The sequence below is a fragment of the Lactuca virosa genome, chromosome 3 (genome assembly GCF_052849685.1).
Source record: "Lactuca virosa cultivar CGN04683 chromosome 3, Lactuca_virosa_CGN04683_v6, whole genome shotgun sequence".
NCBI classification, from domain to species: Eukaryota; Viridiplantae; Streptophyta; class Magnoliopsida; order Asterales; family Asteraceae; genus Lactuca; species Lactuca virosa.
In genome coordinates, this window is record NC_136428.1 from 394652341 (window position 1) to 394724429 (window position 72089).

Genomic DNA, 72089 nt, shown 5'->3' on the forward strand with positions numbered 1-72089 from the left:
AATTAAAATATTTTATCTTTAAAACTTTAAAAATATACCTTCCTATATGGGCATTTGTTATAAGGGAGTAAACAAGTTTTTGATGGATCATACCATTGATTTAAAAATATACATTCCTATATATAGGGGACGGTTCACTTGAGATTAAGAAAAAAAGTAGATATCTTGAGATTCAACATCAGTCAGATATATCTCATTTGTCGCTCTAACGCTCCAGCGTACCGACAGTAGCGTGGTATGCCTATTCATAAATGATTACATGGCAGAAAGGTATAATCATATATGATTATACATGTTTATATGTATATGCCTAATCATAAATGATTATACATATTTGTGTGTTCATAGATTGAGTAATCATATATAATTACAACAGTTGGTGGCAGAACAGGTGGAGGTGGCACAGGTGGTGGTGGTATAAGTGACGGGGGTGACGGTGGTGGGGTCGATTGGTTTCAGAAGTGGTGCTAGTGGTGGTGGCGGTAGCGGTTGTGGTGGTGGGGATGGTGGTTGTAACACCTGAAATCTAGAAGGTTAATTGTGGAATTATGCAAATTTCAATTTGAACTCGGCGAGTTGGAGAAGCCAACTCGGCGAGTTGAAAATGAAGTATCATGGATTTAATCGGCCTACTCGACGATTTAAGGAGTCTCAACTCGGCAAGTAGAAGTTAGCTTGACCGCGTAGTTTAATGAGGAAACTTGACGAGTTGAGGAGCCTCAACTCAACGAGTTGACCACTCAGAAGGAAAACCTAATTTTCAGGGTTTTGCACCATATTTAAAGACCTTAAACTTCCTTGACTAGCCTCCTTATCAGCCTCCTTGTCCTCCTAAAACCCCAAATCGAGTTGTAAGCCTCTTGTTGGGAATCTTGTGTTTTTAAGTAGAGTTTTGTGTGCTTTTGGTGCTTGGTGAAGGTTTGGAAGAGCTTGAAGTTGTTCAGCTTGGAGTGAAGCTTTGAGATCAAGAATCTATCACACTTTTGGCAACCATTTGAGGTAAATGTCTGGAACTTGGTGATTAATATATTAGATCTTCTCATTTGGATTTTATTGTGATTTTGGCCTCCATTTTGGGTTTATGGATAAGATAGGTAGTGTAAAGGGGGATCTTTAGGCCATGCATGCATTGAGTTAAGTGTTAAGTTCATTTGAAGCTTAAGATATTCATCTAGACATGCATGGACGTAAAGTTAGCAACTTTACGTGTTTTTCCAGCTCAAGGAAGTCAGATATATGCTTTGTGGCAATGTCATTATGGATTAGGGGCTTAATAAGTTAAGCTGCTGGACTTTGAGAAAACTAGGCAAGTTTATGGATAAACTCGACGAGTTGGCTCGGTTTTCCCCGATATTTTCGACCAGTTGGTGGGTAAACTCGGCGAGTTGACTTGGTTTTCCTCGATTGGTGGGTAAAGTCGGCGAGTTGAATGACAACTTGGCGAGTTGGGTCAACTTGGACCGTTGACTTTGACTTTTGACTTGTGTCCTTGACCAAGTTGTTCCAAGGGGTGTTTGTGGTAACCTGATTTGTATATGGGCTTAGGATAAGACCCATATGGGGTTGGGCCCAATTCGAAAAATTGGGCCATTAGTGGGCCTTTGTGGATCTTTTGGTTTTGGGCCTCAGTTTTGGTGCATGATGGGTCAGGGGTAAAATTGTCATTTTACCCCAGGTATGGATTATAGATTAGGGAATAGAACCTAATTGTTGATTGGGTGTGTTGATTACTATTGATTGTTCGGGAAGATGGCAGGGCAGCAACTAAGGACTTTCTTTCGGGGAGCTTCTGCATTCGAGGTGAGTTTTCCTCACTGTACTTGCGGGTCGAAGGCACCAAGGTCGACCCATTGGATTGATATCCTATTATCTATGCTATTGTGTTGTTATGATATGTTAGATCGGTATCCTGGTAGACAGAAAGTTGCTATGCTTAGTGATCTGTTAGATCTGTCTGATATATGTCCTGGCTATATGTTTTCCAGTAGCATGTGTTGATGTACTGAGGTTAGGTTGAGACTGTACTACTTAGTGCTGCCAGTCAACAAACCTGATAATACTTATATTGGTACATTATATGGATGCTTATGTGTTATGTATATGTCGACATGGTTTGTGTGTGTGGTTGGGTTGAGGAGGACCTGCTTTGTGGTGAAGGCCAACAGACCTAGGGCATCCCATATAGACTGAAGGCCAGTAGGGCGTACCAGTCAGGCCGAAGGCCCGGAGAACGGTCCAGATAGGCTGAAGGCCCGGTGATGCGTACTAGTCATGTTGTAGGTTCTGTGAACGTACCGGATGGACTCTAGGCCGGTGGGGAGTCCCAGTCATGCTGAAGACCCTGTATGCATGTAGTTATTTGTATATGTTATCTGTTTGGGTGTTGGTATTTTGGAGGAATTCACTAAGCTTCGTGCTTATAGTTTTGGTTTATGATTTCAGGTACTTCAGTGGATCGTGGCAAGGTGAAGGCATGACTGTACACATCCTCGTGTTTTGGACTTATGATTTCTAGGAAACTCTTTTAATGTAAACGTTTTGAAAAATGAAAACTATGTTGAAAGAGATTCTGATTTTTAAATAATGTTTTGGGTACAAGGGTTTTTGTAAACACTTCTATAGAAAAAGGGTTGTTTTGAAAAGTTTAAATTTTATGAAATTTTTGGGATGTTATAGTGATAAAGGAGAAAGGAACAGACGGAGCTATATAATCATTTATGATTATAACATGCATGTCGTGTCGGTACGCCGGAGGGTTAGACTGACAGATGTGAAATATGTGGTTGAGGTTGAATCTCAAGATCTCTATTTTATTTTTAATCTCAACGAAGCCTACCTCTCTCTCTCTCTCTCTCTGTATATATATATATATATACATATATATATATATATATATATATATATATATATATATATATATATATGTTGGATTAGTGTCTAAGTCCATAACTATATTTGGTATGTACTTGACCCGCTTGAGCATGGTCATTTTGGGTTGCCTTCACCAAAGCAACTGGACAGGATGATTTATAAAGAAAGAGGATATTGTGGTTTATTAATATAATATAAGAATAATATATTAAAACAGAAATCATATTTATTTAATTAATATTTGTTAAATAATTAATTAAGAATTAATTATTGTGACTAAAAGAGATTAATTAAATAAAGGGGACTAGAACTGCAATTATAAGATAATTGATTTTGGGCTGAGAATCCTTATGGATTAAGGCTTGGACAAAATTGAGGTGGAGTCCATCTTGAAATCGTCCAAGGGGGCCTTATTTTGGAAGGTCATGTGGACTGCTTAAGGCCTAAGCTATCCAATTAGGGTTTTGACTGAAACCCTAGCAGCTCAAGTATAAAAGGACCCCTAAGGCATTGAAAATCGACCACTTGATCCCTTGGAAACTTGGAGCCGATTTCTAGCCTCTCATCCTCTCTCCTAAACATCATCCTTTTGCCTTGGTGTTTGTAAGCCATTAGAGGCATCACATTTGAGGTGCTTGATTCTCGTAAGCTTTGAAGATTCAAGTTTCATACTGCAGTCAAGAGGTAATATTCTCACTTGGTTATTTATATAGATCTCAAGTTTTGTAGTATAATAGATTAGAGTATTCAAGTCTTGGATGAATTGCATGTACAATAGAGAAACCTAGATCCAAGCTTTAGGGTTTTGCATGAGCATATAGGATTGTTCTTTTTCTCTAAACCCATCAGTGGTATCAGAGTCTTTCTTGGTTTCTATTGTATTTGATGCATTGTATGATTGGTTCATTGCTTGAATTTGATTTTTTGGCTTTCTGTCTGACAGACTCGCCGAGTCCCAAAGAGGACTCGCCGAGTCGGATGAACTCGACGAGTCTAGTAAGGGACTCGGCGAGTCGGGCAGTCAGACAGAGGGAATTTCGGGATTTTTGCTTATTTTGACTTGGGAAAATTACCATAAGTGTTTCTAATTGATAAAATCTGAATTTTATTGATTATATGTGATTATCTTTGTCAAAATAAAAGATTTTGGTCATTTAATTAAATAATTGTTACCTTATTTGATCAAATTATCATGCATGCAATTGGACTAGGTCAAAATTAGATAATTACCAAATTAATTGTTTAATTGTTTATTTGAATTTTGATCTAGATGGTTTTGAAATGTTTCAAAACTTGCCCTCAAGTTTTGGAATTAAAATTTTTTGATTAAAAGTTAATTTTGAAATAATTAAATTCCAAACCTTAGAATTTTACAAGTTTAAAATTCAACCCTATACTATTATAATATTATAAGAATAACTATTATATATGTATAAATTAAATGGTAGTCTTACCGTTGTGTCCACTCTCACCCACCGCTTCCTTGATTGGTGGAGGGTCGTTAGCCGAACGGGTAGGATAGGGCAACCTAATTCCTCATTAAAATTATAATGATTAATAAAGTAACTAAATGTTTTTATAAAATTTCCAATCTTAGTTACTTTTAGGAAAAATGTGAATTTGATGCTATTCCATGGAATTACACTTTGTACCTTTGCTAAGCCGTTAGTGGAGCGTGTGTGGTTAACCGGCACACTAATATGGCTCTAAGAAAAGATGGAAAATGGTGAATTGTTCTTTGTCATAGATCAATGGAGCGTGTGTGGCTAACCGGCATATTGATTAGGTGACTGTAACATCAAGGGCACCAAGTACATTCGCATGGTTTTTCACACCCTGTTTGTGATCCTCGGTATCCCAGTCACAAACTTGAGGGGCATATAGAGATTTAAACATGCCATTGAAAAGTTCAATGAATATCAAAAGATCTAGGAGTTTCAATACATTTAAAACTTAATTGTTTCGTTTTTCCTGGTGGAAATTAGTGAATCGTCATTCACTTACCTTCAAATTATTTGCAATTTAAATTACGGCATCCCTCTTTTAAGTTGTAAATAATGTTGTTGGATCTTAGCCCTAATTTCTCGTTTGGGTGTTTAATTGGGGATTTTTATCTAATCAAACTTTGTCTCTTTTCCTTTTCAGATATCGAACTCGAACAACACTCAAGGCTTGAACTCTTCCGACTCGTTCTCACTCATGAATTTGTGTGGGAGGGTAATATTCGACGGAAACAATTCCAGTGATTGGATCCGCAACATAAGGATGGTTACCCGCTACGAGGACAAGGAATATGTCCTCGACAAGGAGCTGAAGGAGATAAACCTCGAAACTGCTACTCCCGAGGAGATTGCTACTTATGAAACTCACGAGCATGATGCCACGAAATTCCATTGCATCATGCTCGCTACCATGACCGCAGAACTCCAAAAGTCCTACAAAGACTTCTACACCTACGAGATGCATCAAGATTTGATGGATAGGTACCATCAAAGCGCGAGGCAGGAGAGGTACCAGATCATCACTTCGATGATCACGACCAAGATGAGAGACGGAGAGTCTGTCACTGCTCATCTCCAGAAGATGCAAAGATATGTTGACCGCCTATAGAAGTTAAATGTGGACTTTAATGAGGAGCTGGCGATTGACATAATTCTTCACTCCTTACCTCCTTGCTACAACCAGTTCCGCATGACCTACCACATGAACAAAGAGGAGGTCACGTTGAGCAAGCTTCAAGGATTTTTGAGGACTGCTGAGAGCAACCTCAAGGATAAATATGTTGCATCAACTCCTACTGCTGCCCCAGTTTTGGCTATTGGGCAAGGGAAGGGTAAGAAGAGGAAGGCTCCCTCAAAGATCCACCATAAAGGAAAGTCCCGAGATGGCACCTCTTCTAGTGGAACCAAGTCTGGTCCCGCTGCACCCACCTCAAACCTAAAGGATGCAGAGTGCTGTCACTGCCATGACGTAGGGCATTGGAAACGAAGCTGCAAGTACTTGCAAGATATCAAGGATGGGAAGATCAAGCCGTCCTTCACAATTATTTACACAATTCAATCTAATGATTCATCACATACTATTTCTTGGGTACTTGATACAGGATGTGGTTTTCACATTTGTTCTGATTTATAGGGCCTAAGAATAAATGGGGATGCGGAGCATGGGAAGATAAACTTGATCATGGGGAACAGAAGATCGTCGCCTGTCACCAAGATTGGAGTTTACTCTTTAGTGCTTAGTAATGGATTAGGACTAGATTTTAATAACTGTTGCTATTCGCCAGATATGGCAAGAAACATCATTTCTTTTCATGGTTTGTATAAACAAGGATTTAGATATTCTTTTGATAATGAAAAGGTTTCTATTAATGCTTATCTTAATGGTGTTTTCTATTTTGAAGCATTGCCTTGTAACGGAATATATGAAACTGTGATGGTTGTAGACAATTTAGGAAATGATGTGTTGTGTATCGATTCTTCCAATGGTTTGGACAAAGCATGCTTGTGGCATTGTTGTCTTGGACATGTCAACAAGAAACACATAGCCCAACTCCAAAATGATGGAGTATTGGAGTCATTCAACCTTAAGGACGATGACGTATGCGAGTCTTGTTTACTTGGAAAGATGACCAAGTCACCCTTCACTAGCACTTGTGAAAGGGGTGAGGGTTTATTGGATCTCATACACACCGATGTATGTGGGCCCCTTAGATCTACCACAACGGATGCAAACCGCTTCTATGTGACCTTCACCGATGATTATAACAGATATGGGTATATCTACTTAATCAAGCACAAGTCAGAAACCTTTGAAAAGTTCAAAGAGTTTAAACAAGAAGTGGAGAATCAATTGAGCAGGAAAATCAAGATGCTTCGATCCAATCGAGGAGGAGAGTACCTAAGTCTTGAATTCCACGACTACCTCAAGGAATGCAGAATCGTTTCGTAATTGACGCCACCTAGGAAATCGCAGTTGAATGGTGTAGCTGAGAGGCGTAATCGAACCTTGATAGATATCGTTCGTTTCATGATGAGTCGTGATTCACTACCTATCTCATTCTGGGGGTATGCCTTAGAGACTGCCGCCCATATCCTTAACTTAGTCCCTACAAAGAAGGTTGCCAAAATACCTCACGAGATGTGGACAGGGAAAGCTCCCTCGTTGGCACATATCAAGGTTTGGGGTTGCGAGGTTTTCGTAAGATGAGAGACTCACGACAAGCTCGAACCTCGTAGTGAGCGGTGTATTTTCATCGGCTACCCGCAGAAGTCCTTTTGTTATCTCTTCTATAAACCGAGTGACAATGTTGTCTTCGTTGCGAGGAGAAGGGTTTTCCGAGAACGAGAACTAATAAGCCAAGAGGACAGTGGGAGGCAAATCGATCTTGAAGAGCTTCAAGAATCGAACGATGAAGGAACCTCTGATATTGGAGCTCAACTTGAGGATGAAACTCCTGTTGAACCGATTGACGAGTCCTTACCTCTTAGACGTTCCAGTAGATTTAGCGTTCCGCCTGTGTTGTATGGTTTTCATATAACAAGTGAGGGCGATACGTTTATTAGTGATAGTACACTAGTAAATTTGGATGAACCTAACAACTATAAGGAAGCCATGGCAAGCTCGGAGTCTGCAAAATGGAAAGAGACTATGGACAGCGAGATTCAGTCCATGTATAAAAACCAAGTTTGGAATTTGGTTGACAATGTGCCAAGTCGTAAGACGGTCGGGTGCAAGTGGATCTTCAAGAAGAAGACCGACATGGATGGGAAAGTACACACTTATAAGGCGCGATTGGTTGTGAAGGGCTTTACTCAAACTCCCGGAGTTGACTATGATGAGACCTTCTTGCCAGTTGCAAAGATAAGGCTATTAGGGTGATGCTAGCCATTGCTGCATTTCATGACTGTGAAATATGGCAGATGGACGTCAAAATCGCTTTCCTTAATGGAAAGTTGGCTGAGGATGTTTATATGAGTTAGCCAGAGGGTTTTGTCGATACGATGTGTCACACCCCAAAACCGGAACGGCGGAAACGTTCGGGGGTGGAGGACGTCATGTTTAGTATCACAAGATATGCATTATAGTAAGCAAAGTAATGAACAACCATTTCATTTGAAAGAAAGTGTTTACAATGTGTGTGTTCACAAAACATAGAATTCTTAAGCAAATAACAAAACAAGACTTGAAGCTATTATGCTCCATCTTCTGAATTCCCAGCACGGGTACCTGTGTACTAGGCTCCTGAGAATACAAGTTATTTGAAAGAGTTGATCAGCAATTAAGCTGGTGAGTTCATAAGATTTTAGTGATGTAAGTAAGTTGTAGAAAGTTGTTGTAAAATGTTGTTGAAAATGTATTAAGTTGTAAGTTCTGTTTAGAAAAGTTCGCCTGTTCCTCTAGAAAATCCTATATTTCCTACTTTAATGAAAGTTAAGTAAAAGGACTCTACAAACCTTTCTATGAGTACTAAGTGGATACAAGTTATATAAGACTCAGAGTAAACAAACAATCGATTGTGCGCATCTGCCCTAAGGCGAAAAACACGCATCTCATTGTTTGTTTGATCATTGTGGTATATAACCCTGATGTATTCAGTTGTTACTCATGGAGTTAATTGTAATGGTTCCTTTATATTTAATGAAAAGATTCTTTAAGAAAACCCTTATTTCTTATAATAAAATGGTGACCACAGTGATTACTTTTATAATAACTTAGTTTATACTGGATATATATATGATCTAATATCGGATTGAAAGTTAATTGGGTGAATCTGCCCTAAGCCCACAACCAAACAAGGAACAGGAAGTAAGGCGGAAAGCACACATCTAATTACCTATTGGGTATTAACTATATATAACCATGATGTATAAAATAAAGTATTATAGAGTTAATCACCTAAGGTCCTTTAAGTTTATACTGGTTTAATAAAATGGATTAAACCCTTTACTGGGAAGTTTCTAGTTTTGTATACCAAAAGTTCTGATTTGGAAAGTATGTTTTGTACTAGAAAACTGTGCATTGACTCTGTGTCTTATGACTTGACCCACACCTGATACCCTTATGATGACTTAATGTATACTAAGCATATATATATCTAGAATCGAATGGAAAATAGACTGGGTGAATTCGTTCTAAGCCCACAACCAAACAAGGAACAGGAAATGAAGCGGAGAGCACACATCCTATTGCCTGTCGGATCCTATTGATTATATATATATATCCTTTGATGTATACATTAAGGAATCATAAGGTAAGCATTATGGTCCTCTCTACTAAACGTAGCCTTCTACCAACGCATCTAATGCTATGTGTGATTGTTTCTTGCATAAGTTGTATATTTTCCCAAGTGAGACTATCATTAACCAAAAATGTAGTTTGTATTGACTTTCAAGTGGTACTGTCACTTTTATGAAAGTAATGGGAGATGTAAGTACACAGTTGTCGTTTATAATGACATACGGATGTACTGATGACCTAAAACATGTTTGTTTTGTTATGGTCAAAATGTGAAGGCAAGTACCCTTACTAAACGCTCTCCCTGTCTAGAGATTAAGGGAACCAAACGCGACCTCTACAAATTCTTGCAAGCCGTGTAATTTACATTAAAGTTATATGATCATGTATACCCAATATAACTATCACCTTTTGTTTAAAACAATGAGTTAGTGATTCATTGGTATAATTAGATCCTGTAGTAGTTCCATGCTATAGCAACTTAGTATGTTTGTTTCTCATCATAGTATGTTCTCTTGTATACTGTATAGTATGTACTAGCTGTATTGTATGTTCTTTCTGTCTAGTATGTATGTATGTTATGTTTGTTTCTCATCATAGTATGCTTTGACTCATGTATGAACTGACTCTTTGTATGCTTCATTGTACTAGAAGTAATGAATAGTATCTTCCTAAACTATACCTATTATAGTTTACTAATGTTTTACTTGAACTGTTATTGAAAAGACTCATTTATCTACTATGTTATGCTTGTACTTTAAAAAAAACGGAGTTTGATTAACTATAAAGTAACATAACTTTAAAAGAGTTTTTGAAATGTTTTGATCAGTTATAAAAGACACAAGCAACATTTTGAAAGATGTTTATAACAAACAATTACACAATTATCATTGTGTTCAACTTGTATTCCCCCCCTTAAAAGCATTTAAAACAGTTAAAAGATTCATTACGGGGTATGAACTCACCTGATGTGGGTGATTCAATGAATACGCGTGTAAGGATGAGAAGTTCCACGAATGAAGTCCGGAGACACAATAAGTCCTAAATGACATATATTGGCATGAATATAGTGTTTATAAGCAACTATATGAAAGGAAACACCTTCCGAGACTAGGAAACACTTTGACCAAGTGTTGGAATCACATGTGATTCATCAAAGGAAAGTGGAATGGTAATACCATGAGTTTACTACCATGGGTTTACGACCCAAGGGAGTTTATGGCCGTAAACTCATGGTCAAACATGCATAAGTGTTTGTTTGAAGGCTAGGGAAACTTGAGGGAGTTTTGCTCTACACAAGGATGAGAAAGACCAACTCAATGGAGGCTTTTGATGAGTTTACGGCCCAAAGGAGTTTACAGCCGTAAAATCATGGTCATTATACATTTGAGAGTAGTTTAAGGTCCTATTCTCATCAATGAAGGGTTCTAGGTCACAAGCTTTGCATCTAGGAGGGTTTATGGCCAAAATGGCACCTTTAAGGGGTTTACGGCCATGGGAGATGGCTTGGCCGTAAACTCCTTTTGTTCTTGTGTTCTTGATGTTTTCAAGGCTCTAAGCGTGAGTCCTAACTAGATATCAAGTGTAGGGAAGAGTACTTACGATATAGAGGCTTGGAATGGTTGATTTTGGCCAAGAACACTAGTGTGTGTTCTTGGTGTTCTTGGTGAAACTTGAAGATTTTGAAGATCTAGTTGAAATGAATGTTTTCATGGACGGAATCAAAGAGTGTAACTAGGAGATGAAGTGTAACAACAAATCAAGGAAAGAACACTTACGTTTTTGAAGATCTCGAGTGAAGACCGGGATGATAGTTGAGAGAGAAATGGAGTGTTCTTGAGTTGGAAATGAAAGAATGAAGAAAGTTGAAGGAAATGAGCCTATATGGTTGGAGTTTACGGCCCACCTTGAGTTTACGGCCGTAAAATCAAGTGTTGTGGCCGTGAACTCTAAATGAAAAGGGTAAGGCTTGATTTGTTGAACAGTGTCTCTAGCAGGTACATTCTAACACTCAGTCCTTAAGTGTATTAGGCTTAAAACTCCTTAGAATGACCTTTAACCAGGCTAGAACTCAATACCAATGAGTCTGACACTCAGTTGAGTTGACTGACTGAGCTTCCAAAACAAAAAATTATTTTTCGGGTTGTCACATCATCCCCTCGTTAGATGGAATTTCGTCCCGAAATTAGCTTTCTTAGCAGTACTACTGGGGTTGCGCTCCTCTGATTGGCAGAGTACCTACTCGTAGACCTGGCAACTTTGCCCTGGTGTTCATTATAGGATTCGTACTTGGTCCATCTATCATTACCTCGTGTATACAAGTCGTATATAATTAGGATTAGTAAGACGGTCGGATGTGCGACTCTGCCCCAGGTCCACAACCAAACAAGGAACAGGAGATAGGGCGGAAATACACATACTAAATCTGTGTAATCATAATCATATACCACCCTCGCGTATACACTGAATAGTGATTGGTGGGCTGTATTCGTCCATAGCCTCTCTTGCTCGAATTTGGCCTGTTGGACGAGTGGTATTTCGTGACGGTCTGCAGACATCTGACGATAAGGCTTCGGAGGACAAAGTACTCTTCGCATGAGTACTTCGGGGTTTAGAATATGAAAGATAAAACTGAGGTTTAGGTCGGACTGTCGACACGCAATGACGAAAGTTTCGAGAACTTGCTGACCGGGGCGATAGAAACATATGAACTTAGTATGGTGAGGACCAAGCCAATTTATGACGAATGATAGTAACGGACTCTTTATTGAACAAAGTTTTGGCCAAATTGAAAGAAACGTATGTTATACGATGATGTATCCCTAGTGTGTTCGATAATGTACTCCTAGTATGTTCGAAAATGTACTCTCTGTAAATGATCCAGGGCTTTCTGCTTTCCCTTTGATGTTAACACTTCTACGTATCGTATCGCTATGTGCGCATACATACAAATGAAAGTGCTTTGATAACTGGTGATGATACTTTATATCATGATCCTCCTTGGTACCACTACGACCTCCTGTCATATACAAGTTATGAATATTTAAGGTGAATAAGACAGTTGACTGAGTAACTCTGCCTCAAATCCTTTACCAAATAAGGAACAGGGATTAAGGCGGAATCACTCACTCTAAGCCTACAGCCTCTTAGTTATTCACAACCATGATGTATATGCTACGCCATCATAGCTTCTCTAAACAGATCTTTTAGTTCTCTTGAATACTGTGATCTATTTCAATATGTGAGTTATTATAATTACTTTTTAAGTGTTTTCCCCAAGTTTTAAATCTTATATGAATATAAATTATTTTTCAAAGAAATTACTATTTCGAAAACGTACAGCTGCTCGTCGACGACTCCGGGGTAGATTTTCCTGTGGTGATCATTAGAATTCTTCCATCCGCGCCTGAGTTCTTTGTTATCGGGCAGTCCCTCTGATAGTGTCCAGTCTCACCACAGCCATAACAGTCTTGGCTTTCTTCAGCTCCGGGGACTTGGGAGATCGGTTGAGCCGGTGCTCTGCAGAAACGGACTGTGTGTCCCTTTCTGTGGCAGTTCAAACACTGCATTTCCCGGCATACTCCAGTGTGGTGATAGTTGCACTTTCCACACTTTGGGAGGGTTCCAGCATATCGACTGGCAGGTGCTGGAGCAGCAGGCGTTGTAGCGGCGTACACAATTCTCGCTTGTTGCTCTTGCGGGGTGTCCTGTGTTGTTCGCTTCTTCTTCCTCTTGTTCCCCGACTTCTGATTATAGTCCTTTCCCTTTAATGGCTCGGAAACGAGGACTCCGACACCATGGCAGACTCCATGGTCGATGAGTCGTTGGGCCAGGCGTTTGGCGCTATCGAACGTGGTTGGGTTAGAAGACAACACATCTCCTTGGGTCGGAGCAGTCAGACCCTAGATGTATCTTTCTATCTTCTTGCTCTCCGAGGTAACCATCCCGGGGGATAGAGCTGCTAGGTTGTTGAACCGGTCAGTGTAGGTCACTATGTCTGAGCCGACCATACTGAGCTCCCATAGTTCTTGTTCCAGCTTTTGAACTTCGCTCCTCGGGCAGTATTCTTCCAGCATCAACTCTCTTAGGTTTTCCCAACCTATTGAGTTAGCCACTGATAGAGTCAGTGACTTAACATGGCTATTCCACCATGTTAGGGCTTTCTCAGAGAAGGTGCAAGCAACAAACTTCACTTTGCTCCCTTCCGGGCACGAACAGATTTCGAAGACCGAATTTGTTTTCTCGAACCATCGCATCAGAGCGATGACTCCACCATTTACATTAAAGGAATTTGGTTTGCAGTTCATGAAGTCTTTATACGAACACTCCCTTAGGTGTCCGTGAGTAGCTCTGGGGTTGGCTAAGTGGGTACCGCTACCAGATCCGTAGGTACCACTTTCACCGAGGTGAGCTATAGCAGTTGCCACTGCGGAGGATATTGCTGCGTGAAGAGTAGCAGCATCGAATTGTGATGGTGGAGTTGGAGTTATCGGAGTAGTGTGTCTGTTTCATCTGCGAGGAGGCATCTTTGCTAAAAGAATACAAAGATGAGACGGAATAAGTCTAAAGCAATGGACACAAGCCGAAAGCTGAAAAGACAAGGTTATCCTAGTTCTGCGTGTATCGGGTCCTGACTTCCATAGGGTTCTAGAAACAATTCATAAAAGAGTCTATACCTAATAAACTCTATGAATTTAAAATGGCTATCCTCGAATGAATATCTGTTGCCTGAATAATTATTACCAGCTGCATGTAAGAAAATAATCCTAACACATAATGTGAGCAGTGTCTCCACTCGCTCATTAAGTTAACAAGATTATTATTTATTTGTGTGACGTGTAATACGTTTTGGTTGCTTCTGTTGATCCCTCTTTGGAAGCTCCTCATGAACTTGCTCTCGTTTCCTCCTGACTCTTCTATTGTCTACTATGAGGAAGTGGTTACATCTATCTGGGCTTGTCATGCGAGAATGGAAGCGACTAAAGAATCTATGAGTTTTAAGGTAACTTTATGAGGTGATCCTTACAGAGTCCTCCTTTAATTGCACAAGGTATACAAGTTGTATATAATTCAAGATTAAATAGACCTTGGAATAAGTGATCCTACTCCAAAACCACAACCAAACAAGGAAAAGGTAGTGGAGCGTAGATCACAAATTCTAAGTCTATAAATTCTCAATTATATATAACCTTGGGAGTATACATTGTAAGATTATATACCTATCTGTAAGGGTCTTTTAAGTTATCATATAAGTTATTTATATGGTGCCTAAAATACTCCTATAGTATTTTAACGTAATGTACTTGGTATGTTTTAAACTTGTTATCGCGTTATGGGATCATAGAATACTCCTATAGTATTCTAACTCTAATGTACTTTGATCTAGTATTCTCTTGACTGGTGTTCAGGTAAGTTTTAAGACTGTTGCAACACCACATCACTCCCAAACACATGTCGGTCACATCTCGAATGAATATATTTGATCAGGCTATATTGATCCTAGCTATGACTACATAACTGTTGAGGTTTGACGACAGTGTTCAACCTTTAAATACTTTAGTTCTGTTCTTCTTGTGATACTTGGTCTAGTATGTACATGTATAAGCAAGTAGGTATATTTTTATAACTTATCGTTCTACTCTTAAAATATATCATTATCCAGAGCACTTAAGCCCCATTGTATTTATAGTTGTATATCTTTTATCGGTTGATATACTTAGTTCACTATAAACAATGCTCTGATACCAATCTGTCACACCCCAAAACCGGAACGGCGGAAACGTTCGGGGGTGGAGGACGTCATGTTTAGTATCACAAGATATGCATTATAGTAGGAAAATTAATGAACAACCATTTCATTTGAAAGAAATTGTTTACAATGTGTGTGTTCACAAAACACAGAATTCATAAGCAAATAACAAAACAAGACTTGAAGCTATTATGCTCCATCTTTTGAATTCCTAGCACGGGTACCTGTCTACTAGGCTCCTGAGAATACAAGTTATTTGAAAGAGTTGATCAGCAATTAAGCTACTGAGTTCATAAGATTTTAGTGATGTAAGTAAGTTGTAGAAAGTTGTTGTAAAATGTTGTTGAAAATGTATTAAGTTGTAAGTTCTATTTAGAAAAGTTCGCCTGTTCCTCTAGAAAATCCTATATTTCCTACTTTAATGAAAGTTAAGTAAAATGACTCTACAATCCTTTCTATGAGTACTAAGTGGATACAAGTTATATAAGACTCAGAGTAAACAAACAATCGATTGTGCGCATCTGCCCTAAGGCGGAAAACACGCATTCCATTGTTTGTTTGATCATTGTGGTATATAACCCTGGTGTAATCACTTGTTACTCATGGAGTTAATTGTAATGGTTCCTTTATATTTAATGAAAAGATTCTTTAAGAAAACCCTTATTTCTTATAATAAAATGGTGGCCACAGTGATTACTTTTATAATAACTTAGTTTATACTGGATATATATATGATCTAATATCGGATAGAAAGTTAATTGGGTGAATCTGCCCTAAGCCCACAACCAAACAAGGAACAGGAAGTAAGGCGGAAAGCACACATCTAACTACCTATTGGGTATTAAGTATATATAACCATGATGTATAAACTAAAGTATTATAGAGATAATCACCTAAGGTCCTTTAAGTTTATATTGGTTTAATAAAATGGATTAAACCCTTTATTGGGAAGTTTCTAGGTTTGTATACCAAAAGTTCTGATTTGGAAAGTATGTTTTGTACTAGAAAACTGTGCATTGACTCTGTGTCTTTTGACTTGTCCCATACCTGGTACCCTTATGATGACTTAATGTATACTAAGCATATATATATATATATATATATATATATATATATATATATATATATATATATATATATATATATATATATATATATCTAGAATCAGATAGAAAATAGACTGGGTGAATTCGGTCCCAGCCCACAACCAAACAAGGAACAGGAAATGAAGCGGAGAGCACACATCCTATTACCTGTCGGATCCTATTTACTATATATATATCCTTTGATGTATACATTAAGGAATCATAAGGTTAGCATTATGGTCCTCTCTACTAAACGTAGCCTTCTACCAAGGCATCTAATGCTATGCGTGATTGTTTCTTGCATGAGTTTTATATTTTCCCAAGTGAGACTATCATTAACCAAAAATGTAGTTTGTATTGACTTTCAAGTGGTACTGTCACTTTTATGAAAGTAATGGGAGATGTAAGTACACAGTTGTCGTTTATAATGACATACGGATGTACTGATGACCTAAAACATGTCTGTTTTATTATGGTCAAAATGTGAAGGCTAGTACCCCTACTAAACGCTCTCCCTGTCTAGAGATTAAGGGAACCAAACGCGACCTCTGCAAATTCTTGCAAGCCGTGTAATTCACATTAAAGTTATATGATCATGTATACCCAATATAACTATCACCTTTTGTTTAAAACAATGAGTTAGTGATTCATTGGTATAATTAGATCTTGTAGTAGTTCCATGCTATAGCAACTTAGTATGTTTGTTTCTTATCATAGTATGTTCTCTTGTATACTGTATAGTATGTACTAGCTGTATTGTATGTTCTCTCTGTCTAGTATGTATGTATGTTATGTTTGTTTCTCATCATAGTATGCTTTGACTCATGTATGAACTGACTCTTTGTATGCTTCATTGTACTAGAAGTAATGAATAGTATCTTCCTAAACTATACCTATTATAGTTTACTAATGTTTTACTTGAACTGTTATTGAAAAGACTCATTTATCTACTAAGTTATGCTTGTACTTTAAAAAAACGGAGTTTGATTAACTATAAAGTAACATAACTTTGAAAGAGTTTTTGAAATGTTTTGATCACTTATAAAAGACATAAGCAACATTTTGAAAGATGTTTATAACAAAAAGTTACACAATTATCATTGTGTTCAACTTGTATTCCCCTCCCCCCCCTTAAAAGCATTTAAAACAATTAAAAGATTCATTACGGGGTGTGAACTCACCTGATGTGGGTGATTCAACGAATACGCGTGTAAGGATGAGAAGTTCCACGAATGAAGTCCCGAGACACAATAAGTCCTAAATGACATATATTGGCATGAATATAGTGTTTATAAGCAACTATATGAAAGGAAACACCTTCTGGGACTAGGAAACACTTTGACCAAGTGTTGGAATCACATGTGATTCATCAAAGGAAAGTGGAATGGTAATAGCATGAGTTTACTACCATGGGTTTACGGCTCAAGGGAGTTTACGGCCGTAAACTCATGGTCAAACATGCATAAGTGTTTGTTTGAAGGATAGGGAAGCTTGAGGGAGTTTTGCTCTACACAAGGATGAGAAAGACCAACTCAATGGAGGCTTTTGATGAGTTTACGGCCCAAAGGAGTTTACAGCCGTAAACTCATGGTCATTATGCATTTGAGAGTAGTTTAAGGTCCTATTCTCATCAATGAAGGGTTATAGGTCACAAGCTTTGCATCTAGGAGGGTTTATGGCCAAAATGGCACCCTTAAAGGGGTTTACGGCCATGGGAGATGGCTTGGCAGTAAACTCCTTTTGTTCTTGTGTTCTTGATGTTTTCAAGGCTCTAAGCATGAGTACTAACTAGATATCCAGTGTAGGGACGAGTACTTACGATATAGAGGCTTGAAATGGTTTATTTTGGCCAAGAACACTAGTGTGTGTTCTTGGTGTTCTTGGTGAAACTTGAAGATTTGAAGATCTAGTTGAAATGAATGTTTTCATGGATGGAATCAAAGAGTGTAACTAGGAGATGAAGTGTAACAACAAATCAAGGAAAGAACACTTACGTTTTTGAAGATCTCGAGTGAAGATCGGGATGATAGTTGAGAGAGAAATGGAGTGTTCTTGAGTTGGAAATGAAAGAATGAAGAAAGTTGAAGGAAATGAGCCTATATGGATGGAGTTTACGGCCCACCTTGAGTTTACGGCCGTAAAATCAAGTGTTGTGGCCGTGAACTCTAAATGAAAAGGGTAAGGCTTGATTTGTTGAACAGTGTCTCTAGCAGGTACATTCTAACACTCATTCCTTAAGTGTATTAGGCTTAAAACTCCTTAGAATGACCTTTAACCATGATAGAACTCAATACCAATGAGTCTGACACTCAGTTGATTTGACTGACTGAGCTTCCAAAACAAATTTTTTTTTCGGGTTGTCACACGATGCATCCCAATAGAGTGTGTAAGCTTGAGAAATCCATTTATGGCTTGAAACAAGCATCTCACAGATGGAATCTTTGTTTTGATGAGAAAGTCAAAGAGTTTGGCTTCCTGCGAAGCGAGGATGAATCACGTGTATATGTCAAAGCCATTGGGAGTATAGTTAGCTTCCTCGTATTGTATGTCGATGACATACTGCTCATAGGAAACGACTCCTCGTAGTGAATAAGGTATCGTCAGAGGATAACCCAGCAGATCCCCTTACGAAGGGAATGAGTAGGGTTAAGCACTTGCAGCACGCTAGGAGCATTGGGCTGAAGGACGAAATTAATTTAGATTAAATAGCTTCGAAACATGTAATAGATAAATTGTAATTAACATTTGAAGAATAAATAAAGGAATATTATTTATGAGTAAAGTTATTGTCTTGTGTTAAATATTTGCCTATTGTTTCACTTTGGATGTTTTGACTTCCTGAATAATAATATTATTCGAACAGTCCACAGTCGCTTATACTTTGGAAGTAGGTATGAAGGAAGACTGTCATGAATTTGGTTGTAGATTGTCTAAAGTGTATTAGACATAGCAAAGGGTTGCTGCATCGTTCATGAGTGCTTATGAATAAGATTTGAGCATTGGACTAAACCCACGCTTGCTGGAATCACTTCATGGAATTTATCACGAGTGATCGCAAGACGATAATATCATATAGTCTTTAAACCTAGATATATGGTTTGTTGTTTGCAAGTTGGTTGTGCATTGATAATGCGTAAACGCATCAATAACTTGATGTTATAAAATGCATTGAAGTGCATTATTCGATGAGTGAATAGTAAATGCATATAAGTCGAAGTTTATATGTTCCTTTTATCCTAAGAGGGTAAGAGCGATATCTGGGCCCCTCGATGATTTGGTTTGACTTATGTGTCGGGCCCGGTCAGGACTGAATTGATGTGTTCAATAAAGTTCTATGTCAGAAAAATCAGAGATCGAGAAACAAACTATTGGATAATAAGTATGACTATGTTCCATGTAATTGTCCACACGATATCTAGAACGGATGACTGTACGATCCCTTATATAAAGGACAGGTTACTGATAAGATCAGAGTTGATAGCAGCTTATGAGAGCTACGATTGCTGATCGGATCCTGAAGTCGTACTTGCAACTTTAGTTATTAGACTTATCCAAGTGGGAGACTGTTGGATTAGTGTCTAAGTCCATAACTATATTTGGTATGTACTTGACCCGGTTGAGCATGGTCCTTTTGGGTTGCCTTCACCAAAGCAACTGGTCAAGACGATTTATAAAGAAAGACGATATTGTGGTTTATTAATATATTATAAGAATAATATATTAAAAGAGAAATCATATTTATTTAATTAATATTAGTTGAATAATTAATTAAGAATTAATTATTGTGACTAACAGAGATTAATTAAATAAAGGGGACTAGAACTGCAATTATAAGATAATTGATTTTGGGTTGAGAATCCTTATGGATTAAGTCTCGGACGAAATTGAGGTGGAGTCCATCTTGAATTCATCCAAGGGGGCCTTATTCTGGAAGGTTATGTGGACTGCTTAAGGCCTAAGCTATCCAATTAGGGTTTTGACTGAAACCCTAGCAGCTCAAGTATAAAAGGACCCCTAAGGCATTTGAAATCGGCCACTTGATCCCTTGGAAGCTTGGAGCCAATTTCTAGCCTCTCATCCTCTCTCCTAAACATCATCCTCTTGCCTTGGTGTTTGTAAGCCATTAGAGGCATCGCATTTGTGGTGCTTGGTTCTCGTAAGCTTTGAAGATTCAAGTTTCATACTACAATCAAGAGGTAATATTCTCACTTGGTTATTTATATAGATCTCAAGTTTGTAGTATACTAGATTATAGTATTCAAGTCTTGGATGAACTGCATGTACAATAGAGAAACCTAGATCCAAACTTTAGGGTTTTGCATGAGCAAATAGGATTGTTCTTTTGCTCTAAACCCATCAATATATATATATATATATATATATATATATATATATATATATATATATATATATATACACACACACACACATACAGACACGCACACACATAGGGTTAGGTTAAAATGTGGATGACATCTATTATGTGAATGTGTATGGACAGTGCTATTCTATGAGAATAACTAAAAGAATAAGTTTCTTTGTAATGTGAATACATTCAATCTCACACAACTATCGTCTTTATCATGCATTCTCACTAATTCTTATTCATTTTTGTTATCACGTATCGTTTTTACTCATTTTCATTCTTACAAAATATGATTATCAATAACACATTCTGACAACAATTTGATAGAATAAGAATCTTAAAAAAGTCTATATTACCCTAATAGACAATTTAATTTGTGAGAATGTATGATAATGACAATAGTTATGCGAGGTTGAACGTATTCACATTACCAAACAACATATATTTCTTAGTCATTCTCACAGAATACCACTGTCCACACGTCCACACAATAGATGTTTTATCCACATTTGAACCGAGCCATATATATATATATATATATATATATATATATATATATATATATATATATATATATATATACACACACACACACACACACTAGCCATTTACCCGCGCCAAGCGTCGGGTGCGAATGTGGCGGTGATGATGCTCGATAGTGATTCTAGTGGTTACTGTCGGCTCCTTTCAGCGGGTTTGTTTTTCAGCGAAGGCAGGTGTACGGAAGCGCAGAAGATGGTGCAACAATTTAGTTTAAATTAAACGTTTATTGTTGGTTTGGGTTGAAACTATAAGAATGTTGTTTTATTTTATAAATATTGACCTATGCATCAAGATGTAAATGTATAGAGACAAAAAAAAAGAAAAAGAAATGAAAAGCGAATATAATCTCTCCTCACACTCTTATTTGAAGACATAAAATCATTTTTTTTACTTTGTATTTATTTGTCAAACATCACCCTTTGCATTTATTTAATGTGGCGGTGATGATGCTCGATGGTATTCTAGTGGTTTTCCGACAGCTCTTTTCAGCGGGTTTGTTTTCAGCGAAAGCAGAACGAAGTGCAGAAGACGGTGCAACAATTTACTTAAAATTAAATGTTTGTTGTTGTTTTGTGTTGAAACTATAAGAATGTTGTTTAATTTTATAAATATTGACATATGCATCAAGTTGTAAATATTGACCTATGCATCAAGATGTAAATGTATAGAGACAAAAAAAATGAAAAAAAAATGAAAATCCAATCTAATCTCTCCTCACACTCTTGTTTGAAGACTTAAAATCAAAGTTTTTTTTACTCTATCTATTTGACAAACATCACCCTTTGCATTTATTTAATGTGGCGGTGATGATGCTCGATAGTGATTCTAGTGGTTACTGCCGGCTCTTTTCAGCGGGTTTGTTTTTCAGCGAAGGCAGGTGTACGGGAAATGCAGAAGACGGTGCAACAATTTTGTTAAAATTAAACGTTCGTTGTTTTGGGTTGAAACTATAAAAATATTGTTTTATTTTATAAATATTAACATATGCATCAAGATGTAAATATTGACATATGCATCAAGATGTAAATGTATAGAGACAAAAAAAATGAAAACCAAATCTAATCTCTCCTCACACTCTTTGCGTTTATTTAATATTATGGTTGAAGTCCTTTATGTAGACTTCTAATCTCTCTATACACTCGACTAAATTACTTTCAATTTTTTTTTTCTTTTTCAATAACGTGTTACCAATTATAGCGGTGTACTTTTTGTTTTTAAGTTTTTGTAGTAGTGAACTTTATAATTTATGTTCTTCATTGTGCCGGTATGCAAAAGATCATCTTGGTTTAGAATAAAGGTTTGATGAGGATGATTCCATATGCAATTTAATTGACAGGAAAATATAGAAGTATTTTATTATATCCATTAAGCCACCACTACATAGAAGTAACAAAGAGTAGAAACAGAAGAAAAAAAAAAGACAAAACAAAACAAAACAATTTAGAACTTTAACTAAAGTTTAAATGCATTTAAAGATGAACATGTCCATTAAAAACACAATCAAGATGTCACCCAACAAACTGTAGGGATATAAAGAACTCCTTACATAATCTTTTTACCAAACCAGTAGGATGTATATAAATTGAAGGTTAAAATATGGATATGTCAATTACAAATTTTATTATAGATACCTTTAAAAGGGCATCTAAAGTGGATCACAACTTATTTCTAACAATGCAAATACTTTTGATATATTTTTCAGTTAATGCAAACCTCCCCTGTATTGCACAGCAATGGCAACACCAGAAAACATAAAAGTAAGTTAAAGGAATCATTTTTAAAGATAAAATGGATAAAACCCGCCTTGCCAAAGCCATGGTCATAGGATTCGTCGAACATGCCAAGATCTACGATCCAATCGTTGCCTTCCCAAAAACCGGGACGTACCGAAATGAACCTACCCCCTACTGTACCCGATGCATCCAACCTAGCGAACAACGTTCCAGGTCCTCGTTCCCGTACCGGAGCGATCCACGAACTATGTGACTATACAATGAGCAAAAATACAATTCAAATGACTTCAATAGAAAACATGACCATGAAATCGAAAAAAAAATATATACCTGGGGTTTGGCTTCAACAATATATTGAGCACTTTTAACAGCAACAACTTCTTTTGCTTAGGAAATCCAAATACACATACATAAACAGTCACATACATAGACACATATGGACATACAGTCACACACAAACATAAACTTATACACATAGTCACATAGTCCTTTTATTCATGACAGGACCAAAACATTAAAAAATGGTCAAATTAGGACCAAAATGGAAAAATGTAATATTTTGGACCAGAACTGGAAAATATCACATATACTCAGGATGATATTAAAAGATTTATTTTCAGAAAACTAAGAAAGAATTAAATTGACTTTGAACTTTTCTATTTTTGATTCCAAACTTCAAAATGAAATTAATGACAAACTACGTTTCTAGAAATAAATCTTTTTATGTTACCCTACGTGAAACAAAATGATTAATAGCATGGAACATGTATAAATTTAATAACTAAAATTTAACATACCTATCTCGTATGAAATTTAACATACCTATCAAAAAATGATTTTTTTACTATAAAAACGCATAAAAACTATATTGGTTATAAGCAAGGTTATTACACATAAATAAATCACATAGTTATTCTTCTCTATATTTAGAGATATAGAAAGAAGACTTGAGGATGTAGTGGCCATTCAAGTTGATTATCCCCTTCTCACCCACGAAGTTATACCAATATGAACCTTCAAGCCAATCAATGAGTTAGTAAGTGATGAAATTAGTAAAATGAATTGGAATTTGGGGGAATTATAATGTGTTAGGCGTTGGTTGGCAGAAAATGTTGGCATCTTATCATATGGAAAATGTTCAGTGTTGGAAGCAAAAGCATGTTCAAAGTAGGAAGCGTGTAGTTTTCTAGCAAACATAATCTTCATAAAATGAAAACAAATGTTAGCGAAATTAAAACACCTCCAAAACCATTTCAACACATTTATAAGAAACTTACCATAGAAAAAAAACACCAACTTCTTCCTCTATCTTTCCAGTTGATTTCATTTTTTTCTGCATATTCATATTCAAAATTATAACAACACGACATAAATGAAAACAAAATCAAATATATACCAACACCACAGGAAAACATGTTGTTCAAATTTGGATCCATACACATAGATATAGAAAGATTGTGTATAGATAAACCTTGTTTACAATTGGTGAAGATGGCTATTCAGATTTTGTGAGGGAGGCAACATCAAATACCAGAAAACATTACACACGCACACATGACACCAAACACCACCAAATGGAAAAGGGCAGCAACTCTCAAGATCGTCGATGGATTTTGAAAGTGGGAGCGTAGGTTGGTGGGGAGATATGACAGTCGTGAGGAGGGTTGCTTGTGGTGGTTTGGATACAAATGGAAACAAAAGACACATACCTACAATAATTCAGCATTAGGTTTTAGAACAGAGACATCTCAAATCATGAGATTGGGTATTTTGATCGGGAAGAAAGATTGGATGTGAGAAAGTGAGAAGCATCGAGTATCAAGAAGAAGTTACCTTAAATTGGTTAAAAGAAAATAGGATCTTGTAAAGGTCTTCGGAAAAAAATACTTCTGACTGGAATTCTTCAGAAGTGAATTGGAGACAGTGGAAGAATGTTTGTGTTAGGGCTTTTTTATAGAATGCTTTTGGTCATCATTTGAGAGGAGCAACGATAACAAATGAAAGAGACACAGAGGGCGGCACCTATTTCAAGCAGCTAGTGATGAAGCCAACGTTGGTTTGGGGTATTTTAGAGAGAAATGAAGGGCGAAAGTGGTGAAGTTGCAGTCTTTATTTGATGGTGTGCTGGTGGTAAAAGGTGTTCGATAGCGGTGATTAGTAGTCTGGAGGTTGTGAGTGGTGTTTGAATCAAGTCTGATTTAATGTTGAAAGAAAGAGATACATCGATGCAGAGAGGAAGAAACAGAGCGGAGTGCTGCTTGATGATGTTTGAGATTAGGGTTTGTAAAGCAGAGAAGCGAAAGGCGCACAAGACAAAATTTAGGCGAGATCCGATTTTTAGTAAGGACTAATTCGTGGTCTATTTATGTCTAGTTGAGCTGTATGCCAAGCTTAATATTTATTTTTCAGAATTGATTTCCATAATCATCTCCTCAATTCAATTCCTGGTGTCAGTTGTATTTGGTAAGAATTAATAGTTTGATTTTCTTAAAATAAAGATTATTGGTATTTGCCTTAGATTATGGTACTTGTTGTTGTAAAGATTGTACCTCTTAGATTTTTCAAGAAATGTTCAATATGCTTAATAATATATATATATATATATATATATATATATATATATATATATATATATATAACTTAGTTTTATTCGATAATTTTGTTGTAAATTTGTTAATGAATATCTAATTTGTGTTTTTTAATATAAATTAATGGTTTTCATAAAACATAAAAATGATAGTAGATTTGTATTCCTTGATAAATGAATTCAACAAATATTGTATTCATAAATGTATAAGGCAAAATTTGATTAATATATTTACATATTTATATTCATAAATGATTATCCTACAATTAACTCCGTACATTTATATTGATAATATTTTATTTGAAAATGATTAAAATCACATCAAAAGTAAGATCTTGTATTCATATACGACTATAACTGATTTCTTTTCTCTAATACATTTTGATTGAAATGTATTCTTACAGTTGTAATCACAAATGAATAAAACATATTTTCCGCAACTTCCGACAAAGATGATGTTGACTTATATTTTTTCTACTTTAATTACCAACATAAATATATAACAATAAAGAATAAAGTTCAACGTATTATTTTCTTTATACAAATTAAGGTATAAACAATAACAATAACAAAGAAAAATATTGGTATATCATGAGATACACAAATAATGCAAAACAACTGTAATCATAAATGAATTGCAACTTTTCTTGTTGCTATAATCATACCCAAAGACAAATAGGGGAGACATTTTACCATTGTTATTTTTGGATTCACACCTGCAAATCGACTTCAAAGATATTAAAAAATATTGTTGACTATAATGTTGTGTATACACTGATTTATAAATGAATGTTTGTGTGTCTTATTGTCCTAGAAAAAGAAAAACGTAGCTATTCTTTCTTTTCTTGTTCTAATCATAAATAAAAAATGAAATATGATACTGATAACCTTGGATATTCATTTATGAATGTATGCCAATAAATACTCAAAGCATCATAAACAAAAACTTGTTTTCCTTAATTTTTTATTTTGGTAATAAAACCATTAAAGCCTTGTCGTTTGAAACATAATTCTCAATCATTCTTGCCATTGTGAAAAAATGAATGAAAAAGTAAAAATGTCATCAAGGAAAATTGACAATACAATCAAGGTGAGTCTTCCTCACCGTGTTTAGCGAGTGAATCAGCAGCCAGAGATTTATCAGTGTGATTCAGCAGTTCGAGGTCAGTCTTCCTCACCGTGTTAGTGGGTCGAAGGCACCAATGCCAACCCATGGTTTTTATGTTAGAGTGTTAAATGTTTGTGTGACTCTGCATGTATATGTATGCTTAGTGAGCGGGACCGAATGGGTAATTTGCATGGCATTACTTGTTTTTATTTGTATGTTTGTATGATAGGCAGGGCCCGCTGTGAGAGTTAGGGCGAGGCCCATTATACTAAGTGGGCAGGGCCCGTTATATGAGTTAGGGAGAAGCCCGCTATACTAAGTGGGCGGGGCCCGTAATGCGAGTTAGGGTGAGGCCCGTTACACTCATCAGGCGGGGCCCATTATATGTTTGATATGTGTGATATGTGGTATTTAGGGAAAATTCATTAAGCTTCGTGCTTACGGTTTTCAGTTTATGTTTCAGGTACTTCCAGTGCAAAAGAGAAGAGCTCGGGGTGATTACAGCGCACACACGATATAGTTCCGCATGTTCATGATAACTCTGATTGTTTTTGATGTTTTTATACAATTGATCCTTTTGAGGTTTATGTGTATGTTGTGAGATAATGTTTTATTAATTCAAAAATGAAAATTTTGAATCTTATTTTCGGGACGTTACACTTATTAAGCTTATACACCTTCATTGGATAGCACATGTGTGTTTAACCCCTTTTAGAATTTGTAGATATATGTCATGAAAGTTCAAACAATTCATTGTCATTCCTCACAATTCGAAATATGAAGAGGGATGCTATAATCATATTATGAATTTGAGAATGCAATTACAACAACCAATATCCATATCGATCTTTATCAGATCGTTAAAATCGACTATTTTCATTAATCATATCAAAATCTTTGCTACCTATATCTTATGGTACGTACATTCCCATCAATGTGAATCTATCATTTCCAACCTACAAGGTTTAGGAAAAAACCAAATTCAAATTTAGTTTTCCTTCATGGACTCAACTTCACTATTCCAAATTTCTTACCCTCTGGTAGCACAAGGGCCTACCAATACTTCCATGTTCTTAGCAGCTCACCCATATTGATCAATGTACTTTCATTGACCAATATTCTTTTGCTTTTGAAGTTAAATGAAAAATATAGAACTCATAAGCACTGCCAACTAAACTAGAAGTGCATAGAAATAAGAATGTGTCAACCAAACACGATAAGTTATTAACCTCGGGTCGCATGCTAGTGATAACTAAAAGGTTTATTGTCGGTTGAATCTTGAAACTCTCAAGATCAATATGACTCCTAGTGACTTCTTGACAAATTATTTTTCTTTCAAGTAACATTCCTTGACGAGCTAAAACAAATACTCAAAAATTCGTGTGGATTCTAGACAAGAGAACACCTCATAGAATAGATCTCAATTTATATTTTCTTTCTCGATTAACGAGAGCTCACAACTCCAATTTTGTATGTACTAGAGTAAGAAAACACATTTGTTTTATTTTTACTCCACATATTTCAAGGTGTTTTCAACCTTCATAGTTTGAAATGAGTTTCAATATTTGATTCATAGTTACTAGAGCATGACTCTACAACTTCATTTGGAATGAAGTATGACTCATCTCTTGATTGAACTATTTCCAACTATATCTTATTCCTCTTCTTAATCATACAATTTCACTAATATGTTTTTCGAGGATCGATTGTGATATAAATCCACAATTACTAAGATGATCATAAATTGTGATACTAAATTCCTCTTCTTATTCGTTCTACTACTCTTTAAATTCTTTCAAATTATCAGAGCTATACTTAATCTCATAAACACAACCATATTTGTTGAAGCATCAACAAATTATGATGAATAGTGTTATCGTCGTTTGTGGTGGATCTGAATATTCCATATCAACATGTACTAGATCCATCAGTCCTTCACTCGCCTCACATAAACATGTGCACAATTACCTAGTCATAATTTTCAAATAAAAAATATTTTCATGCATCACACAATTCGAATTGTATGACTCCATGTTTCTGTCCAATTTGAAACTTAACTAACAATTTCATAAATTTCATTGCAAGGAAACGTAACTAACACTTTCATAAATGTCATTGCAAGGAAATACAAAATAAGGCAACCAGATAAACCAAAATTTCACCTTTATTGAAAATAAATGAAAAGTTGGAACATGTCCTTAAAACACATAAAATGAAAACCGTGTTTCTAGACATCTCCAAAGAGTAATAGCAATCTATTAAATTATCCCAACTCGTTAGTAGTAGCTCCAAATTCTAATCTTCAAACCATGTGACCAAAGTCCATTTCTCAAGATCAGATTTAGCTTACCTTAGTAAAGCTTCCTTCTTTCTCTTAGTTTCTTTAATACTATCAAAATGTGATCACCACATCATGTTTTATGAGTCTATGAATAGGAACTTATAAAACACTGGATTTAGATAATGGATGTACCTAAAGTAGATTCATTCCACTTGACTTTACTATGTCTAAGATCTTTCATGTATTTTGGGAAGATTTGTTTCTAATGTCCCTTCAATTGGCAATAGAAACAAATCAACTCTTTGGCGTTAACACATGGAACGATCTCATAACTAGCCTTTATCTTTACCATACGATCAACCAGTTTGATCTTGGATGACCGCTTTCCATTGGGAAGAGAAATATTTTCTAGACCACCATTGTTACTAATGTCAATGTCCATGAAAACCTTGGAATTAGACCCTTTAAGCACCTCTGCTTCAGATATGCTCTTAAGCATTTCTGCTTCAGCAACTATCAAGATTTGGGTCAGATTAATTAGGGTTATGTCAATATTCCTCATATTAATGTTCTCAATGAACTAATCATATGATTTTGGAAGCAATAGAAGAACCAAGTCAACGGCTTGCTCCCTTGGGAAAACGACACCCAATCTATCCAACTTGTTAATGTACGATTTCATTTTCTGAACATGCGCACACACAAAGTTTCCATCTTGATATTTACATGAAAATAGGGATTAAGTATTCTAATATCTTTCAATTTAAGGATAAATGTTACATTCGGAGAATCATAGGAGAAGGAGGTGGAAGAGTCGAAGAAGTATGGTATCCAGTTCCACCATTTCCTAAGGAAGGGAAAGCAATTTCACCTTGACTTGAAATTGGAATACCATCTCCATAAGATTTAGGAAAACCATTTCCATAAGAATGAGGATGACCATATCTATCTTTATAAGACGTCTAAAAATAAGAGGAAAGAGAATTCGAGTTAGTTGATTTTTATCATTAATTATTAACCCATAAATTTAAATTAAGGCTAGTATCGATGTTTTCGATTCGAACTTTGAAAAGGGATGTCGTAATCAAATCTGAATCTATTTTAGGTAGGTAAGTCTTTTACCAATTCCAATGTTATGAAACTCCTAGATCTTTTAAGATTCATTGAATCTTATGAATGGCATGTATAATCTCGGATTATGCCCTCACTTTTGCGAATGGGATGCTGAGGATCACAAACGACATGTGAATAACCATGCAAACCCGAATGGAAACCTCGATGTCATTTTTCATCTCACATTGATGTGCCGATTATCCACACATTCTCGATGAACAATGATAATTTTCGAGATCCATAACATATATCTTTATAGTCCCTATTAGTGTCCCGGTTAACCACACACAATCCACTAACGACATATAAAGCATGATGTGTATTTTCATGGATTAGCATACTTTTCACATTTTTCCTAAAGTAACTAAAAGAAGGTTCTAGTACTTTTATATCACTATGCTTTTAATGAGATTATGTCCTATCAAATCCGTTCGGCTAAGCGAGGGCGGGGGGGTGAAAATTGACACTCAATGGCGGTCATTTTATAGGTTGCTTCCTTATACCCCCTTATAGTATCGTTTCGTGAATGAGGTTTACTAGCGATTTGACTGACTCTTCTTATACATATAGTAATTAACTTTTAATAATAATATATAAGGTATATTTTAAAACCATTTAAAATATGATGTTCAAATATTAATTATTTAAATTAATCTTTTTAATTAATTAATACTAACTAGTTATGATTTATCTTTATCTTTTAATTAAACAACTAATTAAATCATTATTGATTAAATATTTATTTGTAATTAATCAATTAATAAAATAATTCAAATTCAATCCTAATCCAAAGCCCTCTAATTTTTGAAAATAGGGATAGGGTTTATCAGGTTTTAATTGTTCAAATTTTAAGGCCATTTAAAATAACAAATAAGGAAACAAGGTAAACCCTAAAAGGGGCTCCTCAATTTCCGAAAAGGTTAAGTAAGGCTAGGGTTTTAAGAACCCTTAGCATATTTCGAAAATTCTAAGGGTGGAGGCTAGAGTTCCAAGAACCCTAGCAAAAATAAAAAAATTCCTCCATTAGGGTTTAATTTCTATAAACCCTAATTTTGATCTATTCAACATTATGCAAGATCAATTGAAAACCATGCTCTGATACCATTGATGGGTTTTATAGGTTAAAAATTATGTTTCGGAAAAACTTAACCCTAAGTTCACATGCAACCTACCTTATCTAAGTTTTCACTATTGATTGCAACAAAAAATTGAACATCAAAAACCCTAGGAGTCGCCTACTAGTTTCAAAATTTATAAATGGGTTTTAGAGTTTACATACCTCTTGATTATTGTAGTAAATAATCAAATAGTTCCTTGTTGAACAAGCTTCAGCAAGTAAGCACCATAAATCTCATGCATCTAATGTCTTGTACCAAAATCCTAGCAATATAAGACTTGAGAGGAGAGAGGAGAGTGGTTGGAATTTTCGGGTTTAAGGCTCTTAGAGAAGGGATGGACGAAAATAATGAACCCATAAGAGGGTTATATAGGTGAGTAAGGAGTCTAGGCTAAGACAGGTTTCCTTGGATAACTCTAATCCATTTTTCTTGCTCCATAAGGCTTCCAAAAGCCCTAGGAACCTCCAAAAACATCCCCCTCATGTGGGAAGGTTCTACAAATCCATCAATGCTCAGATTGTGAACATTATCACCTTTAGTCCCTATAATTTTAATTAATCCAATTAATCCCAAAATTAATTCCCTATTCATGTGCCGGTTAACCACACACAATCCACTAACGACGTATAAAACAGGATGTGCATTTTCATGGATTAGCATACTTTTCAGATATTTCCTAAAGTAACTAGAAGAAGGTTCTAGTACTTTTGTATCATTCTGCTTTTAATGAGATTATGTCCTATCAAATCTGTTCAGCTAACGACCATCCACCATACAAGGGAGCGGTGGGGGGGGGGGGGATGAGATATGACACTCAATGCTGGTCATTTTATAGGTTGCTTCCTTATAACCCCCTCCCCCCCCTTATAGTATTGCTTCGTGAATGAGGCTTACTAACGACTCACCTTATACATATAGTAATTAACTTTTAATAATAATATATAAGGTATATTTTAAAACCTTTTAAAATATGATGTTCAAATATTAATTATTTAAATATATTAGTATTAACTAGTTATGATTTATCTTTTTCTTTTAATTAAACAATTAATTAAATCATTATGGATTAAATAATTATTTACAGTTAATCAATTAATAAAATAATTCAAATTTAATCCTAATCCAAAGCCCCCTAATTTTCAAAAATAGGGATAGGGTTTATTAGGTTTTAATTGTTCAAATTTAAGGCCTTTTCAAATAACAAATAATGCAAACAAGGTAAACCCTAAAAGGGGCTCCTTAATTTTTGAAAAGGGTTAAGGAAGGCTAGGGTTTTAAGAACCCTTAGCATATTTCGAAAATTCTAAGGGTGGAGGCTACAGTTACAAGAACCCTAGCAAAAATCAAAAATTCCTCCATTAGGGTTCAATTTCTATAAACCCTAATTTTTATCTATTCAACATTGTGCACGATCAATTGAAAACCATGCTCTGATACCATTGATGGGTTTTATAGGTTAAAAATTATGTGTCAGAAAAACTTAACCCTAAGTTCACATGCAACCTACCTGATCTAAGTTTTCACTAATGATTGGAACAAACAATTGAACATCAAAAACCTAGGAGTGGCCTATTAGTTTCAAAATTTATAAATGGGTTTTTGAGTTTACATACCTCTTCATTATTGTAGTAAATAATCAAACACTTCCTTGTTGAATAAGTTTCTGAAAGCAAGCACCAGAAATCTCGTCCCTCTAATGGTTTGTATCCAAACCCTAGAAAATATAAGAATTGAGAGGAGAGAGGAGAGTGATTGAAATTTTCTTGTTTAAGGCTCTTAGAGAAGGGATGGACGAAAATAATGAACCAATAAGGGGGTTATATAAGTGAGTAAGGAGTCTAGGCTAAGATAGGTTTCCTTGGATAACCCTTATCCATTTTTCTTGCTCCCTAAGGCTTCCAAGAAGCCCTAGGAACCTCCAAAAACATCCCCCTCATGTGGGAAGGTTCTAGAATCCTTCAATGCTCAGAATTTGAACATTGTCACCTTTAGTCCCTACAATTTTAATTAATCCAATTAATCCCAAAATTAATTCCAATTAATTTTGTATTAATTATTAATTAAGCAATACTATTTCTAATCAATATATTATTCTCATAATATATTAATAAATTATTTATTGCTATTTAGTAAACTTATAGTAAACCAATAAATCAACCTCTCTTTCCAAAAACTCATTCTGTCAATCACTTGGTTTGAGGGCAACCCAAAAGGACTATGCTTTTAACTCAAGTACATACCAATTTACTTATTGGATTAGACACCTAATCAAACAGATGTCAAGTCGTCAATGGAAAACCTCACCTCAGGTTTTAGGATTATGTTGATATCGATCTCTCAAAATGGGTTTAAGGGAGTATTAGAGATGACGATGATGTAGCTTGATAATTTGGTATAGTAAAGAGTAAAACGTAATTGATTTTCTTATATATGGATTGAAAAAAAAATTAAAGCAATTTATACATGAAGAAAATTTAACATAAAGCTAAACTTCAGGAGCCAATTAATTTGAAAAAGAGTATGTGAGACACTTTTGTTGTGATTACTGAATTCGTCAATTTGCCAGCTTGACTTCATGGTCAGCTGTGACTTGGTCTAAAGGAATCTCTGAGCTATGTATGTACTACCCCTGGCAAGATCAAGGTTGGAAAGGACTTGAAGCTTGGTACGAAGATGAGCAATTCACGTTTTTCCTAGAGGTTTTGTAAAAATGTCTGCTAGTTGATCGTTGGATGAGATAGGGCTGACTTTTAGTGTGCCAACTTCAACTTGTTCTCCACGAAGTAGAAATCGAAGGAAATGTGTTTTGATCGAGTGCTAATAACTGGGTTTTTGGTTAAGAAGATATCTCATGCATTGTCACAAAGAAGGAAAGGAAACTGATAAATAGGTGCACGTAAATCCGATATGAGTTGTTTTATCTATAGTAATTCAACACTAGTATAGGCGAAAGAGCAATATTCTGCCTCTGTACTTGATCGAGCAACGACCCACTGTTTTTGAGAAGTCGAACTGATAAGATTTGAGCCATGAAAGATAAAAAATCCATATTGAAACCGATTGTCATCATTGTTGGACATCCAACCCGCATCAAAATAAGCAAGTAAAGAGGTGGAGTTGGCTGTCTGAAAATGTAAACAATTATTTTTTGTACCATTCATGTACCGAAGAATGCGTTTGATGGATTGCCAATGGAGTTGGTGGGAACATGCATAAATTGACAAACCCGATTGATAACAAAGGAAATGAAAGGCTAATGGTGGCAATTTGAAGAGATCCTACAATTTGGCGATAGTGAGTGGGATTGTCAAAAGGATCACCATGGCCTTGAAGTTTTATAGATGGATCATCTAGAGTGGTAACCGGTTTGGAGGAAGTCATATCACCATGATTGATAATTTCTTGAATGTAGTGTTGTTGAGAAAGAGTGAGACCTTTTGATGATCTTGTAATCTGTATGTCCAAAAAATAGTGTAATGAACTGAGATAATGTAAAGAAAATGCCTTGTGTAATTTTTGAATGAAATTTTGGAGAAGTGATGGATTGTTCCCAGTGATGATGACGTCGTCGACGTAGACTATCATGTAGATAGTAATTATAGCAGAGTGGTGAACAAATAATGAGATGTCAGATTAAGAAGCACGAACTACATTCGTAATAGGAAATTGTTTCATTTTAGTGAACCAATCTCGTGGACGTTGTATTAATTCGTAAAGTGCATTATTCAATCGACACACGTGATGAGGTTTTGATGGATCTTCAAAGCCACGGGGTTGTGCCTTGTAAACTTCTTCGGATAATTAACCATTTAAAAATGCATTGTTGATGTTGAGTTGGTTTAGGTACCATCCATTGGAAAGAGAGATAGATAAAAACAATCGGATGGTAGTGGGTTTGATGATGGAACTAAAAGTATCGTCTCAAAGTAGTCAATTCCTTCTTCTTGACTAAAACCCTGAGCCACTAAGTGGGCCTTGTAGCGTTCTATTAAACCATCATAATGCTACTGAATCTTGAAAATCCACTTACAACCAACCAAATTAACGTTAGTAGGATGGGTAACGAGTTTACAAGTGTTATTTCGCATAAGAGCATCATATTCATGTTTCATCGCATGTTGCCAATTTGAAAGTTTAATAGCTTGAGCAAAGGTATGAGGTTTGGAGGAGGAAAGAGATGTAGTAAAGGTTTTTCGGTGGAGTGAGTTGGTGCGAACACGTGTCACGATGGAGTGTTTTGATTGTGCATTGGGATAAAAATAAGATGGGTTAGCATGAGTTTGCTTAGCGTTGGAGCTGGTATTGGGTGATTGGTAGTGGGGGTATAGCGTGTAGAGATTGGAGAAGGGTTGTTTGATAAAGGGAGGGGGTAGTAGGGGAAGAAGTGGTTGCCATCAAGGGGGATTAGTTAGTAGAGTTTGAGGGAGAGGGGATGGATAGCGGAGGAGGAGAAGGAAAAAGAGAGGCAGCGTGAGTGAGGGACTTAGATGGAACGGTGGGTGGGGGAGAACTTGTAGAGAGACGTAGATAGGGAAAAATGTCTTCAATGAATACAACGTGGCGAGCAATACAAAGATTAGATGTCGGCTTGTGAAAACAAAGATATCCTTTATGTGAAAACCAATAGCCGATGAAGATACATGGAAGTGATATAAAGTCGATTTTGTGATGGGTGTAATGGCGGAGAAAACGGTAACAAAGGCAACCAAAAGTTTTTAGGAAGCCATAATCAGGGATCCAATTTTTTAATAGTTAATAAGGAGATCTAAAATTTTTGGTTTGGCGTTATGGTTATATTGTGAAGATAGGTGGCGGTGTGTAAGGTATGTTCCCAAAAAAGTTGTGGAAGTGATGAGTGAGCAAGAAGAGTAAGACCCTTTTCAACAATGATATGATTTAGTCGTTCAATGACTCTGTTTTGTTCGGGTGTGTGGGGACATAAAAGTCTATGGGCAATAACATGGGTGCGTAAGAAGGTAGATACATTTCGGTATTCACCACCCCAATGGTTTTGAAGACATTTTAGATCACAGTTAAACTGCGTTTTAATAATTTTTATGAATTGAACAAAAGTGGAGAAAACTTGAGATTTGTGTGATAAAAATAAATTCGTACAAACTTGGTAAAATCAACAATAAAAAGAATAGAATAGTGATAACCATTCATAGAATAAATCAGCGAAGGACCCCAAACGTATGAGCATTTAATCAAAAGGTTTATGAGATGCAATATGGGAAGTAGGAAGATAAAAACGATCTTGCCAAGCTGACATGAGTCACACATTGTCACACCCCAAAACCGAAACAGCGGAAACGTTCTGGGGTGGAGGACGTCATGTTTAGTATCACAAGACATGCATCATAGTAAGCAAAGTAATAAACAACCATTTCATTCGAAAAAAAGTGTTTACAAAGTATGATTCACATAATATAGAATACATAGCAAATAACAAAAAGACATGAAGCTATACTGCTCCATCTTCTGAATCCCAATGCGCGAACCTGTCTAATGGTCTCCTGAGAATACAAGTTATTTTGAAAGCGTAGATCAACATTTAAGCTGGTGAGTTCATAAGATTTTAGTGATGTAAGTAAGTTGTAAGAAAGTTGTAGAAAGTTACAGTAAGTTGTAGTAAGTTCTTTTTAGAAAAGTTTGTCTGTTCCTCCAGAAAATCCTATAATTCTTGCTTTGATGCAAGATAAGTAAAAATGACTCTACAGTCCTTTCTATGAGTATTAAATGGATACAAGTTATATAAATACCCAGAGTAAAAAAATAATCGGTTATGTGTATCTGACCTAAGCCCACAACCAAACAAGGAACAGGAAATGAGGCGGAAGACACGCATCCCATTGTTTGTTAGATCATCGTTGTATATAGCCCTGACGTATTCACTTGGTACTCACGGAGTTAACTGTAATAGTTCCTTTAGTTTGATGAAAAGATTCTTTAAGAAAACCCTTATTTCTTATAATAAAATAGTAACCACAGTAGTTCCTTCTATAATCACTTAGTTTACACTAGCTATATATAATTTAATATCGAACAGATAGTTAATTGTGTGAATCTGCCCTAAGCCCACAACCAAACAAGGAACAGGAAATGAGTCGGAAAGCACGCATCCAATGTGACATCCCTAATTTCACGGCCAGAAAAGACCGGTTTAATTTATGCTTTTAAAATAATTTCAGAGTAATCATTTGATTAAAAGTGTTGCGGAATTTGTTCCCAGAAAAACATGATAAATATGTTATCAAATCATTTCCGAAGAAATGTATTTTATTCACTTAAACCATTGGGATGTCATTGTCAATACAAAAACATAAGCATAAACAAAACTTACATTCATTTACACTAGTGATCTACTTCTCTTTTAATCTCTCAATGTAAAGCAACATCGTATCGATACCTGTGATACAATTAAACTAAGTGGGTCAGGCTTGGGAGCCTGGTGAGAATATAGGGTTTTCACCCCATAATAAATTAATTTATTATGCTTAAACATCAAACAATCAACCCAATTACCCAATCCCCATTATCTTATTTATGTCTTAAGGATTTACCCTAAGAATCAACTATCACTCATTCCTAAGGATTCATCCTAAGGAATAGGCACGAAGTCCATCGCTGCCCAAGGTTTATACCAGAAGCACTAACAACATCGATCCCCACATACTGATCCTATACAGTGATCTTACTTGATCTAGCCTAAAGGATCGATATGAACAACCAACTACCGAAACTGCTTCGGAAATCCCCTAGCAGCAAACAAGGATCGATAAAGACATCGAATGAATGGAATAAGTTTAACCACGAACCTTTGTTCGTAAAAGAAAGAACCACAAGACAATTAAGTTAGGGGTAGTTAAAAATGTCTAGGCTGTGGTCTGAATATCGTGAGGTATGTAACCCCCAGACGCACCCTATCCAGCATCGAACTTTGCCTAGGTTGTGGTCTGAATATCGTGAGGTATATAACCCCCAGACGCACCCTGTCCGGCAATGGAAACGCTGACTAATGCCTAGGCTGTGGTCTGAATATCGTGAGTTATATAACCCCCAGTCTCACCCTATCCGACATCGAGAATGGAAACACTGACTAATGCCTAGGCTATGTTCTGAATATCGTGAGGTATGTAACCCCCAGACTCACCCCTATCCGGCATCGAGAATGGAAACACTGACTAATGCCTAGGCTGTTGTCTGAACCCCCAGACTCACCCTACCCGGCATCGGAAATGGAAACACTAACTAATGCCTAGGCTGTGGTCTGAACCCCCAGACTCACCCTATCCGGCATCGAAACACTGACTCATGAAGCTCATCTGATCACTTCATAAAGAAACAAAGACTCCAAAGCTCTTCAAAATAAAAGTATAGGGAAAATACTAATAAAGTACTCCCGTACGCTTCCGTATCGCGACACGTAATAGTGTAAAAAAGAAGAACTAACGGATGAACACATAGTTCAAAAAACCTAATGAACATATAGTTTGAGAACACCTTATGAACATATAGTTCAAAAACACCTAATGAACATATAGTTCGAGAACACCTTATGAACATATAGTTCAAACATACCTACCGATTACAAGTCTGCTAACGTTCCACTGGACTATCTAAAATAGTCTGTGGTCGTAGTCTATACTCTGCTAGATGACTAGATCATCTTAACATCAATACCTCTCATCACTTTTTATCATCACACATCGTCTAATTCATCTACCCATGTTTTACCCAAGATATTTGTAGATAAAAATACATATACAGTTTAAAACTTGTATAAAACATCTATTCAACAGTCACCTTAATTAAACAATTAATATAATTACACATAGCACATATTTTAAGGAAAATACTTCATATATGTGTGTAAGGTGAAAGTGACTATACACTCACTTGATTTAACGATAACCGGGCAGCACTTCGTTGCCTAAAACGATCGTTTCTAATAAAACCGGGAGTTTTATTGAGAAACCGGGATCTGCGAGGGTCAGGCCTCGAAACCAAAAAAATAAATTTCTCGGGCTTCTCGGGCACTCCGGGACGTGTTCCAGGCGTTGGAAATGATCTCGGGGCTTCGGGGGAAGTGGAAATGGTGAAAATATGAGTTTAGGGGTGAAAAAGGGCAAAATCCCAAAGTTACCCAGGAAGTCTCGCACCCTTCTATTTATAGGGGGAGGCTTCGGACCGAGGAGGGCAGGTGGCAGCAGCAGCGAAGGGCAGGTGGCTCCAGGTGGCTCGCATGCGAGGCTCCAGATGGCTTGTGCGAGGCTCGGACACACGAAGGGACGCGTCGCTCCGCGGTTGGACCTGCGCTTCGGATGCGAGGGTTGCGACACGCGTTGCCAGCTGCTCGGATGACTAAGCTGCTTCAGACACGAGGCGGACACGGGGCGAGATTCGAACGAGGGTGACGTGGCCGAAGTTGGGCCATGCGAAATTCCTCGGATTTTGTGCTTTTTCTCGTTTTTTGTGCAAAAACTTCTAAAATCCATAACATTCGCATACGGACTCCATTTTTGACGTTCTTTATATGCACGTGTAGGTAAAATTACGCCTACAACTTTCATTTATACTTCGTCGGCAAATTTTGGCTTTAATTTTTATATTATTATTTTTAACAGACCGGGACAGAAAATCCGTTAAAAATTCATAACTTCTTCATCCGACGTCCGTTTTCGTCAGACTTTTTACTGTTGTACTACTATTTACGAGACCTTCGATTCTCGTTTAGGTCGTGTCGACTAAAAATCACTCGATCTAAAATTCGAGTTTTTAGCTGTCTACTGCTAAGCCGAAACTTAGAAAAATCATAACTTCCTCATACGAAGTCAGATTTGGGCGTTCTTTTTATACATACTCTCGGTTTAACGAACACTACGACTTTCATTTAGATCACCAAGGCTAAAAACTAGTTTATCAAAAACTCACTTTTTACGACATTCGGCACCGGGCCGGTTTGTCGCGAAACTTTGACAGGTCATAACTTCTTCGTTATAACTCAGATTTTGGTATTCTTTATATATCCGTAATCCTTCTCACGACCACTACAACTTTCTTAATAAATATCGGCTTTATCTAATATGTGTTGTCGACGCTCATTTTTAGTCTTAATTAATTAAACCCTAATAATTAAGCATAAAACACATAATTTTCACATAATTCATTTTCATTTCTTCTAAATGAGTTACAAAGGTTAACCTAGACTATTATGTCAATATTAATGCCTAGCCTAGAAACACGGGCGTTACATCCAACTACTTATCGGATATTAATTATATATAACCTTGATGTATAAACTAAGGTATTATAGAATTAACCACCTAAGGTCTTTTAAGTTATACTGGTTTAATAAAAATGGATTAAACCCTTTACTGGTAAGTTTCTAGTTTTGTATTCAAAAGTTCTTTATTTGAAAAGTATGTTTTGTACTAGAAAACGGTGCATTGAATTAGTGTCCTATGACCTGGCTCATACCTGGTACCCCTTATGATTACTTGGTGTATACAGAACATATATATAGCTAAGATCGGATAGATAGTAGGCTGGGTGAATCTGCTCTAAGCCCACAACCAAACAAGGAACAGGAAATGAAGCAGAAAGCACACATCCTACTACCTGTCGGATCCGATTAATATATATCCCTGGATGCATACACTAAGGAATCATAAAGTTAGCATTATAGGCTCCCTTTCTACTGAAGGTACTAGACTCAACTGTTCTGATTGTCGTTTGTAAAATGTAAGTTTTCCCTAGTTTATAACTATCTTGACTCGAAAATAGTTTGCATTAACTTTCAAGTGGAACTGTCACAAAATGAAAGTAATGGGAAATTATAAGTACACAGTTGTCTTTTGAATTGACATCCTGCAGTACCGATTACCTTAAAACATGTTTGTTTAATGAAGGTCAAAATGTGATGAATAGTCCCCATACTATACGCTCTCCCTGCAACAGATTCTGGGAACCAAACGCGACTTCAGCAAACCTGTTGTTGAGCCGTGAAGTAGGCTCACATTAAAGTTATATGATCATGTATACCCAATTCTACTATCACCTTTTGTTTAGAACAAGGAGTTAGTGATTCATTGGTATACTTAGATCCTGTAGTTGTTCTATGTTATAGCATCTTAATATGTTCGTTCTGTTATAGTATCTTAGTATGTTTGTTCTGTTATAGTATATTAGTATGTTCGTTTTGTTATAGTATCTTAGTATGTTCGTTCTGTTATAGTATCTTAGTATGTCTCTCTGATGTATTTGTTGGGTTTTGAGCATTCTAACACTCCTAATGTGTACATGCAACCCTAATAACCTTGGATCTATGTTTTCTCTAAAATACATGCAAATAAGAATTTCCAAGGTTTACATCCTAACTAGCATAGCATTGAAAACTAGAATCATAATACACTAGAAGAATGACATACCTTTTGATAGTGATTGATTTCTTGGAGTTTGAGAGCCTAGCACCAATAGTGTGATTGCCTCAAGTGGAATCACAAATCACCACAAACTTTGGAACCTTGAGAGAATAGTATAAGTGCTCTCGAAATTCGGCCACCACTCTTGTTCACCCACCACTAGTGCCATTTCAAACATCATAAGCTCCTTTATATAGTGTGGAGGATTAGGGTTACATCCATGTAAACCCTAATACCCATGACTCTTCCTTTCCAAGGATCCATGGGTTAAAAGCTCCATGGACTATCCATGGACTCCCATGCATGCCAAGCGCATTCCAAATGAGTATTAGCCCACACTACATAAAATACGAGAGCCCATATTTTATTAGTCACCTTTTTGATCACCAAATTAATTCTAAATTAATTTATGATCAATACTAATTAAATAATATGATTTCATATTAATATATTATAACTTATAATATATTAATAAGTCATGAACATACTATTCTCAAAAGATTATCCATACAAATTGTTCGGGTGAAGTGCAACCCAAATGGACCATGTCGGGTCGGGTCAAGTGCATCTCAAATAATGTTATGGACTTAGACACCATATCCAACAGTCTCCCACTTGGATAAGTCTAATAAGATATTTGCATATATAACTTCAGGAACCAACCAGCAATCGTAGCTCTCAAAACTCTGTTGAACTATGAAGAGCCATTTTAGATAAGTGATCATATAATCCTCTGTTCTCATGGTATCAGACGGACAAATACATGGAACAATGTCTTACTTATTGTCCAGCAGTTTGTTTCCCGATTTCCGATTTGTTTGACAAAGAACTTAATCGAACACATCAATTTAGTTCTAACCGGGACCGGTACATAGGTCAAAACAAAATCATCGAGGGGCCCACATATCGCTTCTAATCCTCCAAGGACTAGAAGGAACAGATAAACTTCTACTCATATACTTGTTTCTACTACTTGTTGAATTATACACAAAGGCACGTTTTATAACATCAAGTTACTGATGCATTTTCGTGTAATCAATGTACAACCAACTCATACGTAACAACTCATATCTCTAGGTTTGAAGACTTATATGATATTACCGTCTCACGATCACTCGAGATAAATTCCATGAAGTGATACCAGCGAGCGTGGGTTGAATCCAATACTCATAACTTATGAGCACTCATGAGTGTTGTAGCCATGTCCAACATCTTAGACCTCTACAACCAACTCATGACAGTCTTGATTCATATCTACTTCCAAAATATGACCGACTGTGGATGGTTTGAATAACTTAATCATTCGGAAAGAATAACCTAGTTATTATGGAAGTCAAAACATGCAAAGTGAAACACAAGAATAATTGAATCCAATATGGTCTCAGCACTTATGAATATAAATAAAACACCTTTTATTCATCACCATATCGATTCCACATTATTCTGTTTCGATTTATCAACTTAACACTTGAATTAAAACAATAGTTGTCCCATGCTCCAAGCATGTACACTATTATTTCTAAAGAATAGTCATGCCATACACCAAGTATGCACACTATGTTTGTCTATGATCTTTACTTTGTGAAGTAGATCAATTGAACATGATTCCAATGATGCTCATTTCACAGTCCCAAATCCTTACCGTAAATGTAAGAATACCAAATTCTTGTCATTTACTGTAATCTGTTAGATTCTAAACTTATATGCATTGATCCTCTTGTAATGACTATGCACAAAAGTCACAAGCACCTGACAACATACATTACAAAGTATTCCCGTGGAGATCAATTCCATGGAAACGAAGTCTCACATTCAAAGTACATTCCTTTGAATATCCTTCTTGCATAAAAGTTTCTAACTTTCTCATAGATTCTTAAAATCAAACTCCCAATATGGAAAACATTTCCATTTTCCCATTTTGACTATCACTTCTGAACGAGAGCTACCTCTGTTCAGAATATGTCAATATGGTCCTTCCAAAATTTAACATTATACTTCCAACTGTCCATGAGAGACCAATCTTAGGTAAACCTCAGATTGTTCTCGACAATTGCTTAATCATTTCAGTCATATCCGGTTCTATTCCTTTTCCCTCTTAATGCTCTAAGCATTTTTGAAAAAATTTAGAACGGATAAATATTATAGAAAATGTGATCGATCTTATACCCGAAGCATATGGGACACGATTCATGATGTCTCACATAAAGACCTGATACTAGATCAGTCTTTTGCTACAATATTTTTTATTTGCCATGTTCTCAAAAATCGACTATGAAGAGGGATGTCGTAATCATAATCGAATTTGAGAAAGCAATATATATATAGAATTCCCTTATGTTGAACCATTCCAACATAAAATTCATATATATATATATATATGATTGAAATCACAATCTAAACTTTTAGGATTGAATTGAAGTATAATCTCCTCTCCCTTAATTATAGCAAAACAACATTTTCCAAGCAAAACTTTTGTTTTCTAAAATTAACACTACTTATCATAACTTATTATGCTCCCAGTAGCATAATAATTATTTAGCACAACAATTATGCTCCCACTAGCTTTGACATGTACTCAGAAATCGACTTCTAGAAATCAATACTTTATTGACATTCATCACCAAGGTTCTGACTTCTGATACGAGGTGCTTCGACAAAACTCTATCTAAGCTTCTCAGACTCATACATCTTTCCTTAGATAGTTCACATGTGTGTCTAACCAATTATGAAGAGGGATGCCGTAATAATAATGTTTAGACCTTTTTTCCATTTCTCACAAGTCCATGTTAGTGTGCCGGTTAACCACACATGCTCCACTAACGACTTGGAGAATGCAAATATCACAATTGCTATCTACTTAAAATCCACTTAGTGAAAGCGTTTCCTCACCATCATTTTCATGAATCGGGAAGAAACCTTATGACACTTAGATTTTATGGTGTATGTGTTCCTATCCATGTGAATTTGTCAAAACTGTAATCATAAGACAAGGTTAGTGACAAACTCAAAAACATATGGATTGAACTTGTTCAATCTTGATTTCTTGCCTCTTGGTAGCCCAAGGGCCCACCATTGCTTCCAAGTTGTTATGCACACAATTGGGAACTCACATACATAGTGAACTTTACCGGAATAGGCGCAGAAACAAGAATTATGTCAACACGATAGGTTACAAACCTCAAGCCGTGTGCTAGTGACAAACTATAGGTTTTATCCTTGATTAGCTCTCGAAACTTTCAAGACCTTTAATACTCCCACTGTCCTCTTGACATACAAGTTTCTCTTTGTCAAGAACCATTCCTTGACAACCAAACAAACATTCAAGAGTCAGTGCGGATCCTTATCAAGATAAACACTTCACACAATTGGTTTAGTTGGTCTTTGTTTTATCCAAAACATCACAACTTACCAATTTAAAATGTACAAGAGTAGTAAACATTTTACTCTTACATTTGACAAGTGTTATAAACCTTCTTTAAGATGTGTCACTCAAGTTACAATCTTGGAGTATGACTCTAAGACTTGTTTTTGGAACGAAGTATGACTCATCGTCTCGATTTTAACCATTCCAACAATTCATGAATCCTCTTCTTAGCCATACAAATGCACTAAGATGTCCTTAGAGAATCAAATGGTTCCATAATCATTAAGATGATCATAAAGCATGATACTAAAGTACTCTCCCATCTTTTCAGATTTGAGAAACTTCTATCTTTCTGCCTAATTTGATTCTTTCCATTCGCCATACCATACATTGAAACTTTTCCAATGTTTCAGAATTGTACTTAAACTTGTAGGTACAACCATATTTACTAAACTTTAGTAAATCATGACGAATAGTCTTATCAAACTTTGTGGTGGACTTTGACTTGCACACACCCAGTGTACCCGATCCTTTAGTCTTTCACCTGTCTTACATATACATGTGGTCAGGGAATTAGTCTTAACTTTCCAAAAACGAAAATTCTTATTCATCATGCAATACAACCTGCATGATTCCAAGTTTTAGTCCAATTGAAATCTTGGGTGATGAGAATCTTTCCTTATTTAATAAATTTAGACACTACCACAAATGAAAGAATCAAATGCACATTTCCATTATTGCTAGAACCATACAAACATCAATTTTTTCATAAAATGCCATTGCAAGGAGATATAATAAAATAAAATAAAATTTTATTTATTTATAAATGCGGAAAAACTTTTTCCTTACAATGCAACTTTAAATGAAAACTATGCTATTACATATCTTCTAGCAATATATCATAACTCTTATGTAGCAGCTCAAGAATCCGATCTTCGAACCATGCGATTGAAATCCATCTTCGCGATCAGATTCAACACACTCTTTCTTTAAGTGTCCTTCCCTTTGCTTGATCCTGCCAAACACCAAAATGTAACCGAGTCACATTTTATATTAAGAATCATTAATAAGGAACTTAACAGAGCCAGATAGTGGACTTACATGAGGCAGAGTCAAACATTTTGTTTCTACTTTCTTTCAGATCTTTTAGGTATTCAGGGCTGCTTCGCTTCCAATGTCACTTCTCATGACAATAAAAACATATAGACTCTTTGGGAATGGTACACGAGATTATCACAGACTTAGCCTTTCCCTTTGCCTTTTGGTCAACCGGGTTGACCAAGGCCGATCCCTTTCCATTGGGAAGAAAAGGCTTTTCTGGACTTCCAATGTTACCATTGTCCATGTCCATGGAAGTTTGAGAAATAGACCTTCCACCCATATTTGCTTGACCATTGCGCCACATCATTTCTGACTCAGCAGCAAGGAGCAAATAAGATAGATCTATTAGGGTCATGTCGTGATCTATCACATAATAGTTCTTAATGAACTCACTATATGACTCTGGAAGTGACTGAAGAACCCAGTCAATAGCCAACTTCCTTGGAACAACGACACCCAACATTCTTAACCTATCGAAGTGTGACTTCATTCCTAAGACATGAGTACACACAGGTCTTCCATCTTTATGTTTCATTACTAGTAGGGCTTGAGTGAGAATAAATGGAGGAGGTGGAGGTAGAGAAGTATGATTTCCATGAGATTTGGGATGATCATAGTTGTCTAAACCAGATATCTACAATGGGAGATATTCAAGTTAGTTGATTTTAAGTCCTTAATATAACACCCAATATGAAATATTAAGGCTAGGACCCAACATAATATTTTATAACTTGGAAGAGGGATGCCGTAATCCAAGCTATAAAATATTTGAACATAGGTGAATGATGATTCACCAATTTCCACCATGAAAAACGAAATAAATTATTAGGTTTTAATTGGATTTGAAACTCCTAGATATTTTGAGATTCATTGAACTTTCAATGGCATGTTTCAATCTCGATTGTGCCCTTCAGATTTTGTGACTGGGATGCCGAGGATCACAAAACAAGGTGTGAATAACCATGCAAATTCACTTGGTACCCTTAATATTATCACCTAATCAATTTGCCGGTTAACCACACGCGCTCCACCGATCTATGATAAACATTAAGTCACCCTTCGTGATCCTTACTAGTCCAAGTTAGTGTGCCGGTTAACCACACACGCTCCACCAACGACTTGGTAAGGTACAAAGTGTGAATTTCATGGGTTAGCACCAAATTCACATTTTCCTAAAGTAACTAAGATTCGGAATTATAGAAAATATTTAGTTACTTTATAATAATCATTATACTTTTAATGAGAATTAAAGTCATTGTCCTACCCTTTCGGCTAACGACCCTCCACCCATCAAGGAAGCGGTGGTGAGAGTGGACACCCATTAAGCTACCATTTTATAGGCAACAACCTTATACCCTCTTATAGACCGGCTTCGTGAATGAGGCCTACTAACGGTAAAACGACTTGATCTTATACATATATATAAATATTAACCATTAATCTTATAATAGTATAAGGGTTGAATTTTAACTTTTAAAACTCTGGGGTATGGAATTAAAGTTTGTGTGTGAGACTTTACAAATTCCAAAACTTGAGGACACAAATCACCAATAGTGTGAATGCCTCAAGTGGAATCACAAATCACCACAAACTTTGGAAACTTGAGAGAATAGTATAAGTGCTCTAGAAATTCGTCCACCACTCTTGTTCACACACCACTAGTGCCATTTCAAGCATCATAAGCTCCTTTATATAGTGTGGAGGATTAGGGTTACATCCATGTAAACCCTAATACCCATGACTCTTCCTTTCCAAGGATCCATGGGTTAAAAGCTCCATGGACTATCCAAGGACTCCCATGCATGCCAAGCCCATTCCAAATAAGTATTAGCCCACACTACATAAAATACAAGAGCCCATATTTAATTAGTCACCTTTTTGATCACCAAATTAGTTCTAAATTAATTTATGATCAATACTAATTAAATAATATGATTTCATATTAATATATTATAACTTATAATATATTAATAAGTCATGAACACACTATTCTCAAAAGATTATCCATACAAATTGTTCGGGTGAAGTGCAACCCAAATGGACCATGCCGGGTCGGGTCAAGTGCATCTCAAATAATGTTATGGACTTAGATACCATATCCAACAGTCTCCCACTTGGATAAGTCTAATAACATATTTGCATATATGACTTCAGGAACCAACCGGCAATCGTAGCTCTCAAAACTCTGTTGAACTATGAAGAGCCATTTTAGATAAATGATCATATAATCCTCTGCTCTCATGATATCAGCCGGACAAATACATGGAACAATGTCTTACTTATTGTCCAGCAGTTTGTTTCCCGATTTCCGATTTGTTTGACAAAGAACTTAATCGAACACATCAATTTAGTTATGACCGGGCCCGGTACATAGGTCAAAACAAAATCATCGAGGCGCCCAGATATCGCTTCTAATCCTCCAAGGACTAGAAGGAACAGATAAAGAGGAGGTCAACCAGTTCCGCATGACCTACCACATGAACAAAGAGGAGGTCACGTTGAGCAAGCTTCAAGGGTTTTTGAGGACTGCTGAGAGCAACGTCAAGGATAAATATGTTGCATCAACTCCTACTGATGCCCCAGTTTTGGCTATTGGGCAAGGGAAGGGTAAGAAGAGGAAGGCTCCCTCAAAGATCCACCATAGGGGAAAGTCCCGAGATGGGACCTCTTATAGTGGAACCAAGTCTGGTCCCACTGCACCCACCTTAAACCTAAAGGATGCAGATTGCTATCACTGCCACGACGTAGGGCATTGGAAACGAAGCTGCCTGAAGTACTTGCAAGATATCAAGGTTTGGAAGATCAAGCCGTCCTTCACAGTTATTTACATTATTCAATCTAATGATTCATCACATGCTATTTCTTGGGTACTTGATACAGGATGTGGTTTTCACATTTGTTCTGATTTGCAGGGCCTAAGAAGAAATAGTGATGTGGAGCATGGGAAGATAAACTTGATCATGGGGAACAGAAGATTGTCGCCTGTCACCAAGATTGGAGTTTACTCTTTAGTGCTTAGTAATGGATTAGGACTAGATTTGAATAATTGTTGCTATTCACCATATATGGCAAGAAACATCATTTCTTTTCATGGTTTGTATAAACAAGGATTAAGATATTCATTTGATAATGAAAAGGTTTCTATTAATGCTTATCTTAATGGTGTTTTCTATTTTGAAGCATTGCCTTGTAACAGAATATATGAAACTGTGATGGTTGTAGACAATTTAGGAAATGATGTGTTGTGTATCGATTCTTCCAATGGTTTGGACAAAGCATGCTTGTGGCATTGTCGTTTTGGACATGTCAACAAGAAACGCATAGCCCAACTCCAAAAGGATGGAGTATTGGAGTCATTCAACCTTAGGGACGATGACGTGTGCGAGTATTGTTTACTTGGAAAGATGACCAAGTCACCCTTCACTAGCACTTGTGAAAGGGGTGAGGGTTTATTGGATCTCATACACACCGATGTATGTGGGCCCCTTAGATCTACCACAAAGGATGCAAATCGCTTCTATGTGACCTTCACCGATGATTATAACAGATATGCGTATATCTACTTAATCAAGCACAAGTCAGAAACCTTTGAAAACTTCAAAGAGTTTAAACAAGAAGTGGAGAATCAGTTGGGCAGGAAAATCAAGATGCTTCGATCCAATCGAGGAGGAGAGTACCTAAGTCTTCAATTCCACGACAACCTCAAGGAATGTAGAATCGTTTCGCAATTGACGCCACCTAGGACACCGCAATTGAATGGTGTAGCTGTGAGGCATAATAGAACCTTGATAGATATGGTTCGTTTCATGATGAGTCATGCTTCAGTACCTATATCATTATGGGGGTATGCCTTAGAGACTGCCGCCCATATCCTTAACTTAGTCCCTACAAAGAAGGTTGCCAAAACACATCACGAGATGTGGACAGGGAAAGCTCCCTCGTTGGCACATATCAAGGTTTGGGGTTGCGAGGTTTTCATAAGACGAGAGACTCACGACAAGCTCGAACCTCGTAGTGAGCGGTGTATTTTCATCGGCTACCCGTAGAAATCCTTTTGTTATCTCTTCTATAAACCGAGTGCAATGTTGTCTTCGTTGCGAGGAGAAGGGTTTTCCGAGAACGAGAACTCACAAGCCAAGGGGACAGTGGGAGGCAAATCGATCTTGAAGAGCTTCAAGAATCGAACGATGAAGGAACCTCTGATACTGGCGCTCAACTTGAGGAGGAAACTCATGTTGAACCGATTGACGAGTCCTTACCTCTTAGATGTTCCAGTAGAGTTAGCGTTACGCCTGTGTTGTATGGTTTTCATATAACAAGTGAGGGCGATACGTTTATTAGTGATAGTACAATAGTAAATTTGGATGAACCTAACAGCTATAAGGAAGCCATGGCAAGCCCGAAGTCTGCAAAATGGAAAGAGACTATGGACAGCGAGATTCGGTCCATGTATAAAAACCAAGTTTGGAATTTGGTTGACAATGTGCCAGGTCGTAAGATGGTCGGGTGCAAGTGGATCTTCAAGAAGAAGACCAACATGGATGGGAAAGTGCACACTTATAAGGCGCGATTGGTTGCGAAGGGCTTTACTCAAACTCCCGGAGTTGACTATCATAAGACCTTCTCGCTAGTTGCAAAGATAAGGCTATTAGGGTGATGCTAGTCATTGCTGCATTTCATGACTTTGAAATATGCCAGATGGACGTCAAAACCGTTTTCCTTAATGGGAAGTTGGCTGAGGATGTTTACATGAGTCACCCAGAGGGTTTTGTTGATGCGAAGGATCCCAATAGAGTGTGTAAGCTTGAGAAATCCATTTATGTCTTGAAACAAGCATCTCACCGATGGAATCTTTGTTTTGACGAGAAAGTTAAAGAGTTTGGCTTCCTGCGAAGCGAGGATGAATCATGTGTATATGTCAAAGCCAGTGGGAGTATAGTTAGCTTCCTCGTATTGTATGTCGATGACATACTACTCATAATAAACGAAATCCCGACCCTGCAGGAGGTTAAGTCCTGGCTTGGGAAGTGTTTCGCTATGAAGGACCTCAGAGAGGCTGCCTATATTTTGGGAATAAGGATAGTGAGAAACAGGAGTAAAAGACTAATAGGACCTAGTTAGAATACTTACTTGGACAAGGTACTAAAGCGTTTTAGTATGGAGAATTCCAAGAAAGGGGAGTTGTCGATCCAAAGTAATGTCAAGTTGAGTAAGACTCAAAGTCCGAGGATCGAAGCCAAGATAGCAGAGATGAGCCGAGTACCTTACGCTTCCGCAGTTGGCTCGATCATGTATGCTATGACTTGTACTCGCCCTGATGTGGCCTTCGCTTTGAGCATGGTCAGCAGATATCAAGGGAACCCTGGCAGAGCACATTGGACCGCAGTCAAGAATATTCTTAAGTAGCTTCAAAGGACCAAGGAATGGTTTCTAATCCTTGGTGGGAGTGATGACTTAAGGGTGCGAGGGCATAGTGACGCCAGTTTTCATACCGACCGAGACAACTACCGATCTCAGTCAGGCTGGGTCTTTACCCTAAATGGAGGAGCAGTAACTTGGAAAAGTTCCAAGCAGGAGACCGTAACCGATTCAACGTGCGAATCAGAGTACATAGCAGCGATCGAAGCGTCTAAGGAGGCAGTATGATTGAAGAACTTCATCGGAGACCTTGGAGTTGTTCCAAACGTAAAGGAGCCTATGGAAATTTTCTATGATAACGAAGGTGTGGTTGCCTTGACCAAGGAACTGAGGGATCATGGCAGATCCTGTCATATCGACAGGAAATATCATTTTATTCGACATCGGGTGGAAGAGGGACTCCTCATAGTGAATAGGGTATCGTCAGAGGATAACCCAGCAGATCCCCTTACGAAGGGAATGAGTAGGGTTAAGCACTTGCAGCACGTAAGGAGCATTGGGCTGAAGGACGACATTAACTTAGATTAGATAGCTTCGAAACATGTAATAGATAAATTGTAATTAACATTTGATGAATAAATAAAGGAGTATTATTTATGAGTAAAGTTATTGTCTTGTGTTAATTATTTGCCTATTGTTTCACTTTGGATGTTTTGACTTCCTGAATAATAATATTATTCGAACAGTCCACAATCGCTTATACTTTGGAAGTAGGTATGAAGGAAGACTGTCATGAATTTGGTTGTAGATTGTCTAAAGTGTATTAGAGATAGCAAAGGTTTGCTGCATCGTTCATGAGTGCTTATGAATAAGATTTGAGCATTGGATTAAACCAACGCTTGCTGGAATCACTTCATGGAATTTATCACGAGTGACCGCAAGACGATAATATCATATAGTCTTTAAACCTAGATATATGGTTTATTGTTTGCAAGTTGGTTGTGCAATGATAATGCGTAAACGCATCAATAACTTGATGTTATAAAACGCATTGTTATGCATGATTCGATGAGTGAATAGTAAATGCATATAAGTCGAAGTTTATATGTTCCTTTTATCCTAAGAGGGTAAGAGCGATATCTGGGCCCCTCGATGATTTGGTTTGACTTATGTGTCGGACCCGGTCAGGACTGAATTGATGTGTTCAATAAAGTTCTATTTCAGAAAAATCAGAGATCGAGAAACAAACTGTTGGACAATAAGTATGACTATGTTCCATGTAATTGTCCACACGATATCTAGAACGGATGACTGTACGATCCCTTATCTAAAGGACAGGTTACTGATAAGATCAGAGTTGACACTAGCTTATGAGAGCTACGATTGCTGATCGGATCGTGAAGTCGTACTTGCAAATTTAGTTATTAGACTTATCCAAGTGGGAGACTGTTGGATTAGTGTCTAAGTCCATAACTATATTTGGTATGTACTTGACCCGGTTGAGCATGGTGCTTTTGGGTTGCCTTCACCAAAGCAACTGGTCAGGATGATTTATAAAGAAAGACGATATTGTGGTTTATTAATATATTATAAGAAAATATATTAAAATAGAAATCATATTTATTTAATTAATATTAGTTGAATAATTAATTAAGAATTAATTATTGTGACTAACAGAGATTAATTAAATAAAGGGGACTAGAACTGCAATTATAAGATAATTGATTTTGGGTTAAGAATCCTTATGGATTAAGTCTCGGACGAAATTGAGGTGGAGTCCATCTTGAATTCATCCAAGGGGGCCTTATTCTGGAAGGTTCTGTGGACTGCTTAAGGCCTAAGCTATCCAATTAGGGTTTTGACTGAAACCCTAGCACCTCAAGTATAAAAGGACCCCTAAGGCATTGGAAATCGGCCACTTGATCCCATGGAAGCTTGGAGCCGATTTCTAGACTCTCATCATCTCTCCTAAACATCATCCTCTTGCCTTGGTGTTTGTAAGCCATTAGAGGCATCGCATTTGAGGTGCTTGGTTCTCGTAAGCTTTGAAGATTCAAGTTTCATACTACAATCAAGAGGTAATATTCTCACTTGGTTATTTATATAGATCTCAAGTCTGTAGTATACTAGATTATAGTATTCAAGTCTTGGATGAAGTGTGTCACACCCCCAAACCTGAACGGCGGAAACATTCGGGGGCGGAGGACGTCATGTATAGTATCATAACAAATGTAAAATAGTAATCAAAGCAACAACAACCATTGTATTGATAATAAAGTGTTTACATTGAATACATAAAGTAGATAGTGTGATTTCAAAAGTAGATGACCAAAACAAAGACTTGAAGCTACTATGCTCCATCTTCTTTACACTTGTACGAGTACCTGCTTATTAGTTTCCTGAGAATACAATTGATTTGGAAAGTGTATCAACATTTAAGTTGGTGAGTTCATAAGTATTTGATTTAGAAGGTAAGTTTATTGTTTCTTGAAAATGTTTGTATGATATTACAGAAAATCCTATATTTTCTTAATAGCTTGAAGTGTAGCCCTTAGCCTTGATAACAGAATATATTTGATTCTTTCGTTTAAAGAGTGATATATGATACTTTAAATTTGTATATGAAAAGTGACCAATGTTGTTTCCTAGCATAATTACTTAGTGCATATAAGTTATATAAAATCAAAGATCGAACTGACAGTCGAATTAGTAGATCTGCCCTACGCCCACAACCAGACAAGGAACAGGAAATGAGGCGGAAACCACACATTCCACTATCCATCGAATCTTCATTTTATATAACCCAAACATACCCACTAAGTGATCACATCAATATGAAAATACTTGTATATGTCTCCTGAAAATCCGATATTTTCAAACGAAAAGAGTTATAATTTGTTGTGTTGAAAATGAATGTATTAGATCCAGAAAATCCCATATTTTCCCTAATAGATGAGTTATGATTCGTTGTGTTGAAATTGAATGTATTAGATCCAGAAAATCCCATATTTTCCCTAATAGATGAGAGGCAGTCTTAAATGACCAAGACCGTGATATGTAAGTAACTATGACATACTTAGCTTTATAACTTGGTAGTTTTATTATTAAGTAAAACTAGTTAAAGTTGCGTTTACTGAATTCTGAATGTGCTGATAATACCCTATCATGATTACTTAGTCCTTACAAGTTATATATGCCTAAGACTGGAACCAACAGTCGATTGGCTGATTCTGCCCTAAATCCACAACCAAACAAGGAACAGGAAATGAAGCAGAAATCATACATCTCACTGTTTATCGAATGAAAAGCATATATAACCCTGATGTAAATACGAAGTGATCATATAGTTATTATTCCCCGAACTTGATTGAGTTGAGTATTACTACGTGTATGAGTCATTGTTTCCGCGTTGCGAGTTCCTATAACCATGCTAATATGACGGATATCCTTACTTTAAATGACATTTGTAACCCCTGAACTTTCGTTCCAACTGTAGCTAACAGTCAGGGCATGGGATTGTCGGTCCCGTATAGATCTATACACAAACTCACGCTCTCCGAACGGGAGACTCTGGTTATAAGGGAAAGACTCTCGTTTAATACTAAATAAAGCCGCTGTCTCACAAATGATTCGCTAACAATAAGTTCATGAGAAATATATGATCAACCTTTTAGTAAATAAAAATAACGATTTTTATTTATAACCTTGTACGATAGAAAAAGTGGATTGATTTGTAAAGTATAATCAATATAATTTATATGATTTTGTATGAAAAGATTATCCTTTCGACGGTGTTAATAACAACATAATGATGAGTTATATTTACTTGTAACTACATGGTGTTATAGTTGAAATGGTTAGCCTTGATATAATGTAGTATGCAAACGTATAAATAAAATTTATTTCATTTATAAAACATATTGTATCCCATAAGGGTAAAGTTGTATTGTGAGGTGTTTTGCATGTTAACAATTTTATAAAATAGTTATAAAAACGACATGAAAGGTATAGCAAAAGATTGATGTTTTCACTCGGGATTAACCGGGTGTTACTTGTATTCCCCCCCTATAAAACATATAAAAAGTTTAGAAAAGTGTAGGGGTATGAACTCACTTGGTTGAATAGGCGGGTTGAAGAAGATAAGGCAATAATCGAGCAGAACTTCGACAGGAGGAAGCGGATTTCTCGGGATTCTCTGGAATCTCGGGAATCTCAGGAATCTCGGGAGCGTAAAACTTCCTTCTGAACTTGGATATGAAAACCGGGATGTCGGGATGGCTTCGGGGGTTTAAACGCAGAGCTTCGACACGAGAAAGAGAAGAAATAAGCAAATAACCTCAGAACCCTCGCACCCTTTATATAGGGTCTGAATCCTCGGATTACGCTGGGCGTACCGAGGTATTACGCTAGGCGTAATCCGGATTAGACCGGTGACTCCTCCTCCTTCGGATAATATCGGGTATTTATAATTAAATTTAATATTTTAATTATTTAATAAACTTCAAAAATTCATATCTTCCTCATACTAACTCCGTTTTCGACGTTCTTTATATCCACGCGTAGGTGAGACTACGCTCTACAACTTTTGTTTAGACTCCGTCGGCTAATTTTGAATTATTTTTATTATTTATTTATAGCAGGCCGGGACAGGAAAACTCCGTTATAAATTCATAACTTCTTCATCTGACGCCCGTTTTCGTCTGTCTTTTTACCGTTGTATAACTATTGTCGAGATCTTCGGTTCTCGTTTAGGTTGTGTCGGCTAAAAGTCGCTCGATCTCTATTCGAGTTTTTAGCTGTCTAGCGCTATATCTGAAACTTCGAAAAATCATAACTTCCTCATACGAAGTCAGATTTGGGCGTTCTTTTTATGTATGCTCACGGTTTAGGGATACCTACGACTTTCATTTAGATACCTAACGTCAAAAAGTATTTTATTCAGATTTCGCGTTTTAGGCTTAACCGCGCTTTACCGGTTTTGTCGCGGATCCTCGATCGGTCATAACTTCTTCGTTATAACTCGGATTTTTGTGTTCTTTATATTTTTGGAAACCTTGTTACGATATCTACCACTTAGTATACTCAATTATGGTTACTGAACAAGTTTATTTTTGACGTAATTTTTGCTGGTGATACATTATCCCCCCGTTAGAGAGAATTTTGTTCCGAAATATGCATTTTGACTGGGACTTCAATGGTCGAGGAAAGGTGAGTGTACTTATGATCCATTAGTTCTTCTTATTCTCTAGTGAATCCGGATCCTAGCGTGGGTGTTCCTACGGACCTTCATTATCCTGTTTGTTGTTTTGATCGGTAGAGGTCGTGTGGATTTGGGTTTAGTTGTCTATGTTCATCTAAATGTTAGTATTGATTACTCGTAATACAAGTCGTCTTTGTCTTGAATTTCATGGCTGAATTCATACCTGGTCCGTCTATCATCGCCTTGTGTATACAAGTGGCATACACACTTTGTAGTGATAGGTTAACTGTATTCATTCCTAGCCTCTGCGTTTGAACTTGACTCGTCGTACGTGTGCTATTCCTAAATAGTCCGTCGGTAATACTTCGGGAAGGTTGCAAAGGATATAGTACTCCTCACATGAGTGCTACGGGATTTTGAAACTAGAAACGGTTTGGGAGTTGTGTCGGGTTTGTCGTTACAGATCGAAAGGTTTTTGTTAGTGAACGGTGAAAACGAAGGGTATTTCTATAGCACTTGGAATTGGTATGGTGAAGACCAAGCCAATCCATTTCTAGTAGCTATTTGGGAACTTCTTATCGTAACAAGTGCGAAACCGATCGGGAAAAGTGTTCGGACGAGGAAGTAATTTATAATTACTTTTTATCTGGTACTTGTTTTATTTAAAAATTAAGTTCTATATTTATATTTTACTGGAAAAAGCATACCGTTGTTCACAAGGGTTCCGGAGTACGTCTCCTGCGGTGATCACTAGGATTCTTCCATCTTCGCCAGAGTTCCTTGTTATTGGACAATCCCTCTGGAAGTGTCCAGTTTCGCCACACCTGTAACAGCCAGGATATGACATCCCCTAATTTCTCGGCCAGAAAAGACCGATTTAATTTATGCTTTTTAAACTAAAATCAGAGAAATCTTTTTAAAAGATGTTGCAGAATTGGTCCCCAAAACAAAATATGATAAAAGTTTGTCAAAACCTTTCTTTAAGAAATATATAATTTCATTTCATATCAAAACCTCGGGATGTCATGTTCCGATACAGATCAAAAGCATAAACAAGACATTATAAGCCTTTCAACAGTTATTTACAACTACTGGCCTATAATCCAAAAATCTCTCATCGTCCTCCAACTATGCTCGGGGTCCACTACCTGTAACATAAAAAGCTGAGTGGGTCAGGCTTGGGAGCCTGGTGAGCATATAGGGTTTTCAACCCACAATAATAATAAACTTATTAAGTTCACCAATCAACAATAACCCTGATTACCCGTTCCCGTTATCATCACTTTACGTCCCTAAACACTTTTCACAAAGGACCTAGCCTAAAGAATATCATCGGGATGGACACTACTGCTAAGGGGTTTCCTCAACCATACATGTCCTAAAGGCAACCATGAGGGGCATGGAGTACAACGAATGAACACTCTAGTTCAATAACACCTACAGGTTGCGGACCTGCTAATGTTTCCCACTGGACTGTCTAGAAAGTCCGTGGTCGTCATCCAAACTCCGCTAGATGACTGAATCACAAATCACATCGAGGCCTCTCATTACTTTTATTTTATCACACATCACTATCTACCCATGTTCTACCCAACATATTTGTAGATAAAAATACTTATACAATTTAAAACTTGTATAAACATCAACTCAACAGTCACCTCAAATAAACAATTAATATATTTGCACATAGCACGTATTATAAGGTAAATACTTCATATCTATGTGTAAAATGAAAGTGACTATACACTCACATGTTTTGATGAAAATCGGGTAGCAATTCGTTTCCTAAAACGTTCGTTTCTAATAAAACCGGGAGTTTTATTCAGAAACCGAGCTCTGCGAGGGTCGGGCTTCGAAACCGAAAAGATAAATTTTCCAGGCTTCTCCGGCACTTCGTGGCGTATTCCGGGGCTTATAATCGATACCGGTGCTTTGGGGGGATGTTAAGATGAAGAAAATATGAAGAAAGGGGCTAAATATGGCAAAATCTCAAAAGTAACCGAGAGGGTTCGCATGACCCTTCTATTTATAGGGTCCGAAGTCGGTCTGGTGGTGGGGTCCGCAGGTGAGGGTGCGCATGTGGCTGCACGTGCGAAGGCCTCGGTGGTAGCTGTTGATTGGACCGAGGTCTAGTGATCCATCTGCAAGGCTCGGAGGCTAAGGCGGTGCGAGGCTCAGTCCAGCTGCGAGCTTCGGATTGGGCCTCCCTTCGGTCGAATCAGAATCCGACACGCAGCTACTGTTCATGCGAGGGAAGGTGACACGTGGCTTCGCATGACTCACCAATTTCGGACACGTGGCAATCTTTCAGCGAAGGTGACGTGGCAAAAACGTGACTATGTGAATTTTCTCGATTTTCGCGCCAAAACTTCTAAAATCCATAACTTTCGCATACGAGCTCCGTTTTTGACGTTCTTTATATGCACGCGTAGGTAAAATTACGCTCTACAACTTTCGTTTAGACTTCGTCGGCTAATTTTGAATTTAATTTTTATATTATTATTTTTAACAGACCGGGACAGGAAATCCGTTAAAAATTCATAACTTCTTCATCCGACGTCCGTTTTTGTCAGACTTTTTACCGTTGTGCTACTGTTTACGAGACCTTCGATTCTCGTTTAGGTCGTGTCGGCTAAAAATCACTCGATCTAAAATTTGAGTTTTTAGTTGTCTACTGCTAAGCTGAAACTTCGAAAAATCATAACTTCCTCATACGAAGTCAGATTTGGGCGTTCTTTTTATCGAACTTCTCGGTTTAACGAACACTACGAGTTTCGTTTAGATCACTAAGGCTAAAAAGTAGTTTATCGAAAACTCACTTTTTACGACATTCGGCCCCGTGCCGGTTTGTCGCGAAACTTCGACAGGTCATAACTTCTTCGTTATAAGTCGGATTTCGGCATTCTTTATATATCTGTAATCCTTGTCACGCCCACTACAAGTTTCTTAATAGATATCAGCTTTATCTAAAATTTAATTTTTGACGCTCATTTTTATTCTTAATTAATTAAACCCTAATAATTAAGCATAAAACATATAATTCACATAATATTCACATAATTCCTTTTCATTTCTTCAAAATGAGTTACAAAGGTTAACCTAGACTATAATGTCAATATTAATGCCTAGCCTAGAAACACGGGCATTACAATTCTCTCCCCCTTAGGATGATTCCGTCCCCGGAATCATACATCAGCAAACAAATGCGGGTAGCGACTCATCATGTCACTCTCCGTTTCCCAAGTGAGATTTGGCCCATTCGTATGTTTCCAACGCACGAGCACTAAATCGACCATCTTGCGTCTCAGCTTCTTAGTCTTACGGTCAACGATTGCCTCAGGTTCTTCAATCAACCTCTTGTTTTCATCCAACCTTAATTCAGAAATGGGAATTATGTCGGGCACATCTCCCGTGAACTTTCTCAAATAACACACATGAAATGTGTTATGAATACCCTCACGTTCTTCCGGTAATTCTAGCTTGTAAGCTTGATTCCCGATCCTCTGAAGAACTTTAAATGGTCCAATAAACCTTGGACTCAACTTTCCTCTCTTACCAAATCTTATAAGTCCCTTCCACGGCGAGACTTTAAGTAAAACCAAATCTCCAACTTCGAAGGATATCGGTTGTCTTTTCTTCTCAGCATAACTCTTTTGTCGATCTTGAGCAGCTAACATCCTTTCCCTTATCACTTTTAACTTTTCAGCAGTTTGATGGACTATCTCAGGTCCCATAAAATGCTTTTCCCTAGCTTCCAGCCAGCATGACGACGTTCGACACTTTTCTCCATACAAAGCGTGATAAGGTGCCATCTTGATGCTTGAGTGGAAACTATTATTATAGGAAAATTCTACTAGAGGTAAATGTTCATCCCAGTTACCTTGGAATTCTAGGGTACATGCTCTCAGCATATCCTCCAATGTTTGAATCGTTCGTTCGCTCTGACCATCAGTTTGCGGATGGTAAGCTGTACTCAAACACAACTTGGTACCCAATTCCTCTTGTAGACTTCTCCAAAAGCTTGAGGTAAAACGGTTGTCACGATCAGATACAATCGTTAACGAAACACCGTGTAGCCTCACAATTTCCTTCACATAAAAATTCGCAAGTTTATCCATAGACCATTTCTCGTTAGCAACTATGAAATGCGCACTCTTAGTGAAGCGATCAACGACCACCCAAATCATGTCGTGACCGTTCCTTGTTCTGGGCAGTTTAGTCACAAAATCCATAGTGATATCTTCCCATTTACCCATGGGTACAGGTAAAGGTTCTAAACTCCCATATGGTTTCTGATGTTGTGCCTTAACCCTAGCACAAGTTACACACTCGGCCACATACTTAGCAACATCGAGCTTCATCGTCGGCCACCAGTAATAGGGTTTTAGGTCCCTATACATTTTCGTACTGCCGGGACGAATCGAGTACATGGTTTTGTGAGCTTCTTCCATCAGAATACCTCTTTCTCCTCCCGTCTTAGGTACCCAAATCCTATCTTTGAATACCTTCAATCCTTGACCGTTTGTATCAAACACCAACGTTTTGCTCAAACGTTCCTCCTTTCGGTCATTCTTTTCTAAAGCTTCCTCCTGAGCTTTCTATATACTTTCCACAATTGTCGAAACGACTTCAATTCTCAACGCTCTTGGCCTTCTCTTTTCAAGATTTACCTTCCGACTGAGAGCATCAGCAACAACATTTGCTTTACCAGGGTGGTAAAGTATCTCACAGTCGTAGTCCTTGAGTAGTTCCAGCCAGCGCCGTTGTCTCATGTTTAATTCCTTCTGATTAAAGAGATATTGAAGACTCTTATGATCAGTGAAAAGTTTACACTTAGTACCATAAAGATAATGCCTCCATATCTTTAAGGCGAATACTACCGCTGCCAACTCCATATCATGAGTGGGATAGTTCTTTTCATGCTCTTTCAATTGCCTCGAGGCATACGCTATCACTTTATCCCTTTGGGTCAGAACACAACCTAACCCAACTCCAGAGGCATCACTATAGACTGCGAAGTCATCAACTCCTTCAGGTAACGAAAGAATCGGTGCTTCACACAATCTCTTCTTCCACTTCTCAAAGGCTTCCTTATGCTTTTCATTCCAAGCATAAGTAGCTCCTTTGTGGGTCAAAGATGTTAATGGAGTAGCGATCGAAGAAAAGCCTTGGATAAATTTTCGATAATATCCAGCTAATCCTAGAAAGCTTCTAATCTCCGTAGGACTTTTTGGTTGTTCCCACTTCATCACAGCTTCAATCATTGCTGGGTCAACCATTATTCCTTCTTGGTTAACCACATGACCTAAAAATTGGACTTCTTGAATCCAAAATTCACATTTGGAGAACTTGGCATATAGCTTCTCCTTTTTCAAAACTTCCAGCACTTCACGCAGATGCTTCTCATGCTCCTGCTTGCTTTTCGAATAGATCAAGATATCGTCTATGAATACTATCACGGATTTATCAAGTATGGTTTACAAACCCTGTTCATCAAATCCATGAAAGTTGTTGGGGCATTGGTTAATCCGAACGACATAACCAAAAATTCATAGTGTCCATATCTTGTTCTAAACGCAGTCTTCTCGATATCCTGCTCCCTCACCTTTAGTTGATGGTATCCCGACCTAAGATCGATCTTCGAAAAATAGCTCGAACCTTGCAACTGGTCGAACAGGTCATCGATCCTTCGCAATGGATACTTGTTCTTTATCGTTGATTTATTCAGCTCTCTGTAATCGATGCACATTCTCATGCTCCCGTCTTTCTTCTTTACAAACAACACAGGGGCTCCCCAGGGTGATGAACTAGGTCGAATGAAACCTTTGTCCAATAACTCCTGAAGTTGTGTCATAAGTTCTATCATTTCGGTTCGCGCTAATCGATACGGTGCTTTTGCTATCGGCGTCGTTCCTGGTAACAAGTCGATACGAAACTCAACTTGTTGATCAGGGGGCAATCCGGGAAGATCTTCAGGAAAGACTTTGGGATAATCACACACCACCGGAATATTTTGCACCTCCTTCTTCTCCTTCTTAGCATTGATCACGAACGCTAGATATGATGTACATCCCTTGGCCAAACACTTTCTGGCTTTCATTAGGGAAATGATTCCAAAGTTTACTCTGCGTTTGTCTCCATACACCATGAACGACTCTCTCCCTGGCGGGTTTATTTTTACTATCTTCTTCCTACACAATATTTCGGCGTCATTGGCGCTAAGCCAATCCATTCCTAAAACTATGTCGAATCCATTTAATTCGATAGGCAATAATTCCTCGTGGAACTTATTCTCATCCAAGTCAATGAGGATATTTTTCATACGATGGCTAACAGGTATAAACTTGCCACTAGCAATCTCGACTAATAAGGCATTAACTAGTCTATCTACAGGCAAAGCTAGTTTTCTACCAAATTCATGCGATATAAAGGAGTAATTGGCTCCAGAATCAAACAAAATTTGGGCAGGCAATTCGTTTACGAGAAAGGTACCTGAAGCGACATTGGTTTCTTCATTAGCGGCTTCAAGGGTCATCTGAAAGGCTCTCGCCTTCGGCTTTGGTGGTAGATTGGGCTTTCCTGCATCCTTCCTCTTTGGACAGTCTTTTAAAACATGCCCTGCTTCATGGCACTCAAAACATACCCTCTTGTCGGACGGACACACGTTGGCATAATGCCCAGTCTTTCCACATTTGAAGCAAGTCACCTCCTCACTACATTTCCCAGAGTGCTTTTTCTTGCACTTCTCACACCATTTCACTTCACCTCCTCCTCCTCCAAACTTCTTAGACTTAGAAAATTTTCTTCTCTTGTTGGAACCTAAAGTTCCTTCAAATTTTCTCTTTTCACCAACTGCTGCCCTCTCCAGACCCTTCTCTCTGATCTGAACCTCCACATTCTTAGCAGCCCAGATGGCGGCTTTCAAAGTGGTTGCTTGTTTTACCATCGGACCAAAGTCCGCAGGTAATTCGAGGGCAAACTTGTTAACCTTAGAGAGTTCAGTTGGAACTAGATAAGGAACAAACTTCAACTTTTCTGTAAAACTAGCAGCGTATTCAGTAACGCTCATCTTTCCCTTCTTTAAATTCTGGAACTCATTATTAATTTCCAGAAGGTCCTGCTCAGAGCAGTACTACAATTTCAGTTGTAGCACAAAGTCTTCCCAAGACATCTTACTAGCTTCTCCCTTGGGCATCGAATCAGCTAGTAACTTCCACCAGCTCAACACACCAGACTTTAACAGAGGAATTGCAAGTGCGGTCTTTTGTTTGTCGCTGCACTCACAACTTTCAAACATCGTCTCCATTTCGGAGATCCAATTCGTGACTTCCACCGATGTCGGACTTCCAGATAGACATGGTGGTTTAGATGCCATGAAATCTTTATATTTACACCCGCGTCCATCAGCTCCTCCATCCTGGTTGTTTTGTCTAACTATCGGTGGGTTGGCTTGACCAAGAGTCCCACTATAGTTCCCTCCTACTGATTGCCCTTCATTCACTACGGGCTGTTCAACAGGTATCGTAGTCTCTTCCCTATGCTGTTGTAGTAATCGCCTTGTCTCCTCCATCTGGCGATCTAACATCATCTGCATCATTGCTTATACCCCAGCCATCGTCATTGGCTCAGGTGCAGCTCCTACAACAGGTACTTGCTCAACTACTTGAGGTTGAGGCTGTTGATCCCTGTTTCCGTTTGCATTTGCAACTCCACTACGAGTTCTTCCCATTACAATCTATATACCGAATAAGGCGAATTTAGGTGTTTATTCTTGTTAGACATTTCAATTCCCTTATCAATCCGAAACGTTTATATGTTAGTTCTAATCTCGTAATCGTACGGTTAGAATCCTACACACATAAGGTTTCCAGATCCAGTCGGAAACAGACCATAGATCCGAACAAATAATGACATATATGGCAAACACATAGCATTTAGCACATAAGGGCATTTTAGGCATCTTTCCTAAAATAAACTAGTGCTCGTGTCTAAAATATGGTAGACACTCATCTCACAATCATCACTTAGCATTCTAAGTTTAAGTCTAGAAATCGTAGGATATTTCTTAGTTCGCTTAAACTAATGCTCTGATACCAACTGTGACATCCCCTAATTTCTCGGCCAGAAAAGACCGATTTAATTTATGCTTTTTAAACTAAAATCAGAGAAATCTTTTTAAAAGATGTTGCGGAATTGGTCCCCAAAACAAAATATGATAAAAGTTTGTCAAAACCTTTCTTTAAGAAATATATAATTTCATTTCATATCAAAACCTCGGGATGTCATGTTCCGATACAGATCAAAAGCATAAACAAGACATTATAAGCCTTTCAACAGTTATTTACAACTACTGGCCTATAATCCAAAAATCTCTCATCGTCCTCCGACTATGCTCGGGGTCCACTACCTGTAACATAAAAAGATGAGTGGGTCAGGCTTGGGAGCCTGGTGAGCATATAGGGTTTTCAACCCACAATAATAATAAACTTATTAAGTTCACCAATCAACAATAACCCTGATTACCCATTCCCGTTATCCTCACTTTACGTCCCTAAACACTTTTCACAAAGGACCTAGCCTAAAGAATATCATCGGGATGGACACTACTGCTAAGGGGTTTCCTCAGCCATACATGTCCTAAAGGCAACCATGAGGGGGATGGACTACAACGAATGAACACTCTAGTTCAATAACACCTACAGGTTGCGGACCTGCTAATGTTTCCCACTGGACTGTCTAGAAAGTCCGTGGCCGTCATCCAAACTCCGCTAGATGACTGAATCACAAATCACATCGAGGCCTCTCATTACTTTTATTTTATCACACATCATTATCTACCCATGTTCTACCCAACATATTTGTAGATAAAAATACTTATACAATTTAAAACTTGTACAAAACATCAACTCAACAGTCACCTCAAATAAACAATTAATATATTTGCACATAGCACGTATTATAAGGTACATACTTCATATCTATGTGTAAAATGAAAGTGACTATACACTCACATGTTTTAATGAAAATCGGGCAGCAATTCGTTTCCTAAAACGTTCGTTTCTAATAAAACCGGGAGTTTTATTCAAAAACCGGGCTCTGCGAGGGTCGGGCTTCGAAACCGAAAAGATAAATTTTCCGGGCTTCTCAGGCACTTCGTGGCGTATTCTGGGGCTTATAATTGATACTGGGGCTTTGGGGGATGTTAAGTGAAGAAAATATGAAGAAAGGGGCTAAATATGGCAAAATCTCAAAAGTAATCGGGAGGGTTCGCATGACCCTTCTATTTATAGGGTCCGAAGTCGGTTTGGTGGTGGGGTCCGCAGGCGAGGGTGCACAGGTGGCTGCACGTGCGAAGGCCTCAGTGACAGCTGCTGATTGGACCGAGGTCTAGTGGTCCATCTGCGAGGCTCGGAGGCTAAGGCGATGCGAGGCTCTGTCCAGCTGCGAGCTTCGGATTGGGCCTCCCTTCGGTCGAATCAGAATCCGACACGCAGCTACTGTTCATGCGAGGGAAGGCGACACATGGCTTCGCATGACTCACCAATTTCGGACACGTGGCACTCTTTCAGCGAAGGTGACGTTGCAAAAACGTGACTATGCGAATTTTCTTGATTTTCGCGCCAAAACTTTTAAAATCCATAACTTTCGCATACGAGCTCCGTTTTTGACGTTCTGTATATACACGCGTAGGTAAAATTACATCCTACAACTTTCGTTTAGACTTCGTCGGCTAATTTTGAATTTAATTTTTATATTATTATTTTAAACAGACCGGGATAGGAAATCCGTTAAAAATTCATAACTTCTTCATCCGACTTCCGTTTTTGTCACTCTTTTTACCGTTGTGCTACTATTTACGAGACTTTCGATTCACGTTTAGGTCGTGTCGGCTAAAAATCACTCGATCTAAAATTCGAGTTTTTAGCTGTCTACTGCTAAGTTGAAACTTCGAAAAATCATAACTTCCTCATACGAAGTCAGATTTGGGCGTTCTTTTTATCGAACTTCTCAGTTTAATGAACACTACAAGTTTCGTTTAGATCACTAAGGCTAAAAAGTAGTTTATCGAAAACTCACTTTTTACGACATTCGGCCGCGTGCCGGTTTGTCGCGAAAATTCGACAGGTCATAACTTCTTCGTTATAAGTCGGATTTCGGCATTCTTTATATATCCGTAATCCTTGTCACGCCCACTACAAGTTTCTTAATAGATATCGGCTTTATCTAAAATTGAATTTTTGACTCTCATTTTTATTCTTAATTAATTAAACCCTAATAATTAAGCGTAAAACACATAATTCACATAATATTCACATAATTCCTTTTCATTTCTTCAAAATGAGTTACAAAGTTTAACCTAGACTATAATGTCAATATTAATGCCTAGCCTAGAAACACGGGCATTACACAGGAATCTGCGAGATAGGTTGTGTCGGTACTCTACATAAACGAGTAGTGTGTCCCTTCCTATTGCAGTTCTTGCAATGCATCCTCCGACATGCTCCTGTGTGATGGAAGTTACACTTATTGCATTTCGGAAGGTTCCCAGCATATCGACTAGTAGGTGCTGGATTGGCAGATGTTGTGGCAGCATGAACAGCGACTATCTGTTGTCTTTTCGAGGTCTCTTGTGTTGGTTGCTCCCTTTCCTTACTCCCCGACTTTCGCTTATAGTCGTCTATTTTTGCTAGCTCGGGAGTGGGGGTCATCACGCCTTGGCGGACTCCATGGTCGATGAGTCTCTGGGCCAAGCGTTTAGCACTATCGAAAGTAGTTGGGTTTGAAGCTAATACATGCCCTTGAATCTGAGGAGATAGTCCACAGATGTACCTCTCTACTTTCTTGTTCTCCGGGGTGACCATCCCGGGGCATAGTGCCGCTAGATCACCGAATCTATCAGTATAAGCCACTATATCAGAGCCTGTCATAGTAAGGTTCCACAATTCTTGCTCTAGCTTCTGTATCTCCCCCCTTGGGCAGTACTCTTCTATCATCATTGCTTTCAGGCCTTCCCAGCCTATTGAATTTGCCACTGTGAGTGTTAGTGACTTGACATGACCATTCCACCATGTAAGGGCCCTGTCTGAGAAGGTACAGGCAGCAAACTTAACTTTTCTTCCTTCCAGGCATGTGTATATCTCGAATACGGATTCTGCTTTCTCGAATCATTGCATCAGAGTAATGACTCCCCCGCTTCCACTAAAGGATTTGGGTTTGCAATTCATGAAGTCTTTGTATGTACACTCCCTAGGGTGTCCGTGGATATTTCCGAAGTTAAAATTGTTAGTACCACTCCCCGCTCCACTGGCACCATTCGCTTGAATTTGAGTCATGACAGCTGCTACAGCGGCAGTTATGACAGCCTGGATCGCAACAGGATGCAACTGTGGTCGTGGATTTGTTGACATGTTGTTATTACGCCTGTTATATCTACGAGGAGGCATCCTTCTGTCAGAAGATGAAAGGTTGGGAAGATATCGTAAATGGTTATAAATCGAATGTCGTAAGAACTTGGCTATCTTAGCTTTGAATGCATCATGATTCGGAAGTGTTTTGCAAACAATTCATAACAGAGGTTTATATATAAAATAAACTTATGAATTTTTGATAATGAATATCCTCAATTGAAATTTCGTGATTCGATTTACTGTTATTTGTCATGTCGGAAAAAGCATTAAACTTAACACGTAGTGTGAGTAGTGTAATCACTAACTCACTAGGTTATATTAGTTATTAGTATGACGCATCAGGTCCTTGATGATTTCTCTATTTCTTTGATCCTCGTCTGTTCCCTTCTCAGGATTCTCTTTATGAGTCACTTTTTGATCTTCCTTGACTCCTCTGTTGACTGATGTAGTGGAGTGGTTATATCTAACTATGTTGTCATGTGAGAATGGGGATGTCTAAAGAATATTAATAGTTTTTAAGGTGATCCTCATTGGGTCCTCCTATAATTATGCAGCGTACACCAGTTGTATATAATTGAGATTAAATAGACTTTCGATTAAGTGATCCTACTCTAAAACCACAACCAAACAAGGAACAGGTAGTAGAGCGAAGATCACTACTTTTAAGTCTATGGAATTTTAATTATATATAACCTTGGAGCATACACTCCGCAATTATAGACCTGCCAGCAAGGGTCTTTTACTTTTCACATAAGTTATCTTATTGTACTTAAAATACTCCTATAGTATTCTAAATGTTATGTTTGATTCTAAGGTTTATAAGTTTGGTAAGTTTTAGACTTGTTGCCCACTGTAGCTATCCCCTGGCATATGCTGGTCGGCTCTCGGACAAATATAGTTGATCAGGCTATATTCATCCCAGTCCCGATTACATGTCCCAAGGCATACCTGTAGTGCACAACTCATCTATAATACTCCTATGTTGGTTTTTATTATGATACTGACCCTGTTATGTAATGTATGCATGAATACTTTTGAAAAAATTTTATTTTAAAAAGTATAACTCTTAATCAGAGTGTTTTTGCCCAGTTGTGTTTATAGTTGTATATCAAAAATGGTTTTGATATACTTAGCTCACTATAAACAATGCTCTGATACCAATCTGTCACACCCCCAAACCTGAACGGCGGAAACATTCGGGGGCGGAGGACGTCATGTACAGTATCATAACAAATGTAAAATAGTAATCAAAGCAACAACAACCATTGTATTGATAATAAAGTGTTTACATTGAATACATAAAGTAGATAGTGTGATTTCAAAAGTAGATGACCAAAACAAAGACTTGAAGCTACTATGCTCCATCTTCTTTACACTTGTACGAGTACCTACTTATTAGTTTCCTGAGAATACAAGTGATTTGGAAAGTGTATCAACATTTAAGTTGGTGAGTTCATAAGTATTTGATTTAGAACGTAAGTTTATTGTTTCTTGAAAATGTTTGTATGATATTACAGAAAATCCTATATTTTCTTAATAGCTTGAAGTGTAGCCCTTAGCCTTGATAACAGAATATATTTGATTCTTTCATTTAAAGAGTGATATATGATACTTTGAATTTGTATATGAAAAGTGACCAATGTTGTTTCCTACCATAATTACTTAGTGCATATAAGTTATATAAAATCAAAGATCGAACTGACAGTCGAATGAGTAGATCATCCCTAAGCCCGCAACCAGACAAGGAACAGGAAATGAGGCGGAAACCACACATTCTACTATCCATCGAATCTTCATTTTATATAACCCAAACATACCCACTAAGTGATCACATCAATATGAAAATACTTGTATATGTCTCCTGAAAATCCGATATTTTCAAATGTAAAGAGTTATAATTTGTTGTGTTGAAAATGAATGTATTAGATCCAGAAAATCCCATATTTTCCCTAATAGATGAGTTATGATTCGTTGTGTTGAAATTGAATGTATTAGATCCAGAAAATCCCATATTTTCCCTAATAGATGAGAGGCAGTCTTAAATGACCAAGACCGTGATATGTAAGTAACTATGACATACTTAGCTTTATAACTTGGTAGTTTTATTATTAAGTAAAACTAGTTAAAGTTGCGTTTACTGAATTCTGAATGTGCTGATAATACCCTATCATGATTACTTAGTCCTTACAAGTTATATATGCCTAAGACTGGAACCAACAATCGATTGGGTGATTATGCCCTAAATCCACAACCAAACAAGGAACAGGAAATGAAGCTGAAATCATACATCCCACTGTTTATCGAATGAAAACCACATATAACCCTGATGTAAATACGAAGTGATCATATAATTATTATTCCCCGAACTTGATTGAGTTGAGTATTACTACGTGTATGAGTCATTGTTTCCGCGTTGCGAGTTCCTATCACCATGCTAATATGACGGATATCCTTACTGTAAATGACATCTGTAACCCCTGAACTTTCGTTCCAACTGTAGCTAACAGTCAGGGCATGGGATTGTCAGTCCCGTATAGATCTATACACAAACTCACGCTCTCCGAACGGGAGACTCTGGTTATAAGGGAAAGACTCTCGTTTAATACTAAATAAAGCCGTTGTCTCACAAATGATTCGCTAACAATAAGTTCATGAGAAATATATGATAAACCTTTTAGTAAATAAAAATAACGATTTTTATTTATAACCTTGTACGATAGAAAAAGTGGATTGATTTGTAAAGTATAATCAATATAATTTATATGATTTTGTATGAAAAGATTATCCTTTCGACGGTGTTAATAACAACATAATGATGATTTATATTTACTTGTAACTACATGGTGTTATAGTTGAAATGGTTAGCCTTGATATAATGTAGTATGCAAACGTATAAATAAAATTTATTTCATTTATAAAACATATTGTATCCCATAAGGGTAAAGTTGTATTGTGAGGTGTTTTGCATGTTAACAATTTTATAAAATAGTTATAAAAACGACATGAAAGGTATAGAAAAAGATTGATGTAGGGGTATGAACTCACTTGGTTGAAGAGGCGGGTTGAAGAAGATAAGGCAATAATCGAGCTGAACTTCGACAGGAGGAAGCGGATTTCTCGGGAATCTCGGGAATCTCGGGAGCGTAAAACTTCCTTCCGAACTTGGATATGAAAACCAGGATGTCGGGATGGCTTCGGGGGATTAAACGCAGAGCTTCGACACGAGAAAGAGAAGAAATGAGCAAATAACCCCGGAACCCTCGCACCCTTTATATAGGGTCTGAATCCTCGGATTACGATAGGCGTACCGAGGCATTACGCTGGGGGTAATCCGGATCAGACCGGTGACTCCTCCTCCTTCGGATAATATCGGGTATTTATAATTTAATTTAATATTTTAATTATTTAATAAACTTCAAAAATTCATATCTTCCTCATACGAACTCCGTTTTCGACGTTCTTTATATCCACGCGTAGGTGAGACTACGGTCTACAACTTTTGTTTAGACTCCGTCGGCTAATTTTGATTTGATTTTTATTATTTATTTATAGCATGCCGGGACAGGAAAACTCCGTTATAAATTCATAACTTCTTCATCTGACGCCCGTTTTCGTCTGTCTTTTTACAGTTGTATAACTATTGTCGAGATCTTCGGTTCTCGTTTAGGTTGCGTCGGCTAAAAGTCGCTCGATCTCTATTTCGAGTTTTTAGCTGTCTACCGCTATATCCGAAACTTCGAAAAATCATAACTTCCTCATACGAAGTCAGATTTGGGCGTTCTTTTTATGTATGCTCACGGTTTAGGGATACCTACGACTTTCATTTAGATACCTAAGGTCAAAAAGTATTTTATTCAGATTTCGCGTTTTAGGCTTAACCGCGCTTTACCGGTTTTGTCGCGGATCTTCGATCGGTCATAACTTCTTCGTTATAACTCGGATTTTAGTGTTCTTTATATTTTTGGAAACCTTGTTACGATATCTACCACTTAGTATACTCAATTATGGTTACTGAACAAGTTTATTTTTGACCTAATTTTTGCTGGTGTTACAATAGAGAAACCTAGATCCAAACTTTAGGGTTTTGCATGAGCCAATAGGATTGTTCTTTTGCTCTAAACCCATCTATATATATATATATATATATATATATATATATATATATTTATATATATACACACACACACACACAGACACGCACACACATAGGGTTAGGTTAAAATGTGGGTGACATCTATTATGCGAATGTGTGTGGACAGTGCTATTCTATGAGAATAACTAAAAGAATAAGTTTCTTTGTAATGTGAATACATTCAATCTCACACAACTATCATCTTTATCATGCATTCTCACTAATTCTTATTTATTTTTGTTATCACGTATCGTTTTCACTCATTTTCATTCTTACAAAATATGATTATCAATAACACATTCTGACAACAA